The 72,089-nt window shown below is 42.8% G+C and overlaps 1 protein-coding gene across 4 annotated transcripts; it reads left to right on the forward strand.

The window, feature by feature from the left end:
• Window positions 1-8,230: 8,230 nt before the first annotated feature.
• SLC38A4 (solute carrier family 38 member 4) lies at window positions 8,231-42,737 on the forward strand. Of its 4 annotated transcripts, none has more exons than XM_083699311.1 (16): window positions 8,231-8,968; window positions 26,876-27,118; window positions 27,692-27,782; window positions 27,874-27,989; window positions 29,890-29,963; window positions 30,605-30,697; window positions 32,496-32,577; window positions 32,673-32,755; window positions 32,878-32,936; window positions 34,483-34,761; window positions 35,318-35,397; window positions 35,908-36,008; window positions 36,462-36,586; window positions 39,551-39,695; window positions 40,686-40,783; window positions 40,891-42,737. In XM_083699311.1, exons 2-16 carry the CDS (start codon window positions 27,000-27,002, stop codon window positions 40,990-40,992), a joined length of 1,647 nt encoding a protein of 548 aa, XP_083555437.1. In that variant the 5' UTR covers window positions 8,231-8,968; window positions 26,876-26,999; the 3' UTR covers window positions 40,993-42,737. The 4 variants fall into 4 exon arrangements, with proteins under 4 accessions (XP_083555437.1, XP_083555436.1, XP_083555435.1 ...); XM_083699310.1 differs by lacking the exon at window positions 8,231-8,968 and adding an exon at window positions 17,674-17,746; XM_083699309.1 differs by lacking the exon at window positions 8,231-8,968 and adding an exon at window positions 21,058-21,203.
• The last annotated feature ends 29,352 nt before the right edge of the window (window positions 42,738-72,089 follow it).

Here is a 72,089-nt window from a genome sequence, read left to right on the forward strand (position 1 = left end):
CTTCTTTTTCCTTCCAAATATGAAAGCTGGGTTTTTTCTCCTTATTTCCTATTTTAGTGGAAACATTATTTCCTATTATTTCTACTAACTGTCAACTGCTGGCTTCAAGCACCTCACATTACAGATGACATCACAATTTGTAAAGTAGGCATAATTCCAGCTGACATGGCCACTGGCTCTTGGGATGCATATAATGTAATTTTTGTAATGATACCAGGATGGAGGGTGCAGGGGGGGGGGCTGCAACCAGGCCATATGTTGCTCAGTCTTATGGCAGTACTCCAGTACACTGTGGCGAACTAGTCTGGATCCTGGATAGTATGGTGTGCCCTATATATGCAGCAAGCCTCCAAGCACCTGCCTCAGAAGGAATGCTTCATGTGAAATGTGAGAAACATTGCTGTCTATAGCACTGATCCTAATAGCTTCTGTTCTCAGTTTCCAGTAAGTCTAGCCCTGTGGTATGCTCAAGCAACCATTATTCTTAATTGGCAGTTAAGGATGTGAGACAACTAGAAATGGTAACTACACATATTCTTTGCTCTGGTAGATTGCAAAGCTTTCGAACTCCTATACTGCAGTGCAATCGTATTCGTGTTTGCTCAGAAATAGGTCCCACTGAGTTCAAAGTACAGTGGTACCTCAGAAGTCGAATGGAATTCATTCCAGAAGTCTGTTTGGCTTCCAAAACGTTCAGAAACCAAGACACAACTTCTGATTCGCTTCAGGAAGCTTCTGCAGCCAAGCAGAAGTTGCGGAAGTCGCATCGGACGTTTGGGTTTCCAAAGAACGTTCACAAAACAGAACACTCACTTCCAGGTTTGCGGCATTCAGGAGCCAAAACATTCAATTCTCAAGGCATTTGGGATCCAGGGTACGACTGTACAGTATAAGATTCCAGGCTGGGGGAGAAATTCATTTCTTTCAATCAGATTGACTTAATTCCTACTTAACGGCACACAAACCCAAACACACCTGAAATTTATGCTTTCTCTGAATTTTCTCTGAATTTTGCAATGCAGTTCTCTAGCCAACAGAAGCACATAAAAAGTTAAATGGAGGGGAAGTGTTCTCAAAAGTACTTATATTGGTGAGGAAAATAAACAAAGATACATAGTAATAGAGAAAAATGCTTGCAAAAATTGTATCCCCAAGTGCATTAGGTGAATGCTCACAAAGATGCATACAAATTTTCATGCAGATGTTTTCAAAAATGCAAATTGACATGGACATGAGAATGGAATTTAGGATTGCAAATATTGGAGACTGAGAGAAACCAAAATTGATATATTTGTCCAGTCCTGCATTAACTGTGGCCTTTTTTTGACCTGAATAAACTTTCCCAGATTTCTGTGGGAAACTCCCATCCCTTTCAAAAGTATCACAGGCTGCCTAGAACATGAACTCTTGGTAGTTCTGCAACTAGGTCCACTGTGCTAAGCTTTTTCTGTATTGAGATATCAATACAGTGCCTCTACAGGATTGTTAAAGAAAATTAGTTTTGAAAGTTGCATGTTGTATATCTGTAATTTTGGAGACATATTAAGATTAACCTCAATGTCTATTATGCTGCTCTCTTTAATCAGTCAATAAAATGAGATCGCTATCCATTATCCTTTAAAAAGGGAATAGGGGAGGTAGCTTAGACATCCAGTGCATACAGAAGAAAGGCAACATGCCAAAGACAAAATTGTACAAATATATTCAGTGACAGACAATGGCTGCAACTGTATACATGCTTCCTATTGAATTCAGTGAGGTTTACTTCTAAGTAAGCATGTATAGGATTGCATTATATATATATTCAATTTTTATTAGATCTTGACTTTTGAGCATTTACTGTATAGTCTTTTAATATATGTACTAGGGTATGCACTGGTCACAAGATTCTGATTGAACCCTGATTCAGTGCTTTGGAAAACAGTTGTGGCATGGTCCAAAGTGCTTCATAGGCTGCATAATCTGACATGCTGTCCATCCAATTCCCACCCACTCCTGTCCAATTAGCTATAGGAAATTTTAAAATGGCTTTTAGTTTGTTTTCATTTTGACAGAACTGAATGGAATTTGCAGGCATGGCATAGAATGGATAAAGCCTGCCAAACTTCAGGCAAATAGATCCAGGGCCTTTTGTGCTGAACAACTGTTAATGACTTACTTATTTTTTAAAAAAGGAAATGTCTATAAACTTTAAATTTGAGGGCAGGCAATGTTGCCCCTTCTAATGGAATGAATCCTGCCAAATTTCAGAAAAATCACTGCAATGTTTTTGGACCAATATAGCCATTATACAGTTCTTCCCATTCACTAATGGGAAATAATAATAAAAATGACTACAACTTTTTGTTTTGTTTTGACAGGTGTTGATGAAGCTTGCAGGTATACTAACCCCTCTGCCAAATTACACACAAATGGGTGCTGGGCACCTTCAAAGTGTGTGTGTACGTGTACGTGGAACCTCTATACCTTTTAAAACAATTTTGTGTGGGAAAGCAGGGAAGGCTCCTCCAGGAATGCAAATGCAGTGGTTTTCCTGCAAAGGCTGCCATTATAGTTTTAGGGCTGGTAAAAAAGGGGGGTGGGGAATTCCTCAATCTCTTCCCGTGTTTTAAAAGGAATTGGTTTGAAAATTACCGAGGTGCCCCTGGGAAAGAAACCTGCCAAACTGCAGACAAATAAATCCAGGAGCTTCTGTGCTATTCACCTTTAAAGTTGGTTTTGAGGTGAGAAGAACTGAAGAGGAATCACAACTAAAGAGAAATCATTTCTGGGGTAAAATCATTCTCCCTTGACATATCAATCACTAAAGAGCTCCGCCTTCTCCTTCTCCATACGTTGGTGCTTGTTCTCCCATCATCTCATCCTGGCGTTCTGTTAAGCTGTCACTTTTGCTTTCAGCAGACACTTGTCTACAATACAGTGGTACCTCAGGTTAAGTACTTAATTCGTTCTGGAGGTCTGTTCTTAACCTGAAACTGTTCTTAACCTGAGGTACCACTTTGGCTAATGGGGCCTCCTGCTGCTGCCACGCCACCGGAGCACAATTTCTGTTCTCATCCTGAAGCAAAGTTCTTAACCCGAGGTACTATTTCTGAGTTAGCGGAGTCTGTAACCTGAAGTGTATGTAACCTGAAGCGTATGTAACCCGAAGTACCACTGTACTTTGTGATGTCTGAATCATCACGGTAGAACAAAGTGCTTCCAGTGTTCCTGCTTCGACCCATTCTGCCTTGTCCAGATTCTGCTTCTGAAAAGCCAAAACTCCCTTCAGGTAATTTTTGCCTCAGGACTGGCTCAACTAACTGACACAGCACAATCAAGGACCTCCTTCCTGAATGTAGTGTTTGTTCAGAACTATGCTTGCATGTTGTGCTTCAAATAAATAAAAGATGCTCAATCCTGAAGGAACAACACAACTCTCTATCTTTGTGAGACTGCTATGGGGAAAGGGGAATGGTTCTCCGTGAAATATTTTTTCTGGCATGAGTTAAAAACACACACATGCACACAATACAGCCGACTTTCAGAATGCAGGGCGTATTTATAAGACTCACAGTCATGCTAAACAGCAGAAGGTTGGAATAGAAACCTTTGAAAGAAAATAAATATGGATTCCTACCAGGCTGGTTTTTAAAGCACTTCACAAAGAAGCAACAATCTTCAAGAAATTTATTTTGAGATGCTGTTATTAGACCTTCACCTTAGAAAACTATTGCATTTGAGTGTAGGTCAGAGATATAAGTAACTTGCACGTGCTGTTTATTATTATACTTGGGATGACACGGTGTTGTTCAAAATCATACTGGCTTAAAATATCAAACAGCCATTGGAAAAAAAATTTTAAAAAATATTCTAAGTGAAGTAAGGGGACGCGGCCGATCGCATGGTTGGCGGTTTGAATCCCCGCGGCAGGGTGAGCTCCCGTCATTCGGTCTCAGCTCCTGCCCACCTAGCAGTTCAAAAGCACAATTAAGTGCAAGTAGATAAATAGGTACCGCTTTCTAGCGGGAAGGTAAACGGCGTTCCATGTGCTGCTCTGGTGCCAGTTTGCCGGAGCAGCTTCATCACGCTGGCCACGTGACCCGGAAGTGTCTGCGGACAGCGCTGGCTCCCGGCCTCTAGAGTGAGATGAGCACACAACCCTAGAGTCTGTCAAGACTGGCCCATACGGGCAGGGGTACCTTTCCCTTTAAGTGAAGTAAGCATCTAAGAGTCGTATCTAAAAATGAGTTGGCAGAGTTTATTTCCCATTGATTTCATGGCTGAATTTGTTTCTCTGGTGCAGTGGGATGACTCAGACTTAGACACTCTCTTAAAATAATAAAGGATTATAGCCAACTGAGATTGGCTCAGAGTAGACCCATTGAAATTAATCAGCTGGAGTGAGCTGTAGCTATTAATTTCAATGAGTCTACTCTGAGTTGGACTAGCATGGGATACAACCTCCCAAAACTGATACTCCAGACAGCCTGCAGTAATTTCCCACAAAGCCTTGGGATTGGAAGCATTGTGAGAAATTTCAGTGGCCGCTCCTAGCCACCTAGTGCTGATTCCACTGCTTTTAATAACTCTTAAGCAAACTTTTAAATACATATTAGCATCATGTTTGGCATTGTCCCTTCTTTTTAATGGTAGCTGGCTGGCTTTTAATTTTTCAAGATGGTTCTTCCTGTTCTGATGTGTAAAATGAGTTGTTGTGTTTGGCATTTTTTTAACTACTACAATGTACTCTGTGTGGGGATATTGTTGAAGAGAGAATGGGAATCCCCAGCTATGGAACATTCTCCCAAGAGAAACTTGCCTGGTGTGAGCCCTGTCCTAGGAGGCAAAAATGTCCAGCCTTTTGACTTAATTTGATTGTAATGTGGTATGCGTCTACCCTGTTCTGATATTCACCTTTCAGAAGGGTAGTTTTTTCCATTATTGTTGATGGAAGAACATCCTTGTGTTTTATACTGTGCAATGGCTTTTAAGTGTTTGATAAGTTGCTCTGTAGTTTAACGTTTTGCAAGCTGCTACCAGACATTCATCACTAATAATAATAAAGTATTATAATAATAATTTTCATAAATAAGAAGTGTAAGTTGTGGCTAAGAAGTTACAGGTACAAATCTTCATTCTGCCAAGAGCTCACTGGAAGGTCTTCTTCCTCAGCCCCCTTATCTGCAACAGAGATCCCTGACTGACCTACCTCACATGACTTTGTAAGAATTACTGAAAAAAATGCATCAGAAGCTCTTTGCCCTATATAAAAAAGCCAAATATAAATACAAGGGCTGCTGTCCAGATCCACTTCCTGGGGAGTAAATCCCATTGAACTCAATGAGGCTTACTTCTGAGTAATGTACAAGCATGTGCTGTAAATGATATTTACAGTTTGATTTGCATAAAACTGTTGTTGTTGTTGTTGTTGTTGTTGTAAGCAACAAAATGCTTTTTCATTGCGTTTAGGGCATTTTAAGTCTTAAAACATTTTCTCTTTGCACACCCTGGAATATAAGAAAACTAATAGGAAAAATATTGCTGTCTAAACCCAGGAGCATTGGCTGTGGGATAGTGGGGACACAAATAAAAGACCAATAAAGTTTGATGTATTTTCTGTACCAGTATATGCAGTAGAGACAGCATGGTTAAGAAATATAAGTGATATTTTTGTGATATTCATTCTGACAAACGTTAGGATGGAATGCATACTTTTTTATTAAAAAAAAAAGAAAGAAACACACCAGCAGCCTTCAAATATTATCTGATATTGAATTCTCTTGAACAGCTTGTGACAATTGTATTGAAATTGAGTAGGAAAAAACCTGAACTTCCACACACACACAGAAACAGCAGCATAATAAAGCAAATTAACACTGAAAAACTTCCAAAGGAATTTAGGCTTCCACAATCCTTTCAGTTTTAATCATCTGAGGGCCTCTCGCACAACACAAAAAGAAATGATATACGCGGTTGTGCAATCCCAGCTTCCTGACACAGAGGCCGTACAGTGAATCATCCTGCTCAATTACCAAGTGGGATTCCAGGGTGAGATGGAAAAAAACAAGCCTTAGAATTGTATACCTACTACTACATCCTTGTGCAAGCAAAAAGCACTTGCAGAGAGGTGAGGGGTGAATGATTCACAAGGCAGGGGGCATAATTTTTCCTCCTGGCATTAGATCTTCAAAGCTAAAGCTTCGGAAGACTCCTGACTTTGGTCAGGGGGTGGCTGGTGCCAGAAGGAGGGAGCCGAAATGCTGTTTTGCACAAGAAGAAGTAATTCCCTGCAAGCTAAAAAATGGGTGAGGGTTCATTTCAGCTGTGATGACTAAACAATACCGTTTAGGATGAAGAACTTGAATAGGTAGCATCCTCACGTGTATCTGGTTGATTGTTGTGGTTTTGACCTCTGCTTCCATGTGGTCCTTTTCAAGGGCTGGGGCACAGTGGTTGAGCACACAACAGATCCTAGGTTCAAACTCCGGTGTCTCCAAGCAGGGCTGGAAAACAGCTCCTGCCCAAAGCCTGGAGAACTGCTTCCAATCAATGTAGCCATTACTGAGCCAGACGGAACAATTGTATCTCAGTATAAAGGTAAAGGTAAAGGGACCCCTGACCATTAGGTCCAGTCGTGGACGACTCTGGGGGTTGCGGCACTCATCTCGCTTTATTGGCTGAGGGAGCCAGCGTTTGTCCGCAGACAGCTTCCGGGTCATGAGGCCAGCAGACTAAGCCACTTCTGGCGAACCAGAGCAGCGCACGGAAACACTGCTTACCTTCCCGCCGGAGTGGTACCTATTTATCTACTTGCACTTTGACGTGCTTTCGAACTGCTACGTTGGCAGGAGCAGGGACCGAGCAACGGGAGCTCACCCCGTCGCGGGGATTTGAACCGCCGACCTTCTGATCAGCAAGTCCTAGGCTCTGTGGTTTAACGCACAGTGCCACCCGCATTCCTATCTCAGTATAAGGCAGCTTCAAATATCCAGCTATCTTTCCAACAAGCATATGACGGATCCCAAACCAGATTCCCACAGCACAGCTCTCAGACCCTTCCATCTATCAACTCTGCAATGTGTGAACAATTGTCATAACAGATTACGCAAATTGCTCCTAATGTTTTCATTTACACAAAGCAAGCTTTGCCATTCACAAGTGCTGCTTCCACTCAGTAGCCAGTAGTTTTCCTTCAAAAATCAGAGCTAGTGCACTCACTCACTATATAAGTACCGAACAGATTTTTTAAAAAATGAACATGCCTCGAAAGGGGTCTCAGAGTGAACATCGTGAAATTAAACAGATAAACCAGACAGTTCAAACTGATGTGCTTAAAATTCGATTTTAACCAGTTTGCAGAGAAGCCCCTTTTTAGAGCAGCTAGGGGATTGTCCTTAGCGACTTTGTCTCTGCTGGAGATTCCTCTGCAGTCAGGCAGTAGCAGACAACGAGAAACACAGGACGCTGCTCCAGGAAGAAAATATCTCAGGGCTAGGATATCTCAGGGGCCTAGGAGCTGCCACAGTGTGAAAGAGAACGACCACGACAAGCACAATTTGGCTAGCATGTGTCGGGAAAACTGAATGGCTATAAGCACCAGGGCGAAAACAATGAAGCCTTTACAGAGAAGCACTTTGCTACTTCCTTGAATCAGAACAAGACTCCCAATGTGGAAATGCACTGAGAACTGGTGTGCATATGCTGCCGAATTGCAGCCAATCGGAGCTTTCCAGCAAGTGCAAGCACAGCAAAACCAAGCATATGTCAACAATAAAAAAAAGAAGTCATGAGCTATACATGCACTTTGTGTTCACTCAGTCTTTACAGTCTTAACCAATTCCCTCCCCACTCCCTCCTCCCAGATAACTGCAGTGAGGTTATATTCCATAGATAATTAAATGGGGTCTAGGCCTTGGTTCTCAGATCAAGGGTTGGGACACCCTACCCTCGGGCTGTAGGTTTGGCATGGGTTCGTGAAACACCTGCAAGAGTTTGCTGTTATGTGACTGATCCACTATAGCTGGAAGACAAGTAGTGACTAAGGGAACCTTCACCTTGCCCCCCCCCCAATTTTTTTTTTAGCAATTGTGCAAGCAATACCAGGAGAAAGGAAATGTTCAGTTACTGTCCTGTGACTTGATGCAAGGCAGGTCCCAGCAATGCCAACTACGGGCATGAGTGGGTGAGGGAAACTGATCAGCACTCATGCCAAAATTGTCTAATACCTCTCCTGTCATATGCATGTTTATTTCTGGAAGGACCATAGCTCACTGGTAGAACATCTTTGCATGCAGATGGTTGCAGGTTCAATCTCAGGGAGTATCTGAAACCCTGGAGATCCACTGCTAGACGCGGAGCTAGATGAACCAATGGTCTGACTCAGTAAAATTCAGTTTTCTATGTGTCTATGCATGTGGTTCCTGGGCCATACAGCTGCTATGGTGCGGGATTAGGGGTCCTGGGCAAATTGTGGAGAGGGGGGGATGAGTTTAGAAGAGAAAGTAAATTCAAAAGGCCTATGGAATATTTTTTAGGTGCCTGGCTTTTTCTTGTTTGTTTTTTAATGGCTTGAGGGGTGAAGCACGCAATCCCGAGACAAATGACAAGCCGGGAACAAAACAACAGCCAGAGACCACTGCTCCGTCTGTATGCATTCAGGCGATGTGTTGCGCATTCGCCCTCCAGAGCTGCCAAACAAGTCTCCACCTGGGAGAGGATGCTTTTTTGTTGACATCTCAGGTTGCCCGCTCGCTGCCATTGGTGGGTGGTTTTTTCCCCTCCTGGAAGGGAGGGGTCCGCCTGCAAGCCGAGGCTGGGGATGCTGCCCCCTGTCACATGATGGAAATTTCCACTCTTTCCGAAAGAGAGGAAAGGGAAGAAAGGAGAGGGAGAGGGTCTCTGCCCACACTTTCTTTGCGCGTCTTCTGAGCAACAACATCCTCATGTCCCAAGTGCCTCTACCTAAAAGAATTCGCCAGCATTCAAGGTGAGTAACTCACTGGAGATTTAACTCTCTTTCTCGATGAAATACTAAGCGGCTTTAAAGCCCCCCTTGAGCTGCTTTATTTTTATTTCCAAGGAATTACAGACGAGACGGCACAGCCAGATAATAGACGTTACCGATCTACAGGTATCTTTCTGTGTCCCCCGTAGGGAGGCTGCTGGACGACTGCAGCTTGGAAACGAGTGTCTCTCTCTCGGAATCCCGGGTTGGCTTTTCCCATTTCAAACCATCCCGCGTCGTTGGCGGGGTGGCCGCAGCTGCGTGTGTGTGTGCGCGCGTGTGGACTGCCAACCACGTCTGATCGAGGCTCTCGCGATCAGAGAAGGTGGCGGGGGGGGGGTGAGAAGAAGGGGATTCCAACTGACAGGCAGAGCCCTTGTGGGTGCCTATGTTTCTCACGCGCGTCGCTCGCCTCCATGAGAGGAGCGGGCGTTCAGACGTAATCGGTTCCGTGTCAACCCTTGAGCTGACGATTGCGCGAGCTAAGGAGAGAGGCGCGGAAAGTCGGTGTGGCAAGGAAATAGGGTCAGGGTGCTGGAGAGACGGGGTGCCAGGGACCCATCTCAGTGGGTGGAGACGGAATGCATATTGATGATCCAAAGTATATGGGGAAGCGTAAAGCAAAGTTTAGTTTCGGCCAGACGCTGCAGTGCGATTTAACTAAATACTGGGGTACAGGAAGGCTGCAGCCTGAGCTTGCAGGATGATCCCCCCAAAAAGCTCCGATTGTCCTTTATTCAGTAAGAAAGGCGCTCAAAAGCAGCAGCAGTTTACTTTGGCAACCAAGCGCAGCCGCAGCTGGCCAGGCTATATATGCGTTTCCCTCGTCTCCCTCCCTGGTCGTGACTCCCGCGAAGCATGGCTCCCCCGCCCGCCCGCCTTCCCTCGGCGGCTTGACCGCGGAGCACGACGCCCCCGACGGCGGAGAGGAGGAGCCTCTCACGGGAAGGTCTCTTGCGCACGCGCTCCTCTCCCAGCAAGCGGGGAGCCCCCTGCGCCTCGCCGCCCGCTTCCTTTGTCTCCGCCCGGGAGACGCTCGCCGCTCGGAGGCCGAGCTCCGTCTGGGCGCGTGGAGCCGCTTTGCAGGCGCTCGAGGCCTCCTCTTGGTCGAGAGCGAGAGGGGAGCGCCGCTTTGCTCCCTCCAAACGGCCCGGGGCAAGCTGAGTTGCGCTAGGAGGCTTCTCCCTCGAGGGGGCGCTGCAGAGCAACAGGCGCCATTTGGACACGCATGGACAGAGGGTTGGATGTGCTGCGTATCAACTCCCCCCGAGGGGGACAAGCGTCAGGCTTGCTAGAGAGATCTGGCTGGCCATTGGGATAACATAATTCTGCAGGAGATGAGCCTCTTATGTTCTGACATGTGTGGCTTCGCAAGCTGGTAGCCCCAGTTTTCATTTGAGTGGAAGGAATATTGCTGGCAAACTAGCTAATCTTTCCTGGGTAAGAATTGCCCAGCTAGCGGCCTGGGTATCTTTTCCCTGGGCACCTGAAGGAGAAGAAGCAGTGGAACTGGTGATCATGTGAAAGGTCCTATTATCCCCCACCAGCGATTTGAAGTAGGGACTTGAGCTTGTCTAGAAAGCAGGTGTGTTTGGGAATTTCCACATATACCCCTGTCTGTGGCTCTGATTTTGCATCAGTTCTGTCATAAACTTGTCCTGCAAGTTATAACCACCGCTGTGAGGTGGCCTTGTTAGATAGGGCCAGTGGAAATGGCAACAAAAATAGCGCTGCTCCTGCGAAACTGAAACAAAATGTTGCACTGCTCCTGCAAAAGCGGAAACAAAATGTTGCGTTGCTCCCACACAAAACAAATAAATGTTGCTCCTTTTAAATGTTCTAGCCACCAAGCCATGTTTTTCCCCCCAGAACACCCCATTTCACCACCACTCAACAGACTCTCAGTATTTCCTGGCTACTTCGCATGATCAGTTCTCGCTGGGCTGTTTTGAGGGGGGGTGGGTCAAGAAGTCATCTCCCATTCCAATCCCACCCCGGTTTTGTTTTTAACTTTTGCAAATTAATTGATGTACTGCGAGTCCGGGGGGTGGGGCTACTTTGCACCTGCCATTCCCAAAGCAAATAGTTCCGCAGTAAGAGAAGCTAGTCTTGAGGAAGACTTCTAATGCAATCCTATGCATGACCTAATGGTGCTGCACCACGACTATTAAAACAATAGTAGCCCATATGTGCATTGAAGGCCTTCAAAAATCCATCCCAAAATACTCAAATGCTCTTCCAGTTTACTGCTACTTATTGCATCAGTCCATCCTGTCTGAAGGGAATTCTTCCTGATTTGCAGTACTAAATTAAATGTTAAGTAAATGCATAAACAGGGATGGAGAAATATGTGTATTAGTTCCTCTTAGTTTCTCATTTTTCCATTCTTAAATTCAGTTTTCCACATTTCCAAGCAATATGCCTTTTAAAAAAAAAGAATCCTCACAAAAATCCATCAATTTTTTTGTACAATTTTCTCCTAATATATTTTTGTACGCAGTTTCAACTAATACACATTTTTGCAATCAGTTTTCCCCAATATAATGCAATTTTATGTAATTGTCATGAATATATGCCTTTGTATTCACACTTGCCCCTGATATATGTATTTGTTGGAGAATGAATAATTTGGAGAAGGGCTAATTTCAAAGGATAGCTGTGTTCACATTTTGGTTTGAGTAGTGCAACTTAGGTAGTTTCTTGTTAAAAGTGCAAATAAAATGGAATGTCTCCCCTGTCCCTATGCATATATAAGGGCATTTTTCTGCTTTGGAGTAAACCTTTACAGAAAAAGGAAACCATTGAGAAAATAACTGGTTCCAGAAGAGGAAGAGAGATAAGAAGGCAAGTTTGAGCCGCAGGATCATGGAAAAGAAACCGAGCCTATTTTTCTGTGTCATTTTTATCTATTTAGTCTGATAGACATAGTTGAAGGAACATTTTCAGATGTGGTATTGCTATACAAAAGCACAGGTCTTAGCTGAGGAACTAAAATGACGGCAGGCTATATTTTGTTGCATGATGTTTGTATATGTGTGTGTTATATACAGTGTCGGTGCCGGGCTCCTTTGACCCTATGCAGGGCTAACTGCTTGACTCCCTGCAAAAAAAATATTATTATTATTTTAATGCTAACTTCAATTTTCAAAAACATGTCTTGTAAAAATGATAAACTTCTTGTAAATTTAAAAGAAAAGCAAAACATTACCAGAAACTTTACAACTAATCGGTATAAAATTGTCCCTCAAAGATCAGTTTCTGCACCACTCTGAGATTTGCGCCCTAGGCAATGGCCTAATGATAGCATGGGCCCTGGTGATCTATAAAATGTGGAAATGATAGTGATCTTTCAAACGGTCCTTTATGTTTCTTCCAAAAGGTCCTCTGTTTCTTAGAAGCAGCATGGCAGCTATGTGATGTGGAGGTTGCTATGGTGAATCCACAGCCTTTATTTAATGCTGTACCAAAGTAAACAGCCACGCCATCGCAGCCATCTCTGTTAGTACTGTTATTCAGTAAGGCTGTCCGCACCACCGTCGCTGGTTGCCTCCCTCCCACCCCTTGTTTTGATCTGGAAGTTGTCTGCTGGAGAGGTCCAAGCAAAAGAAGAAGAAAGCAGTAGTTGAAAACAAAATCAACACTTTTTAATACAGCCATTATTTTTATAGGTGTTTTAGATATACTTCAGCTTAAAAGATGCAACTTCACCCACTTTTGTTTACGAGGAGACTTGTTCAATATCTCGTGCCCCTTCAAATAAAGTTGGCTAGGAATATGATTTGATCTGGTTATATACATTTTTTAAAAGCTGGGTCCACGCTTTCTGTTGGTCCCCCAAGGTAGTGTTCAAGTTATTGGGGGTTGATGGGGAGGAAGAGAATGTAGAGAGAAGATGTAATCAAATTCACAAGCCTCACTTCCTCCTCCAGTGTTGACCAACTCACAAGCCCTCCCCTTCCCCAAAATAGTGCCTAGGCAGGCCACTATGAGGGGAGGCAGGTTGCCTCTCCCCTATAATGTGTGGTGGGTGAAAACTTCCCTCCCCTGTGAGAGGATATTCCCAGATATTCTGCCCATTAATTAGCAGGAGGAACTGAACGTTGGGGGTGGAGATGCTGCTTCAGGTATACCTGAATGGTCAAGGCCATTTAGGACTTTAAAGGTCCGCACCAACACTTTGAATTATGCTTGGAAACGTACTGGGAACCAATGTAGGTCTTTCAGGACTGGTGTTATATGGTCTCAGCAGCCACTCCCAGTCACCAGTCAAGCTGCCACAATGGCCTTTTCACTTCTGGGCAAAGGAAACACGCGCCCTCTCTTCCCCACAAGAGTAACCATAGGGAAGGACATAAAAATATATGAAGAGCACTGTATGGTCAGGCCAATGGCCTGTTATAGTCCAGTATTCTTTCCCACCACGGCTAACCGTGTGCCTATGGGAAGCCTGAAAGCAGGAGTTAAGTGCATCAGCACTCTCCCCATCTGTGATTTTCGGCAGCTGGTTGGAAGAAGAAGATAAACTGCAGTCGTTTTAATGGATACATACTTGTTAATCCATAGTACTGCTTATAAATTTGGATATATTGGGCCGCGATGGGCATGTTTTGTACCTGTGGACTGGCTGCCTAGTGCATATATGTAGAAATGTCTCCTGTGCATTTATGACAAACTTAAAGTCCCGAGCTATATAGAAAACGTGAATCTTAAGTGCTCTGAGCTCCATTTGTTTCAAAGGCTCTGGCACAGTGAGCCACTTTGAGAAGTCGGCTGTGAGCTATTATGCATTACTGATACAGTTAATGTGTACTTTCAATAACTATTTAGGCTCTAGAGAACAGTCATAGATTAAATTACATTTTTAGAAAGAGAGCTCTTTATTAGAAATTTATTTTATTAATTTTGGATATGAGAGAGATGGGACATTTTTAGCCAATCCAATGATATTTCTGAGGATTTGTTTTTCTTTTCTGTGAACAAGAGTAAGAGCTGCATATGTTACATAAGTCTTAACAAAGTATTATTTTCTATATTACCAATAAACATTATTACCAATAAACTTTCCCATGTGAGCTGACATGGGAATAGGCTATGGAGATATATCTAAATCTATCCCTGCTTTGTTCTGGAAAATCTGAATGGATGGAACATGTTGTTTGTTCCATCTGACTATATGGAAAGCTGTTGAAGATTGCTGAGCAAGCCATTCTTTCTCAGCAGTTGGTAATGATGAGCGGAATAGAAGTGGGGGGGGGTAGAGAGGAAGAGAGATATTCAGGTAACTCAGGTTTCCCTGATGAAGTCACTTACACAGTCATTGTATGGTGGAACTGCGTCATATGAAGGTTCCCAGTGAGTGCAGTTTTTTGGAAAGTCGCAGAAAACTACCATAGTGGATTTTTGTCACACCTCATATCGCTCCTAAGACAGGTAGCTAGGCATGTCTCTGGTACTCCTATACAGTCAGAAACATGCAGAATTCCAGATTCTATAACCTAGTCTAATTTACCTAGGTAGGAATCTACCAGGATTCTAGGTAATATTCACTCAACCACACTCACTGCTTCACAGGCACCTGACGTGAGGCTATGTCCACATACAGTATCAGCCACGGTTCTTTTAGGGGTTCTGTTATCACTAAGGAATCATGCTACATTTATACAGGCACAAGCAAAAGTAATTTTTGTATTATGATAGGATTTTTGGAAAAGCGACTTCTAAAAATAGTAATATGTATTCTTAAAAATTGCACTGCCTATTTTGTTTTCCATTTTCTTAGTGAAATTTAAGGTTTTCTCACACTTTTTTTTTAAGCTTAGCAAGTAAACCCCACCGCACATCACTGTTTGGTACTATCTTCAAAAAGCATTGTCTAGGATAAATGGTTAACATACACCCGTTAATGATTAGCTTTGTTGATTCATAAAATAAATGCATACTCTGTCCTGGGAAGTTCATTGTGAAACTGATGGAAGAAGAGAGAAGAATCTTGGGTCCAACACAGGGAACCCCAGAATATGACCAAATAATGTACTACACCGGGACTCAGTCATGCATTTGTTCAACTGACAGTGTGCATGTCTGTTCAGAAGTCCCATTGAATTTAATGGGACTTACTCTCAAGCAAGTGTACATAGGCCTTCAGTCCAAATTGTGCTTTATCATGTAACTGCAAGCACATTCTTAATAAGATGCTGATTTTAAATAATAGATGAGTATGAACATAATTTGCATTGCATTACAATATATAAATGAGTCAGACCATGCTATGATTTGTTCATATTTGTTAGCAAATCTGAATTTAATGGAATAAGCTTTTAATAAATGCATTTTAGACACAATGACACTTGCCTTCAATAGATCATTTAATAAAGCATTTAGAAAAGTCACCATGCAAATTAGCTTATACCCTCTGGTGGCTAAAGATTGTACATTGCTAGTCCTGAAAAGCAACTCATCCCCTCCTGCCAGTTTTAGCAATCTGTTCTGATGCAAAACAGGAATGAGGAAGCTCCCAGCACAACTGCCAACCTGCCCATCAACAGAAGGGTACACTGAGTCTGCTACCAAAATAAAACCATCTGCAAATATCAGAGAACAGATTTTGAAGGAGGCCCATTCATATGTAGCCATGAGAACTGGCTATATCCAAGACCATGAAATGTAACTGTTCCAGCCTAAAGAGTCTAACCTCCACATTAACATACCAAATACCACTCACAACATACATGCTTTTTTCCATATTGTGGCAATGATGTGGAAGAGCTACCTGGTCCAGAAACCCTTCCTTGCTATTGTCACTTTCTTGGTTTCCTATCTCATCTCCTGCCACTTGGAATGAGAAACACACACCATGTGTGATATTCCTATCACATTTCAAATTAGACACATGCAGCCCATCCACAGTCTCTCTATACAGAAATCTTTCCCCTTCCTCACAAGCCCATGGCTCCTCTGTCACAAGTGTTTTAGAAATAATTTAAAGTAGGAATCCTAGGGAATAATACAATCACCTGAAAAATAAAATAATGAGTGGAAAGCGTATCCAACACACTAGTTTTAATGTGAAATGTAACTCACCATGGATTACTTCTTGCTATTGATAAAAACATCTGTGAATACTTTTTTTGATAGGCAGGCTAAACACACACACACACACACACACACACACACACTGGTGTATCACATCATATTTAAAGAGTGCCTCTGAGAAAGGATTCAGGAACAAATATGTACCAAAGCACTGGGCAGCGGTACTTGTGGAGTTCAAGCTAAGCAAACATCTGTTGCAAAGTCTCATAATGGGCTTGTTTTCTTAGATTCCCCCCCCCCCAAGGGGGTCATGGACACAACCTTGCAAATTGTGTTTTTGAGATTTACGAAATTGCAAATCAGCATTAGCACAAAATTACACCATTGTGTCATAAACACAGTGCAAGGATTCCTGATACGTGAAAATGCATTTGCTACCAAAAGATCCTTGCTCATTTTTCTACTTATTTTTTTGCATAGGTCGTTTGAGCAGGGCACCCATTTCATGATGATCCATTGCTACATGACTACAAAAAAATAATAATACAATTCAAAGACGTTGGGCCTCTTTTTATTATAATTTTTCCTTGAAAAAAACAAGCAAACATTGTCCTGTCAAAATATGGAAAACTTGCTTAACAATAGTTGCAAGGGTGCATTTTCATGGACATTTCTCCCACATGATCATTGCAAACATTATTGTGGCTTGGATGGTAGCTACAGGAAGCACACCTGCATCTTAACAGTCCAGCTCCATCCTCTTTCCCCACCCTACAAATGTTTGCCAAAGCTGTGCAGGTGGGTGGAGGGGAAGTAAATATCGTGCGGCAGAAATAATGGATGGAATGGAGAGGGGCATGAGAAGGGTAGTAGGAGAGACAGGATTGGAACACTCCTCTTCCTCCTCCTCTTTTCCTTTTTTTTTAAATCCCCACTTTCTCTGTAAAAAATAATAATGGGCTATTGTACAAGTTCCTATATGCCTGGCACATTCTGCTAAGCGTAACCAGTAGAATTATCTTAGCCAAAAGGTTTTTTTAGTAGATTGAAGGCAAACATCATTTAGAAGAGTGCAACCTTGCCAAATTCAGGCTTCTCTCTAATCTGCCGTGTATTGCATAACACAAGGAGGGTGTTGCTTCACAGAGCTTACATCACTTTTGAACTGGTCGCTTTCTCCCCTCTCTGCTGACGACCAAAAGCAAAGCCTCTGGTTCTTTATCGTTTATCATACACCCCTGGGCTGACCTCAGCCGAAAAGGTTGTCCCCAGGGATTTCTCACTGCGGTTCTCTTCACCCAGCATATTGTCGGGTGGGTGCTGTTTGTCCTCTGCATAGTATTGATCAGGCCTTGGTGGGTACGGCCTGGAGGAACATGGGTTCAAGTCGCTGCTGCCCAGCCATGAACTCTTTAGATGAGTCACAGACTTGTTATCAGCAACTGATCTCTTGGCAACGGGCTGGAACTTTTTACTGGCTTGATCACATTAGTCAGCACGGGAATTAAGCATTAACTTTTCCCCGTCTAGGTCTTCATCTTCTTTCAAAATGCCGGGTCATATGCTCAAGAATCAAGCTGCGGTATTTCACATGTAGGGGCTGGGATTGGGAGATGGGGTGGCGTGGAGGGGCGGGTGCAGTGAAGTAACAGCTCAAACACTTTGTGCTCTAGAAGTAGTTTCTCCCCATCCCACAAATGAACCATCTGCTTGAGGAGTTGAGGAGTGGTAAGAGTTGTGTCGGTTGTAGGTTATGGGGTGGAGGTGGCACTTGGGACAAGATGCCCTCAGTGGCAAGATGTCCTCACTGCCATCACAACTGCCCAAGGGAATTCAACTCAGGAAAGGCTCCCCCTTTGCCTGCTTGTCACTTCTGAATAAAGACAGGCTTTTTATGTCTGCTTTTCTGCAGTCAAATGATTCCTGCAAAGCATCCATAACAATGGTATCCATAACATTGGGCACAATGTGATGTCAGAATTGCCCTTTTCACTGATGGCATGCCAGTTTTAGAATATCTTTCCCTTTAAAATAGGGACTTGGTGCCTAATCTTTTTCTCACTTCAGTGCCCAGTGAAAACTTATCTGTTTGCAGAGGAATTTGCCGAGGATATCAGTTTTAATTAGTTATTTTCTGCATTTGGAAGATTTTGGTTTTAATTAGACTTGTCTTACATGCTTTTGTAATTAAGTGTGTTTCTTACGGTGATTGTTTCATTGAAACAAGATGTAATCATATTGAGCTTGTTTATAATGAAGGGCAGGTTAGAGATATTCTAAATAAATGTATAAATATAATAACAAATCTACAGAAAAGGTTGGCGTATTGGATAGAATGAGATGATAGAATCAGAAACCAACATTATTCTAAACTTATGTGGAATAATGGCTGATGTCTGTTTTTTTTAAGTGAGGAAAAGTCACAAAATGAAGCATGTTTGTTGAGTGTAAAAAATATTCTTTTGCTAGTGGTGCACTTAGGTAATTTTAGACTCTGGGCTTAACAATGTTATAGGAGGTGCTTTTTAAAAAGATGGTAATGTGTGTTATTTCAGTCTGGAGAGTGAGTCTTGTTATTTTGAGGGGTGCACCTGCTCATTCTGCTGAGTTGGGTTCTACATATCCACCCCAATGTTCTGTCCTGCTGGTATTACTAGATATATCCTTGAACTTTTTTTTGTATGTGTACTTTGTGAAGTTTGCTTTTCAGTAAAATCATAGGTAAACTTGTGAAAATGACAGGGTGAAAATTTGGTTTCTTTCTGTTGTGCCACATTCCAAAGGAAATTGGTTTGTTGTGTTTTTCATCTTCAAATCATTGTAAGGCTAATGGACAACAATTTTGGCATCTCTCAGTTATTAATTTTTCCAGTCTTGTTCCACATTTCCACAACAGTTCACAAATTGCTTTTTTTCTGAAGTCCTCATGAAAATTCATCATCAGCGTTTTAGTGTGAATATCTTCTAATAGTCAAATTTTCATGAAATGCAGCTTAATGTATTGCATTTTTTATGTTGTCTTCACTATATATACATTTTTGGGCACGTTTTATCCCAGCAAATACATTTCTTGTCTGGAGAACTGCATTTCAAAATTAGGAGAATTGCCAATTTTGAAGAAGAGCTGTGTTTCTGTTTGCATATTATTTCTGAAAGTGTGAATTAAATAGGTTTGCCTTCAAATGAGAACCCAGCTGAAGTGACTCAGGATAATGTATCTGGCAGAAGCCTTAACTTGTCAAATGCTAAATGTTGACCAAACTGCACTTCCCTTCTCATTCTGTGAATACTTACATGGCTTCCCCAGAGCCCTTTCCCTTCTCTCAAGGCAGGCATTTCCCCGAGGACACTTTTTCACAGCTGGATAAGTGTTGTGTCTTCGCTGCTGGTACACAGAAGGAGCTTGTCTAAGGTAGATCTATACCCTTGAGGGAATAGAGTTTCAAGAGTAGAGTGTGATGTGTGACCGGCTTTAATGCAGACCCACCTAATCCATATTTTACTCTTTGGAATCAAATGCACATTCGGGGTGGAGAATATATTTCTACCTATAAATTTGTTTTTTAATGTTGCACTGTGTCCAGCTACATGATTTCCCAATGGACAGTCAGAAATTGGACTGACGCAAAATGGGTACCTTACCTGATATTTCTAAATTGATAGATTGTTCCTAAATCTGTAATCATCACTGGTTTTCCATGGAACCGGGATGGCACTGATGATAGATTAAAATTAGAATTAATAAGAACAGAAATTAGAATGAATGCTGGTATGCGGGTAGAGGACTACCATAACTATTGATATAGTTTTGGTTTTGGTTATATGGTGGTTGGATTCAAAGGTGCTTGGCTTGTTGCAAAGTGTTGTGCAAGAGTTGCGCCCCATTCCCATTGATTTCCCCCCTCGCCCTGCAGCCCTTTCCCCCCATCCCTCATAGTTCAATCTAGAGAGTCTTCTGGTTCTCAGAGTACAACTTCTCAGATGTAAGTCCCATTGACTTCAGTGGAACTGACTCCCAGGTGATTGTATATACTCTACACTCTATAGCATTAAAATCTCAAAAGCAGACTTTCAGAGGTGGTTGGGAGAAGCTCTGGAATAGGACAGCTTCATTGCACAAGAACAAGGTGGCTTGTGCTTCTCTGGCCCTGACGTATTATTCCGTATTGACTATCTGAAAGTAGATAACAGAGGTTTGTTTTTGAGGTACTTTTTTAAAAAATAAGAGAAACCCAAACCTTGAATACTCATATTTCCTATGCAACATGGAATTAAGACAATAACTGTGGTTGTGCTTGGATCAATAAAATGATCCAATTCAGCATTCTATTTTCTGAGTTTGAGTATCCACAGGGAGGTTTAAGTGTAAGGTATGAGAACAATATCAATACCAGATGCTAATGCAAAACCTCTGGGAATCAGGTATACTGCCACTGATCATGGAAGTTCACAACTCATTTACTACCATGATTGACTTATCACTCTTATAGTAATATTTTTTCCATTGGCGTGTTAATTAGTGGCTTCTTGCAGCAAGGAATGTCATCGCTGATTCTGCATTGTGTGAAAAAGTACCTCACTCTGTTGCTCTTGCTTCTCAACCTCTTTGAAAACCTCAGCAGAGCATCTTTGTATTTGAGGCAAGGAGCAAGATAAAAACAAGAGTAGCTGTTGACCTCTTGCAGTCTTGCTTTAGTCTACAGAAATTGTAATAGCCAGAAAAAATACCTTATAATTCTTATGTCGCTTCTTTGAAAGTACAGATGAGTGAAATAGGCAGCCTACAGTTGCAAAAATCTGTGTCAGACCTTCTACAGATGTGCATTTTGTACAACTTCCAAGTCCAAAAAGCAAATAGCTCCAGTAACAGTGATGTTTGACCTGAACGTGCACCAGGAATTTTTTTTATCTTTTTCCTCTTTTTTTAAAAAAAAAGAGCTGACGCAAGTAGGACAAATGGAGGTGTTGGGTTCTCTTCATTGATGATTGGTTTATCTGATACACTCCCATTTGCTTTTAAATCGTTGTCTAGCTCTAGAAGGTCTTAAATGAGAAAACTCTGAAAGACAGGTGCCATTTTTAAATTAATAAGTTATATCTTGGTGTGGAAACAAGAGAAAGAAAGAAAGAAAGAAAGAAAGAAAGAAAGAAAGAAAGAAAGAAAGAAAGAAAGAAAGAAAGAAAGGTATTTTTTGCAAGATTCATTATGCTTTTAAGTAAGGGGATCTTAAAATCAATATGAAATTAACAATTCATATTTAAATACAAAAGGGTTAAAAAATATTCAGTGTAGCAGATTTCATATCCTATTTTTTTACTGCCAAATGTTCAACAGTTGGAATTGACTTTGTGTGCATGTGTGTGTAGAAATTCCATACAATCTTTGATTCTAAATTGTGAGATAATTTAGCTATCATTGGCTAGATTTGATTTATGTAGCTAATTATTACATTCATAATTGACCAAAGAAAAGGGGAGGTTTTAATTTTGCTCATCTTATCATGGAGGTCACGGAGCTTTTCATCTTCAAAAACGTTAATGCTTTATTTCCCAGAAGGGAGTGCCTTTGTGGCTCTCAATGAAATCTTGTCTGCAGTGCGATTGGCAAATTAATGCAAGTAATAGCGAGTTAAATTCCCGTCAATCTAGAAATTGAAAATGATTAGGTCCAATTCATTTGCTTCTCTGTTTCCTTGTGTTTTCTACATGGAGCAAAAGACAATATACAGGAGTTTCCTGGGTGGTCTCCCATTCAGTTGCTGATCAAACCAGAACCAGCGTAGTTTCTACAAAATTGCTGTCTTCAGGCAATACCCCACACCAATGGAATTTAGTTGCATGGAAGTCTATACCTGTAGAAACATGCAAGATTTACAACCTGCAAACATGGATGTTATCAAATCTGTGGCTTGATAATTAGATATGCTCTTCAGAAAATGGGGCCCAACTCTTCATTGTACTTAAAGGAATGTAATATTTCTGTGGATGTGGTTTCCACTAGGGCTGGCCCACCCATAAGGCAAGGTGAGGCATCCGACTCAGGTGGCGGGTTCCATAGGGCCAGCAGATTTTGCCTGCAAGGAATGCATCACCCACTGCTGCTGCTGCCGCCATGGTAGCAGTGACAGTTCCAGCATTAGAGACTGGGTCTGCCTTCCCTTCTGCAGCGCCCCCTCATGCCACCTTGGCAAATAGGAGGCACTCCTGGTCACCTCCCAACTTTGTTTCCAATGTAGATCTTTATTCCCCACTTACTCCTGATGTGCCTCTTCACTGGTGGGGAGAGCACCAATTGCGGTTTTGCCTGGATACCGCTGACAGCTTGCAGAACCCATGGCCAGGGGCAGATTTTGGTAATCTTTGATAATATGGCACCCTGAGCGAGGCTAAAATTTTGTGGGGGGGGCATGCATTTTCTCAGTTATGGATCTTTTCAACTTTGCGCCCCATTGGCTCGGCTTCCTGTGTAGGGGAATGTCAAGGCTCCAGGAAAGCTATTCCTCCCCCCGGTTGCAGCAAGAGCAGAGGGAACAAAGTAGAGTCCTTTTAAATGAATTTTATTCAATCCTAATATAAGGGACAAAAAAATGCAACAAGCCTTAACAACGGCATTGCTCCAAACTGGCCTCCTCCTCCCTCCTCCCTAGCAACAGCATCTTCCCTTATGGTGGCCACTTGTGATCAAATGTCTTTGAGTCCTTTGTTCCTGTACTCTTAAGAAACACCACGTTCTGGGAGAAGGGGGGGCCAGAAATACTCTTCTGTGACAACGTGTCATATGGCTGCCCTGCCGTGCCCCCCCCCCTTCTTCTAACACTTCCCAACTTTTTTGTTGGGAGTCTCTGTGACTTTCCTCAAACCCCTCAAAGCTCTGCTGTATATCAAAGCTGTCTCCCTCTTCTTCTGCAACATCAGGAGAAAGGGGGGTTGGTTTCCACCATTCCTCCTCCTCCATCTTGCCCTCTTGAGTCCAATCCCTGATAGGGAACTGCTTGAATCCAGTGCTGCCATGGCTCCAGATAACTCCAAGATTATGAAGTTTCGGGATATGCCTACATAATCCTTCCACCTCCTTTGAAACCAGATGGGGCCCACACACCTAGGAAGCTCCCATAAGCAAATCATTGTTTTGTGTTGATGCCTCTGTGCTCCATTGGCAGAAATATCTGCAGTACTGGGTGAAATATACAGCTCGCATTGATGGTACACAAACATAAATAATGTTATACCCCATTTGAACAGCTTCAGAGTTTGCACGCACCAGCAAGGATTGTGGAGTTGTTAAGGTTTACTCAGGCTTTCCTTGAATCTGTTTACACAGCTAGAGCATCCCAGGCAATTGTACAGCCTGTCCTATTCATGCTTAATGAAATGTAAGTCTCTATTTAATAGTGATGACATCTAAGTGAGGATTTTTATGACTGTATCCTTATCGCACTATTCCAGGGGTCAGCAAACGTTTTCAGCAGGGGGCCGATCCACTGTCCCTCAGACTTTGTGGGGGGCCGGACTATATTTTGGAGGAAAAAAATATGAACGAATTCCTATGCCCCACAAATAACCCAGAGATGCATTTTAAATAAAAGGACACATTCTACTCATGTAAAAACACGCTGATTCCCGGACCGTCCGTGGGCCAGATTTATAAGGTGATTGGGCTGGATCCGGCCCCCGGGCCTTAGTTTGCCTACCCGTGCACTATTCTCTAATCAGAAGGAAAGCCCATATAGTTCAATAGGACTTGCTCCCACGTCAATGAGTATAGGATTACAACCTTAGTCGCATTCTTTGTTCACCATCTTGGGTCAATCTCGGGTCACCATGTGCCTGCTATGAGTTTTGAACTCTGTCTGATGGTCTTGGTTACACTGTCAGGGTCACCTCTCCTGTGATGGAGAGAGAATAGGCAAGTGACTGTGTTCTAAAGAGGCATTTTACTTTATTTGGACTCAGTTTAGTTTGATTCTGCAAGCCAATCCAAGATAGAAGCAATTTAAGCGTTTCTCAGGTTAGAATAACACACTATAGGAAACAAGTCCTCCGTTTCAATGTTGGACTAAAACAATATTGGCCTGAATCCAGCTTTAATTTTATTCAGCTAGTTGCAGAGACAACCACATATGGGATGCACAACTTGCATCCACATTGCAGAATGCACCCAGAAAATTCAGTATGCCCCAGATGAGCATTGGGATATGGATCCACATCCAAGCGTGCATTGATTTGCAAGTAAATCGGATGTGCACAACGAAGACTGTACAAGGATCTGCCTTGCTAGATTGTAGTGATCATTTTGTAAACCAGGTTTCAGCTAAACTGGAAAAACAAAAAAAAGACATTATAAATGCCTTATAACATTGTGACACCAGATGGTGCAGTAGAGCTGAAATCATGAAATGTTCCATTGTGAACTTTAAAACAGGTTTTTCCCCAGAGCATTTTAGAGTGTTTTTTAATAGCTATGTAGATGCAGGCCCAAAGCTATAGCAAAAAGGGGGGGAAAGTTGAATAAATACTAATTCTCTGTTATATATTATATATATATATGTGTGTGTGTGTGTGGGATGCAGGTGGCGCTGTGGGTTAAAGCCTCAGCGCCTAGGACTTGCCGATCGAAAGGTCGGCGGTTCGAATCCCTGCGGCGGGGTGCGCTCCCGCTGCTCGGTCCCAGCGCCTGCCAACCTAGCAGTTCGAAAGCACCTCCGGGTGCAAGTAGATAAATAGGGACCGCTTACCAGCGGGAAGGTAAACGGCGTTTCCGTGTGCGGCTCTGGCTCGCCAGAGCAGCGATGTCACGCTGGCCGCGTGACCCGGAAGTGTCTCCGGACAGCGCTGGCCCCTGGCCTCTTGAGTGAGATGGGCGCACAACCCCAGAGTCTGTCAAGACTGGCCCGTACGGGCAGGGGTACCTTTACCTTAAATCTTTCCCTTGAATAATGTCAGTAAAAAAGAATTTAGCTATTTTTCCTCTGGAAGATTAAATTTTTGTGGTTACTTGGATTTGGGAACTTTTTAGCTAGTTTTTCTTTATGTGATTTTAAACTTTCTTTCAGGTGACATTTTACTTTCAAATATGCTACTGTCCTTTTAAGTTCAGATACAGATTTTGAATATGCATTGGGTCATAATGCAATGTCAATCTGCTGGCCAGAAGACAAAATAGCTTGCCAGAGGACAAAATAACATGGCAAAGACAACATAATTTTGTGTTGCTCTAACTGGAGTTCCTTGTATCTCAGCAATCAATCCTCTGAAATGTTAGCCTAGTTTTCTCTGACCTAATGCCAGATTAGGTGATCACTTTCACACAGGGACTGGAGTGATCAGACAGAAAGCCATATGCAGTTTGCCTGTCTCTGGTAGGAAACTATATCAAACAGCATGGTGTTTTTTCCTTATTGTTTTCTTTAAAAATGATACTGCATATTTTAAATAACAGGCTTTGCTATCTGCTTTTCAATCTGAAGTCTTTAACTTCAAGCCACTGGATGGGTACTGGAAAATATGCTTATGTTCTCTGCACATCAACTCTTCAATGTTTTCATGCTATAAATAAATATATGACAGGACGTTTGTTGGGAACGGTATGTTTACACTCAACAAAATGGTGACAGTTTTTTCGTTGTCAAGTGACTAATATTGCTAATAATGAAATTCTTATTAAACTTGGGGCTAAATAAATTTCAACTGCTTGTGCTGCTGAGATTTCTCATAACTTTAAGTTCTGCAACATTCTGAATGCCATTTTGAATGCTAAAATATATGGGGGGCTTTCAAGTTTATGGGACTTAATTTTGCTGGAACCCTATATCCAATTAATGTGTTATACTGGCAGATATAGAGTTGAAGTGTTGATAGTGAACAACTATGTATTCTATTTCCTTGCCTGTGGTTATTCTCAGCAGTAACCATGATTGTAAGTAATTGAATATTTCTTAAGCCATTGAAAAATGTGCCGTTCAAATATTCTATAGGAATTAGAGTTTGGCATGTATCTGTGCATTTGGATCAGGAATGCAAACTGCTTTCAATGTCAATTAATTACAAATGCTAATCAAAATGGCCATGCCTGTAATAGATAAAGATATAGATATTAAAAAAGAAACAGATGCAGATAAGAATATATTATTTTGTCAAATAGATGATGGAAAGTTTTGTGCAGACATCTTGAGTTGATGAATTTGTGGGTGGTTTTGGTATAGCAGTTTTATCGCAATTGTGGTGTTGGTAAAACGGGGAGGAAGGGAATCAGGTGTGCCACCTTGAGCTCATTTGAGGAAAGGTGGGAATGTCAATGATGATGATAATGTCCTTCAGTCAAGTGCTACAATCCTATTTAATACAGGGCTTCACATGAATTCTGAAATACACATGGAGCTGCTGGGCATGTGGGTTCCCCATTCACATCAATGAAAGGAGCTGACCCGTGCAGGCAGAAATAATGTTTGATCTTGTCCGACTACATCAGTCGCTACATCAGGGCAGCTATACTGCATCTCTTTCAGATGGATGATGACTTGTGTGACTTATCATTCATATTATTTCCTCTTTTTTGCTCTTATTTTTTGTGAGCTTCCTTGACCCAGTTTTTAAAGGAAAGGCTGGCTTAAATAAATAAATGTGACATATTAATGATAATAATAATGCTGAAGAAAGCACCTTGATTATTAAGATATAATTCTTCCCTACATCGTTTTGAAAATAAACTCTGGATAGAATTTTAATTTACTCAGAATTTTCCCAGAGGGCAAATGTAGTCTTAAAAAAACAAAATGAACATAAACCCGAGTGATGCTCCCACACATTTTACCTAATTTGAGGAATTTTTTAATGAAGTCTTCGTTTTTCTGTTTATAGAACGGAGTGTTCTGAGAGTCAACATATTGCGAAGGCGGAAGCTTTAAAGCAGAAGGTACAGTTCTGTTGACACTGAAGACGCCTCGGGGTTGTGTGTGTGTACTCGAAATCGCTGACAGCTCAAATGGATCGCATGGAACTGCGAAAAGTCAACACAGACCTTGACGAGGAGAGCAACAGCGGCGACAGCACTGAAGACACCTATACCGATATGGGAGATCCAGAAAAGGCCACTATTAGCAGGTACAATTAATTGCCAGAATGAGAAGGTAAAAAAGGCAAGCCCACCCACTCGGTCGTTACTTGAGGAACAAACAGTTCTAAGTGGGTCACACATCACAAAATTTAATGATAATGTACACTGTTCTGCTTAGTACAGTTGCATTTAATGAGTTAAGCAAGGCATCCGTCTACATTTTGTAGGAATTCTACATGTCAAGATAGGCTTTCCTAAACAAAACTGCTTCTAGCAGGTGCCAGAAATAGTGCGGTGAAGGCACCTGTCTGATGTCAATTGGCAAGGAGTTCCAAAGTTGTAGGCGCAGCCATAATGAAATAATGATTTCATACAAGGGAAAAATGAGTATCTTGGGGCACTCATACCAGTGCCAGTTCTGCACTGCAGTTATTGTAATATCGTTGAGATTTCTAAATATTATTGGAAGATGCTTTGCGGAGAAGCTTTCTCAAAAAGTGGGGTATACATTTATTAAATAAAGCAATGCCGGTGTAAAACCAAAGCCTGAATTTTAAAGTGCAAAGACATTTATTTCTTCTTTCCTTGCTTATTTCTTCGTTTCTTTGTTTTGTTTTTAGTCACTTTGTTGGTGATGATGCCGAAAGTCAGAAGTTCCTTACCAACGGCTTTCTGGGCAAAAAGAAACTGGAAAATTATTCAGATGAATATGTAAGTCCCTTAGTCACAGTTGAGTTGCATCGGTGTCCTTGCAGATGCATAACATAACTAATGGCACATTTTCCTTGTTCTTTTCCAACAGAATCCAGGAGATATTTCATTTGGAATGTCATCATTTAACCTGAGCAATGCTATCATGGGCAGTGGAATCTTGGGGTTGTCCTATGCCATGGCCAACACTGGAATCATACTTTTTGTGTAGGTATCCACAATGTAGTGGGGGTGGGGGGAATGGGAGAGTCTTAGTTGGAGGTATGATATCCTGAAATAAGAAATTGTGTGTGTGTGTCTCTCTCTCTCTCTCTCTCTCTGTGTGTGTGTGTGTGTGTGTGTGTGTGTGTGTGTAATGGGTTGGGTCTAGACTTAGTCATGTTCAGAGTAGACCTACTTTTGTTGCAATAATGCAAGGACATTGGGGAAGCATTGCAGAACAACAAATACATCCACCACTAATGCACTATTAGTGGGTCAAGGACGCGGGTGGCGCTGTGGTCTAAATGACTGAGCCTCTTGGGCTTGCCAATCAGAAGATCGGCGGTTTGATGGGGTGAGCTCCCGTTGCTCGGTCCCAGCTTCTGCCAACCTAGCAGTTTGAAAGCACGCCAATGCAAGTAGATAAATAGGTACCCTTGCAGCGGGGAGGTAAACAGTGTTTCCATGCACTCTGGTTTCCATCACAGTTGCACCAGAAGCGGTTTAGTAATGCTGGCCACATGACCTGGAAAGCTGTCTGTGGACAAATGCTGGCTCCCTAGGCCTGAAAGCGAGATGAGCGCCATAACCCCATAGTCGCTTTTGACTAGACTTAACCGTCATGGGGTCCTTTACCTTACTTTTGACCTACTTTTGTTGCAATAATGCAAGAACATTGGGGAAGCATTGCAGAACCACAAATCACATCCACCACTAATGCACTATTAGAGGGTCAATGACACGTTGCAGAATACAGCTGTCAAGAAACAAGGCAGAGGAGGTGTCTGGAAAGGCACATGCACAATTCAGTACTGTTATCAATGCTGTGGTCACATCCAAGACTGTGTCTCCCTCACTCAGGATCCCATATCACACTTTGAGACATGCCTTAGATACTTAATCCAAAAATCTATCTAATGCATTTATTATTGGTCAACTATCCTGCCTATAGCTTGGCTATGTTAATTTATATTTGTGTAGGGGGGGAGTCTATCTCTCTGTGTGTATACCATGACATAGCAGCAACGTTGCAATTCCAACTGTGACAAATATGCCATAGGAATAAATAACTCACTTAATTTGTATTTGTGGGATCGAAGTGATACTACCCCTACTGTGGAGACTGGAAGAGAATGCTCTCTGTCCATATGGCACTAAATCTGAAACTCTGTGAATAGAAATATGTCTATAGACACGCTGCCCCCTAACATCTGACCGTGCCAAATGCTAACTGTGATGGCATGTAGCTGACATACACTATCCATATAGCATATGTTTTGACAGGCAACAGCAGATGCGCCTGAACAACTTTCAAACTATATAGCTAGACCAATCAGTCTGGGAGACATCTTCTTACAAAGCTTTCCAGATCAGCAAATGATTTTATTCCTTAAAACTTGTGTTGTGGAACTTTCCAATTTGGAGAAAGGCTGAATGAAAAGTTTAGATCGTTGTCTTGCATTATTTAAAAAGAAAAGGAGGAACACTTTTGGTGTTCTTCAAAAAAGCAGAGACCTGAGGGAAGCACATTGTTGCATTGGTAAAAAAAGACACAATATAAAGCTTTTAAATATACTTGCTCTATTTGGGAATCTGTGGGTCAAACTGCATGCTATGTTAAATATATTTTAGCATTTAATATGCCATAGTTTTAGCCATGTTTTATTCTGTTTGGATTTAGACTAGATAAGATATATAAAAAAACTCTTAGAATACACTGAGGAATGTTGTCTTTGTAGGCCTTTGAACCTTATAGTCAATGTCCTTCAGAATGAAAGTTCTTTCCCCTTTACTGAACTTAAAGTAGCACACCTGACTTGATGTCTCTACAAAGGAATGGATAACTTATCTGTGTAGTTCATTTTATCCTTGCTCATGGATTTATAACTTCTGTTCTTCCTTACAGAATCCTGCTGCTCAGTGTAGCCATAATGTCTCTCTATTCGGTTCACCTGTTGCTGAAGACATCTAAGGAAGGAGGTGTGCCATTTATTATCTAGGTGGTGGGCGAGTCATTTGAGGAGACCACATCCCAACCAGGCAGACAAAAAAATCAAGTTTAACTTGTGCACTGTTTGGCACACTAAAGACAGAAATAGCAAAGAACAATGACCCAGATCTTTTCAGGAACAATAACAGTGTTGTCACAAGCCCATATTATGGCGGCCAGCTTTTATGCCCCACTGCCTGACTGGACATGGAAGCAACCAATACCCAATCAGTCAGTGAGGCACGGCCCACCAGTGGGGCCTCTGATTGGCCCATTTGATTTTCACTTTTTGGAGGGCAGTCCCGCCCTTTGGCCCAGCCGGCCAGGAAAATTCCCAAATGGCCAGCCAAAACTCATGTGCTCTGGCTGCCAGGGATAGTGGCTGAATCTGAGGGGCCACAATTGTTGGCCACCCAGGAAAGGATTATGGGCACAAACCAGAATTAAGCAGTCTTAATTTCCATTGATTTCCATTGATTTCAGGGGGGGAGAGAAACAATCACATACTTAGACAATGGCCCCACTATTATGCATGGTTACCCTCTGAATTTGCTTCCTACAGAGGGTTGTGCAAAACCCAATCAATGAAAAGATATTTGAAGTAAAATATTTTCTTTCCTGTTGCTCCTAGGTTCACTAATATACGAAAAATTAGGCGAAAAGGCATTTGGATGGCCTGGAAAAATGAGTGCTTTTGTTTCTCTTACAATGCAGAACATTGGAGGTGAGTGGGAAATGTCTTTTTAATGAGAGGGTTTAAAATGACAGTAATTTTCTTATAATCAAGAAATGGGGGGGGGATGTCTGCTGTTGGTGCCACAGCAGCCCTGAATGCTGCACCATAGAAATAAACTCTTAATTATGGGACCCAATACAGTAATTACCATACAATGACATTTCTGATACTGAAAGCTATTTTTATACTCATGTTAATGCCCCATAGAGAGAGGCTAATGCATGGCATTCATGATCTACTTAAAAGCCTAAATACAATATACAATGTTACCCTTTCCTCTGTTATATTTGGCCGCCAAGGTTGTATGCTTCCTAATTTTGATCCTTTATAGCTTACATTGGGCTGGGGAACGCTTTTTTCTCCAAAGGGCCGCATTTCTTCATGGTGACTTTCCAAATGCCAGTGACGATGGCGCCCAAAGCCAAAGTGGGTGTGACTCTTGCCTTTGGCCTGGTTCTGACCTCATTAATCCTGTATAATACTTGAAGCATAAGCAGAGCAGTGAAATGAAATCACAGGAACCCAAAATAAAATGGGAAGTACTTTATGTGCTGTGCGTTGCTAGCTTATCATTGTATAGTGGTACCTCAGGTTATATACCCTTCAGGTTACATACGCTTCAGGTTACAGACCCCGCTAACCCAGAAATAGTGCTTCAGGTTAAGAACTTTGCTTCAGGATGAGAACAGAAATCGTGCTCCAGTGGTGCAGTGGCAGCGGGAGGCTCCATTAGCTAAAGTGGTGCTTCAGGTTAAGAACAGTTTCAGGTTAAGAACAGACCTCCAGAAGAAATTAAGTTCTTAGCCCGAGGTATCACTGTAACAGCACAAAATGTACTTCATTTTTCTCAGGGAATCAAAGCCTGGTGGCCTAGTGGGCAGGCTGGGGGCACATTTTTTGAGGCAGCACCAGGCACCCCCACAATGGAATCCCTCATCGGAGCCTGAATCAGTCCAACACCACCAGCCACAGCAGAGAAAGGAGACTCGCCACAACACTGCTGTTTATTCTTCTCATTTGTGCTGCGGCATGCTGCCACCGGCAGCTCTACTCCCAAGTCAGGCTTGACCCGGGGGTGCAGCGGGCTCCTTTTGTGCCCTGTCCCCTTGTGGGGGTCCCCTACATGTCTGCCCTGGGTGGAGCTAGCCTCCACTCTGCCGCTGTCAGAGCCAACCGACAATATCCTTTGGAAGAGCCGAGTTCAGAGTACAGTAGTTGTGGATGCTTCAGTGTTAAGAAACAAGGCACTGTGGTTTTATCCTAACAAAGCAATAATTAGAATGAACTACAATGCCCTGTTTTTGAGTGTGATGGGAAGGTTTGGTTTATTCAAAAGCAAATGAAGAAGTTTTCAGACTCCTCCTTTTGCCCAAGCATGGATGAGAGGAATGCGACAACCCATGCAGGCTGTGATTGATTGTTAGGTCTGAACCAAGCCATATGAAAGCATCCTTAATGACAGAAGAACAACCTCAAAATGAGCTGTAACTGTTCTGATCAAAGGGTAAGAAAGCATTTGGGCTTCTGGTTGTCACATATAGGAATGTAAGGGCCATTGAAACAGGTGGGTAATCCCAGCACCACTATTACAGTGATGATGAGAGACTTCAGAAGCAAGGGAGGATGTTCCAGAGTTTAAAACTCATAATTTTCTGAATGAATGATTTCCCCATGTAAGCTGACATGAACAGCATTTCTGTTTAACTGAAAATTTAATGATCTGAATGTTTTGGATACCCTTTTTCAGACCTTGTCATCATACTCTGTTCATCCTTTCTCGTTTCAGCAATGTCAAGCTACCTCTTCATTATTAAGTACGAACTTCCAGAAGTACTCCGAGCATTTCTGGGGCTTGAAGAGAATTCTGGGTATGGGCTTGGTTACATTTCTTTAACTCAGCGAAGTTTCCTTATAACCTCAGCAGATTTGATTGATACATGGCTATTCTGTCTTCTCATTCTAGGGAATGGTATCTAAATGGGAACTACCTTGTGATATTTGTGAGCATTGGTGTGATTCTTCCACTTTCACTTCTGAAGAATTTAGGTAAACCAATCAACTACCTTATTAAAATACATCTATAATGACTTATCTCTATCAAACTCTTAGAGTTGGTCGTCTAATTTCACCTGTGGTTTAACTGTGCATTCACTTTGTTGTTTTTGTAGGGTATCTTGGTTATACAAGTGGATTTTCACTTACCTGCATGGTATTCTTCGTAAGTGTGGTAAGTAATTATAGGAAATGGTGTAGCAACATTTGCAGAACAATGCGTGTATGTGTAATATATGTGTGAGTGGTAACAGTGTGCTTATATAGTGTGGACTGTGGCCAGGGGTGCTGTTAGAGACATATCACATTCAGGGCACAGGAGCAAATTGGTGCAAATTTGTTACACTTGCTGATTGAAATGTATAGATGCAAATTTAGGATTCTGAGCAAATTGAAGATAACTGGGGTCTCACCTGTAAACAAAGTTTTTTCACACACAAAAAAGGTTTAAAAGAAGGGGAAGAGGGAGGAGATCTGGGACCTCAGAACAAAAAAACAAGACTAAGTCTACACCATAACTGTTGCAACAGAAGTTTGAGCCTGTGGTTTAGGAAGTGTGCTGAGTAGCCCAGAGTGATAAAAACGAGACAAGATCGCGGCGTGGCCTGGCCATGTTGCGAATGAGTTTAGAGAAGAAGCAGAGCAGGGTAACTCAACCATGAAAGGTAGAGCTGCAACAGTAGTCTCACCTCAGCAGTGTAGTTAGTTGTAGCTTACTTGGGGTGAGGGTAAGGGTCGAGTGACAGCAAGTTGAGCGCTGCATAGCACACTGGTGTCAGCACTGGATTGCAGCCAGTGTGCTATACTGCAATGACCTCACCCCTTGTGAATGGCAGTGATGATGATGCTGGAATGCTATCGCTGCAGCTCAGCCTCACTGGGCAAGCAGCTCCTGGGATTAACCATGCTTCGAAGCTGCAAAGCAGACCTGTTAAGACATCTCAGGCAGTAGACCAAATAAGCATAGGAACCATTCAAATTCAAATCAATTTCCTCTTCCATTTACCTGTCTGCTTTCATCATCATACACACACACACACACACACACACATATCTTTATGATGCACACCCCTTTAGGAAAAATCCCTTTCTTGTGAAAATTTGACAGTTGCATGCTTCAGAATGTTTTCATCTCAATCTCAGTTGAGTTTCTGTGGAGTAAGCAGGATAAGTATTGCAGCCATCTGCTGTCCAAAAGAACACCGGGGCACTGTAATATATGCAAAATGCCCATGAACAAGATGAATAAGCTTTGCTACAGAATCGAGGCTGTCGACCTGCAAGGCCCACCCCCACTTCAAATGAAATCCTTAAAGCTCCCCATAATTTTTTGTTGCTGCTGCTGGAGAACAAAAAAATATCCCCTGGGGATTTTGGTGCACATGGCACAGAGTGTGAGGACTAGAGTGGCCCTTCAGAATGCTCTATGCTTTTTAGTGTGCAGAGCAGACCTTTGGAATGCTTCTCTGGGACGCGAGCTCTGTGGTTTCTTTTCCCAATCCCTCCTGACAGTTCTGTTGTGCCATGAATTGATCCCCACTTTAGTGACTGCAGGGAATCAATCACAGACAGCACAAGCAGGAAAACAGAAACATCGCCCAATTAGATATAATTTTGTTAGAAAACAATAGCAATGTCTTGTAAAGGCATTCAACGTTTCAACTTATTATTTGCCATATTCAGTCTCTTGATATATATGTATATTTGTAATCTTACTTTAGGTCATCTACAAGAAATCCCAAATACCGTGCCCTCTCCCAGTCTTGGGCAGTGGTGCTGGCAATTGGTCCTACAACAGCACCACAGCTCCATTGCATGTCGTGATGCTACCCAATGATTCTGCCAATTCCGAAGTAAACTTTATGTTGGACAGCACCTACAAGCAGTATTCCAGTTTTGAAGAAGCCAAAGACAAGATGCACCAGAGTGGAGTAGAATATGAAGCCCATGGAGAGGACGATGAGAAGTGTACCCCCAAATATTTTGTGTTTAACTCACGGGTAAGGCTCTCTTACGATTTTGCTTCACATAGAACTGCCTGCCTGCCGTTGCCCCTTGACTAACAGAATTTTATTGCACAGAGTCATTCTGGGAGTTGCAGATTGCCCCAGTCATTATGCCAGTCTGAAGCATTTACTGGGCTCCTCTTGAAGACCAAAGACCCCCTGGGTGTCTATCTAGATTGAGATTATTTGTCTCCTTTTACTAAATACTGATTGGGACCTGCTGGTTAAGGCAGATGGGATGTCCAGCAACATCTAGAGGGTGCAACATTGGCCACCCTCAAGTCAGCAGTACACAGGGGATGGTGGTGGCCAGTGGCTAGGCCATCTCTTTGTTGCGTTTATGATTCCCCAAATTTATACACAAGATATCCTTTTGATAAGCCATTGCATAGCATTCCTTCATTCGGTCCCCCTACTCAGGGCTTCCATCTTGTCTAGACCTTTACCTGGAACAGCTGCAGTATAAAGCCAGTCACTTTGTTCAGTAAAATGGTCCAGTGAGATGTGGAGAAAACTAACCAGCAACTGCAATCCTTGTTTTTTGTTTTAGACTGCCTATACAATACCGATCCTGGCCTTTGCGTTTGTGTGCCATCCTGAAGTACTACCCATATACAGTGAACTGAAAAAGTAAGATGGCTTCTCATCAATATACTCTACTTAAAATAGGCTCATTATTGAAACCTTCCCCCCTCCTTTTCTAATTTTAGTTAAAAATATATTAATTGATTTCCTACTAATGAATTATTTTTCTCCTATTAATTATCCTCATATATTTATTGCTTTTGCTATTATCTTTATATTTTTATAACCTTTAGTTCAGGGATGAAGAATCCCTGGCCCAAGGGCCAAATTAATTCTGCCAGGGGCTCAGTTTCCCCCAGTCATGTCACTAAGACATTTGTTGGGGGTGGTTGGTGTGTGGACTACAACTCCCATCATCCTGACCTTTAGCCATGCTGGCTGGAGCTGATGAGAGATGGAGTCCCACAGTTCCCCACGCCTTCAATAAGAGGAATTGCTATAAAGGGAATTGCTGTATACACAAATACTTGAGCTGGTTAGTCTTTTCAAGAAAGTAATGGCTTCTTCATTCATTACATGCATTTTTAATTTAATTTATTTCATTTTCCCATTCAGTCGATCACGAAAACGTATGCAAAGTGTTGCCAATGTCTCCATCACTGGGATGCTCGCCATGTACCTCCTTGCTGCTCTGTTTGGCTACCTGACTTTCTACGGTGAGTCAAAACTCTCTCAGTAGTTGAGATGGGTGCAATTGCGGGCCAGAGTTCCTGCACATGCGCTGAGATCCGACATTGGAAATCCCAGGGACTGTTTCCCAAGCAGCAAAGGAAGCCTCTGACTCCACCCACTTTTGCCTAATCAGCGAATCACGAGTGGGCATGGGCCACCAGGGAGCGGGGTCAGCCTGCCCCTCCAGTATGACACATAGCCCCTTGGCTTGCCCTGCAGCTTTAGAGCAAGTTAGACAACAAAAACAACTGCTAGTGTTTAACATGGTTAAGTGTTATTTCTGATCTGGGCCTCCCAAAGCTAAATAATTGTCTGGTCTGTCAATTATAACTTCTCAAATTGCAATCACGTGTGCCCGTGTGTCCATATATGTCTATGGCACTGAGTGGACATGAGACTGCCTGAGAAAGCTGACTTTCTTCATTTCCTTTTTGCAGGCGAAGTGGAGGATGAGCTTCTTCATACCTACACCAAAGTGTACACTTTTGACACCCTGCTTTTGATGGTTCGCCTTGCTGTACTTGTGGCTGTGACCCTGACTGTGCCCATAGTCCTGTTTCCTGTAAGTCAAGAGGCTGTTATTAAATGATCTTTGAGCAGCCCATACCAGAGGACCTTTTACAGACTGGATATTGAACTGTTGCCATGTAGCTGCTTTTCCATGTTATGGGGGATCGTTTGATCAGACCAGTCATGACCCTGGTTGAGTTTTTCAGGGAGAAATGAAACTCAAAGTTGTTGACACTATTTTCTGGGAAATTCAGGGTGTATGGCAACCCTATTTCTAGTCTAGACTTGTGATTTATCCCTGTTGACCCATAAACATAACATGTTATGAAAGTAATACCCACCTGTCAAAGCCAATAAAATCATGTGTTAATAATTATTCACAAACAGGGAGAGAGAGATACACAAAAAACCACCCCAATTACATCAACAAGAAACGCACCCGGTGTCTCTCAGCCCCACTCACCTCACAGAGTGTTTGTTGTGGGGGAGGAAGGGAAAGGAGAATGTTAGCCGCTTTGAGACTCCTTAAAGGGAGTGAAAGGCGGGATATCAAATCCAAACTCTTCTTCTTCTTCTTCTTCTTCTTCTTCTTCTTCTTCTTCTTCTTCTTCTTCTTTGTTTTTCCTTGTTACGTGGATTTAGCCACTTTACACTTACCCACGTGGGCCTCTTTTTGACAGAGCTTATAAGAGAATTTGAGGCATCCTCAACTGCCTGGTAGTAGCAGTTCCTATCTCTTTTTAAGCATTTAAGGGGAAATGGCAGAGGTGCAAGGAAAAGCCTCAGTGCCGCTTTTGCTGCAGCTGTTGGTGACTTTGGGCTATGTATTTGTTGCTGTTGCTGTTCCCAAAGTAATAAGCTTTCTCCAGGGAGGTGACTAAGTATGAAAGCAGAGGTGCATTCAAGTCAGTTTGAATTGTTGACAGATCCCCAACAACGTGTGTTAGAGCCTCTCAGCTTGCACACTACAACAGCTATCAGCTCCCCTGAGTTTCTCAAGTTACAGTTACACAATGTCCTTAAAGGAATATTGCACTGCAAGGCTGAAGGCTTCGTTTTGTCTCATGCTCATAGGGTTCAGATAAGCTATGTAATCTCCCCCTACCCTCCCCCCCCCCCAAATTCAGAGAGTAATAATATATTTCCCCATGGATCCAAATGGCATAATGCCTCTGTAAGCCTTACATTGTGAAGGTCATTCTGAAGTGCCAGAATCACTCCAAAAAAAGCTCCAGATAGTGTGGAAAAGTGGGAGGTGTAACAAGATGTGGTGTGGGATTTAGTCTTCCAGACACCCATTCATCCCTCTTCCAGAACACCATCCCATTCTCTTCTTTGGTTTTCCCTTCTCCACTAGATATTCTGATTTTCTGTAACTACAGAGCACATTTGATTCTCACTGGGCTATTCTGCTTTGGGTGTATGTGGGATTCTCCCCCCCCCCTTTTTTTTAGAATCCCCCCAAAAAGTTTTTTAACTCCTTCAAACCTTGAAGTTCCCCCCTGAGCAGAATACTACCTTCCTCCTGCACTTGGGTGGTTCATTTATGGCTATATAAGTTTGCTTACTCCCAAACATTGGTACTAGAGGGAATGTTTATGAACAGGGTCAGATTAAGACCTCTAGAGTTCCCAGACACAGAAAAGATTATGGTGCCTTCCCCCATGTCATTCAAAATAAAAAACAAGCCTAAACCATAATATACGGTTTTGTTCTTCCAAAATGTCACAAAACTTACATGTATGCTGAAATTGAAATAGCAGCTTATCGCTATGCTTTCTGGTTGCAAAATTCTGGAGAAGTTCCTCAGCGAAGCATGTCTGCTTCCCTACACAACAGGGAAAGTGAATTGAGTTTGTCCTGACACATTGTTGTTCTCTGAGGGCCTTTTTTAGGTGGCATAAGTAATATAAAGAGACAGAAAAATGGGGGAAGTATGTGTAGCAGAGGACAAGGAAGTCAAACAAACTTCTGATTTTTCCAATGACTACTTTTGAAATATCAAGTGTCAAATTCTTTTTTTAAAAAAACAAAACATTTTTGGGTGCTCTCCTGGTAATTGAGTAATCCAGCATGGCTCTGAATTGACCCTGATCTGCTAGCCGTTTTTGCTGTCCTGTTGCACTTAGAGATTTTTGCTTCTTCAGCTATGCGAAGGACTTGGAGTGTAACCCTATCCGCAGTTGCCAAGTGGGGCTGCCTTGACCTTTTACCTAGTTATTATCTCTGCAAGTACAAAAGCTGCAGGAAAGCTGTTCAGGTTTGGGTAGTTTGCAAGGTCAGGGCCAAACAAAACTGACATATCTCTGTAATTTATAGATTGAATGATCGAGTGTACGAGTACTTACAATGCACTGTTTTCCCCCACTGAAAGCAAAGGTGTCTGCTTTTTTTATAACCTACAATAATTTTGAGAATGAGGAAAAAATCCCCCATGTACTTAACCATTACTGAGCTGGGAGGTTCAAAGGACTTTTGCATGTTGCATTTCTTTTTTACTAAAAAATAAATAAATAAGAAAGTAAACGTGTGCTATTTTCTTCTAGTAGCAGAAACATCTTTTCTTCAAAGTATTTATCTCCCATTTACATACTTTTTATCAATATTTCGAATTCTGCTGCAAAGTACACACATTAGTCATAAAACTATATTAGCATTGTTGGTTTGTTTTATTTATGAAAAAGATTTATATATTGCTGTAGCATTATAAATATCACAGTGGTTTACCACAATATGAACAGATAAAAACAAACAAAAAAATTGTGAAAAGTTAAAAACAAGTTAAAAGCAAGAAGAACTTAAAAATAAACATTGATAGACCATTGTGGGAGATGTACTCTTAACTGCCTGCATAAGCCTGGTGGAATAGAAACATTTTCATCACTAAAAGGGAATGCTTATAAAGATGAAGAGAAAGACAGGATTCCTTTTTGCTTCAGAATTACCCAGCATCAATTCTAAATTTAAGATGATAAAATATGCTGGTTAACATTTCCTTTTCTTTTTTCTTTAACAGATTCGTACTTCGGTTACCGCACTCTTGTTTCCCGGAAGGCCTTTCAGTTGGATAAGACACTTTTTGATTGCTGCAGCAATCCTCGCCTTCAACAACGTCTTAGTTATTTTTGTCCCTAGCATTAGAGACATCTTTGGATTCATAGGTATGCTTTGGAACAAAATCCTTACTTATCTTACTATGCCTCCAGGGGAAACAAATCATGTCTGTTGAAACACCTGTACTGTAGAATTCAGTGCAGTAGGAGCAAAGATGGCCATACCATTGGGCAGAGTGGGGCAGCTACCTCAGGCTACACAAACCCTGGATTTGGGGGGTGGGGGAAATGCTGACAACCTCCAGGCTGTTCCTTCTCAGTGCTTAGGCCATCCCCCTTAGTTGAAAGACAGAGCTATGTGTGCCACATGGCCTTCTTTACACCCCCATAACTAACACACACACCAAAATCAGGCTGTTGGCAACCAACAAAACGCTCCTTTTTGGAGGGTGAACACCACGCTCTGAAATCAGTTACCAGGTCTGATATGACAGATTTCAGGAAACCAGCCCTTTTAAATAAGACCTTTCAGTTCAGCCATGCCTTTTAGAACTAAAGCTTGCCTTCCGATACACACTTACCTGGAGGTGAGTCATATTGAACTTAAAGGTAAAGGCAAGATTAGCGCTGCAACCTCATAGTCGCCTTTGACTGGACTTAACCGTCCAGGGGTCTTTTACCTTACCTACCCTATTGAACTTATGATGCCTACGTCTTAATAGAGAGGCATAGGATTGAACTATTATATATGGTTTAACGCTGCAGTTTTGTAAACAATTAGCTGTGAGTAGTTCCCAGTAATCTCAGGCCCCATCTGCACTATACATCTAAAGCAGTGGTTGCTGGCCTCTGCCTTTCTGGCCAGCATCTAAAGATATGTAATGAAGGCGCCAGGTGAGCTTCCCTGAAGAGAGCATTCCAGAGAGCTACCACAGAAAAGACTCGTTCTTGTGTTGCCATCCACTGGGCCTCTCATAGAGGTGGCCCATGAAGAAGGACCTCAGATGATGATCACAGGGTCCGGTTCAGTTCATATGGAGAGAGGTGGTCCTCTAAGGCTGCTGTCTAAACATTAACCATTTGTGTCTTCTGCTTCAGGTGCCTCTGCTGCCACAATGCTGATCTTTATTCTTCCTGCTGCTTTTTATCTCCGGATTGTCAAGAAAGAACCTTTCAGGTCCCCTCAGAAGATCGGGGTAAGTAGACTGGAAGCAATCAGCACCGCAGTTCAGTATTGCCAAATCATAAACCCTTTCCCCCACTAAAATGGGATTTTCTTTTTCTTTTTCCTTCTCAATTACAGGCTCTGGTTTTCCTGATTGTTGGTGTGATCTTTATGATTGGAAGCATGACACTAATTGTCCTGGACTGGATTTACAACTCTCCAGGTTCCAAGCAGCATTAATCTGGAAGAAAAATAGAAAATATTTGTTTTTTCTTTCGTGTTGGAAATGGTTGAATGCTATCATCCAAAACAAGAGGGAAAAAGACTTTTGACACATAGAAGGGGACATTGCTTCTAGTCAATAACTGCAAAATTCCAAAGACTTTTACTAGTAATGCCACTAGGAGGATCCTATGGAATATTCAAGTGCCCTTTAATAAGGGATTGTTATTTATGCATTAAAGCCTGTGCCAAACTCTTCTGGACCAGGATAGAATAAAAAAATGTGTATATAGTCCTTGAAACAGACTGTTACTGCTATTGTTGTTTTGATAACCACAGTTTCTAGAATACGGAGACAATGTAGTAGCTCAGAAGTTACCCTAGTGCCTTGTAAAATTGTCTGTGGGTATGGTTTATTACGGAATATGTTGCACCCTATTTAAAGATAGAGGCTGGAATATTTGGGAGTCGTTCAAAAGCTAAGACCATCAACATCTCAAAACTGAGTGTGTGTATATAGGTATGTATAGTGTGTATGCATGTACATAGACACAGAAGGGAAGAGAAAATAAAAGCAACAATTGTGTTGAATGGTTGTGCATAAAGTTAACAAGTACGGTCCAGTTGTGAGCACCAACCCTTTGTAAGTATTTTACTTATCAAGCAATAAATTATATGGACAGGTGATCACAAAAGTGCTCTGTATTGAAGGTGCACAAGTATGGTCAGTTCTTGGCCATCATAACTTTCAGCAATCTCATTTTCCTTTTACAAAAACTGGCTGCCATTGCTTTTGGTGGGGCATAACTGTCCCATCTCTCTCAGCAAGTTGCAGCTACTGTCAATTACAATCAACAACTAGCCACACCAGTAAGATTGTGTCTTGCCCTAGGGGACCTTCAAAGCTTCTCCAATTGGCAGTGATGCTGCCATTGTGAGCATTATATGAAGTCTCTATGCTCTTGTCAGGTATTCCTGGTGGCCACTGGAGGATGAGTGGAACCCTTAGCAAGATGACAACAATCTCATAGCAAGTACATCTTATCTTTGTCACTGTAGCACACTTACTTGTTAGAGGGAGGCTGGTTCTGGTAGGATCCCTGTTGTGAGCAAAATATTATGCCTATGCCAGACGGAAACCTGATCCTGCAATTATAATTCTGTTTTGAAGACCTTCTAAGACAAGCTGGATCTCTGTTTGCATTTTGTCTGGGAGACATGAACAGGAGAGGACTACCACACTCAGGTCCTGTTTGTGGCTTCCCGGAGGCATCTAGTTGGCCTCTGTATAAACAGAATCCTAGACTAGATGGGTTTTTGGTCTGATCTACCAGAGCTCCTCTGAAGTTCTTAAGTCTTCCACTATAACTCAGATGGGTGTAAGGAGATCGCAAGGAACGTGAAAAGCACACTTACCAGTATTGTTAAATGCATTTTTGTTTGATAAATGGTCAGTGCAGGAAACAGTGATCATTTCTATATATGTACTATATAAATATTTATGTATATAATCTTATTCGCTATTGAATGTTGCTGTACGATACAATGTTTTGATTTTTATATATCTTATTTGTGTAGTTGTTTTCACAGTCACAACCTTTATACCATTTTGAAAGCAGGGGAGGGAGGTATTTTCCAGAGGGGCTCACTTTACATCTCAGTGTTTGGAATTTATCTATGGAAGTCCAAAAGATTACCCAAGTAGAATAAGGCAGTCAAATGTTACCAAAATGGATTATTACAATAAACTTCAAGAATTCAGGAATATGACCTGCTTTTGTCAATCTGTTGTTCAACACTTTATTTTTAGAACAGACCGACCACGCTTGCAATTTAGGATTCAACACTACTTGCTGGGAATGGGATTTGTTTCCCAGGTATACAGTGTTGCAGATTGTGGCTTTGCACTAAAGAGAAACATAAAAGCCCCAGCTTGAACTGCTTTGCCAGTGCAAAAGCACTTTATTAGGTGTTCAGTGGACGCTCGGGTTGCGAACATGATCCATGCCGGAGGCACGTTTGCAACCCGCAGTGCCACGTCTGTGCACGTGCGGGTTGCGATTCAGAGCTTCTGTGCATGCGCAAAGCGCAATTTAGTGTTGCTGTGCATGCGCGAGTGCTGAAACCTGGAAGTAACCCGTTCCAGTACTTCTGGGTTCGGCGTGGTGCGCAACCCGAAAACACCCAACCTGAAGCATCTGTAACCCAAGGTAGGACTGTATTTGGGTGGTAGACAATGAGGTTTTACTCAGAGTAGACCCACTGAATCAATGAAATTAGGTTCATTTAATTTCAATGGGTCTCCATTCAATGGGTAAAACTTAGTTGAATACTGTCATCGATATGGCGGAGAAACCAACAGATAGCTGTGGACTTTCCTCTCCATGAGCAGGATGGGAGGATGGCAGGTCAAAACCTTCCTAGTGCAGCAGTGGGAAGCTCTATCAGAATTGCTTTTCTATCAGTGGTGCTCTATGGGTAGTAGAGCTGGAAATGGGCAGTGGCGTAGCGTGGGGGTGCAGGGGGGGCCGGCCGCACCAGGCGCAACATCTGGGGGTTAGGGTTAGGGGGTGCAAATCCATGGGTTAGGGGGCACAAATCCATGGGTTAGGGGGCGCAAATTACTGACAACCCACGCTATGCCACTGGAAATGGGACATAGTGGGGTAGATGAAAGAGTCCTTGCATCTGCAGGATCCAAAGGCCGCTCATTCTCCCAACCCCTTCCCATCCTCAGAAGAGGGCGGGGGGAACCTACACCATTCAGTGGAGGGAGAGACACACAATAAGTGCCCTTAAATACTACTTCCTGCAAATCACAAGTTGGGGAGGAGTGCTGTCACTCTGCTTGCTGGTTATGGGCTCTACTTTTTAGTTTTCCTAAGTTAAAGACAGATGTTGGGACTACAACTGCTATCAACCTTCTCCATTGGCTATGGTGCCTGTGGCTGATAGGAGCTGAGAGTCCAACATCTGCAGGAGAACCATGTTGGCTACTCCTGGTTCAAGTCTTTGGAATAATAATAATACATTTTAATTTGTATCCTGCCCTCCCCGGCCAAAGCCGGGCTCAGAGCAGCTAACAACAAGTAAAAATAACACAGTGTACATAAAATCACACAATTAATTAAAAGACATTCTAAAATCAATTCAGAATCAAATTAATGGCAACCATTGGGCTAGAGTTCTATGAGGATTACAGAAGGAGGGGGTCAGACTGTGCCTTGGCCAAAGGCCTGGTGGAAAAGCTCCGTCTTGCAGGCCCTGTGGAAAGATGTCAAGTCCCGCAGGACCCTGGTCTCTTGTGACAGAGCGTTCCACCAGATCAGGGCCATGACCAAAAAAAGCCCTGAGAGTCACGGGAACTGTTCACAGTATAGTTTCCACTGGATCATATGACTAGGTTTTGAATCGAAGTGTGCAGCTTTTTCCATGCCCTGTTCCTTCGTTCCCATAGATTTCCACTCCTTTTTCACAACTGTAGTTCATTACTTGCAGTCAGACATCAGCCTCACCATCTTGCAACTTCTTACTGTGAGCCATGGAATAATTCTCGATTGGCAATTCACAGAAATGGATTCTAGTCCAGTATGTGCCTACACAAACAATATACACATCAAGGGTCCTACACAGCTCGCTACAAACCCGTTCAGTTAGTCAATAATTCCATGGTGATGAAATATTGTGGAAACTTGTGAAACACACTGTAGAAATAAGTTTTGAAATGTACGCAGATATTGGCCTTTTAAAACCATCCTGTCCACTCATTCTCTTGGCTGATCGCGTCAGACAAGCACTGAGGGGAAAAGGCAAGTAGAAAGGAGTTTTATTCTGGCAGGCACACTGTTCCCCTCACCCAAGAGACATATTTAACCCTGAATTTGAAGACCTAGAAATACTTTTGAGGGGGACAATGTGTGGATGGGATTGATGTTAGGACCAAGTGTGGGTTAAGGTGGTATAAGAGCAATTTAAAAACATGGTGTGGATGTGTGCCATTAATAAACGAAACCTTCTTTATATTAACTATATGGACAATGGCCTCTCCACAAACGGATAAAATAGGCAAGAAAACACAACAGAAATTAGGAAGCAGCACGCACACACACACAAATTTCCCCAGGGAGTATATCCCAAAAAGTACACTTGGAATGTAATGTATTATTTCTCCTTATTGTGAAGGGCATCCAGGTCAATATCGCAAGGGACAAAATTACACCTGTGTATATTTCAATAAAGGAGATATAAGGTGGCATTGTGGGTTAAACCACAGAGCCTAGGACTTGCAGATCAGAAGGTCGGCGGGTCGAATCCCCGCGACGAGGTGAGCTCCCGTTGCTCGGTCCCTGCTCCTGCCAACCTAGCAGTCTGAAAGCACATCAAAGTGCAAGTAGATAAATAGGTACCGCTCCGGTGGGAAGGTAAACGGCATTTCCGTGCACTGCTCTTGTTCGCCAGAAGCGGCTTAGTCATGCTGGCCACATGACCCGGAAGCTGTACGCCGGCTCCCTCAGCCAATAAAGCGAGATGAGCGCCGCCACGACTGGACCTAATGGTCAGGGGTCCCTTTACCTCCCTTTACCTTATATTTCAATATGCGAATAATATGGTGTAGATATTCTTGAAATTCAGAACTGAGGTCAGCTAAATTTAAATGTCTGCAGCCATTTCACATGTTCATCTGCACATAGCTAACAGGGTATTATGAAATGTCTTCCATGTATGAAAATGCTACTATATTCAGCAGTCCCCCTTCTGTTTCCTGTAGTAACCTGCTGAAAGTTATAGATTATCAGTTCAGCTGTAGCAATGCTGCCCTCCTCTGGAAGTCATTGATAATTTCTGAGGAAATGTCTAAAAACATTTGTCTTCCATTCTGCTTAAGAACTGATATATGCTGCTCCAAACTTTGCAATTATTTTATTAAGCATATTAGCCCACCCTTATAAAAATTAATTAAAGTCTTTTAGCTAATTAGTCAGTGTATGAACAAACACTCCTTTTTATTTTACTATTTATCTCTACAAGCTCCTCACAAATTCAGACTAGAGGTGCTTTGGTCAGGAAGAAGCTTATAACTATCTTTGACTACATCCACAGTTCCACACCATACATTAAAAGCATTAATATGCCACTTTGATGGTCATGGCTTCCCCCACAGGTTTCAACTATTCATAAATATTCACTTTTCACACATCCCATTCACACAGCATTTCACATTGACCACATTCAATGCCTTCAATTAACTCACACAAATATATATCAGCTGACATCCATGAAGAACACCAAAGGGCATATTCATTCATCATTGACTCTCCATTCATACACATTCATTCTCTGTCTTGAATTCACAAATATCCACCAGCTTCTTTCAACCAGCTACCGAAGGAGTACTGCAACCAACTCACACCCACAAACATCAGCTTGCTTCAACCTTCCAGCATCCACCAGCTTCTGAATGTGAAGTCCACTGGTTACCAGTCACCAAAATCTGCTAGTTTCCATCACTAGACATCAACCAGTTTCTGACCATGGATAGCAGCAGCCTTCAAGCTGCAATCCCACTCACCAAGTGGCCTGGCCAGGGCAAAGGCCTCTTATATACCTGCTGGGATTGACAAGGTATCTGAACCTCACCTGAATCTCATAACTCTCTTGACAGGTGATTTGGTCTGCAGCCACAGTGTGCAAATAAAGGGTGAGGTTGCCCACCAGCTACCAGGCACTCTACTATTCAAATTAGGCCCCAGTGTTTTTGTTACAAACCCCTTCTCAGTTAAGTAATCAATTTTAATCCAGAATTTAAATTCTCAAACCTTTATTTGTTAATTTGAGCAAGTAAACAACTGCTCTCACTTCATTACAAACAGTATTTCTACCTGCAACACACTTGAGCAAACCTGCTCCTCTTCCTTTCACAGATATTTTGTTACCATTTGCAACTGTAGCTGCCTCTGATTCATTATCATTTAACTCTTTGGGGAAATAATTAGCATCACACATCATGTGCATGGAAGTTGCCAAACCAATTAACCAACTAGAAGGATTACTGTTAATAGCACCAGTTTTCCTATAACTTGAGGTTGCTGGATAGTTTTGATGAACTGCAAAAGCATTTTTAGTTTGCTTTCTGTTGCCACCCTGGAACTTTTCTTTATTAGCGCCACTTTGTTTTGTACGATTCCTTGCAAATGAAGGAAAACAACTTTTCTGCTTGTATATGTTGATAATATGATTTTGGTTACTGAGAACAAACAGGATTGTACAAAAACAAGAATGGGTGCAGGCCTGGTCAGGACATAGGCGTCCTGGCTTTGACAAAGGTGACCTGTGTGCTGGCTTGCTTGGTTAACAGTTGTTGGGAACTTCAAGGTCCCTGCTCTCCCTTCTTATGTTCTTTGTACTGGACCTGGAGACTCCAGTAGAGAGCATGAAGTCTTGGGTTTGCAATTTTGGGAGATGGCAGACTGCCCACTGAGGAACGGACGGGCTGGCGAGGCCCCCTAGATTTAGAGGCCCTAGGCTTCAGCCTACTTATGCTATACATAAATCCAGCACTGGTCACATGACTGGAGACCTTTCTTTCCAGCAGTATTTCAAGCCCAGGGGAAGTTTTGTACTGTCACTTCTATCCATTTCCTACAGAGCCCAAAGCAGCAGGAAAGGGAACTGGCAGCAGTGAAGGCAAGCCTGATTGTCAACAATGGGCAAAGCAAATAACCTTCTCCCCTCAAAAAAAAGTATTAGTTCCCCTAGTCCAAAAGTCCCTCATAGGTGTCACAATGTAAAGATGGTTCAGAAACCGCAGTTAAACATAGTGGCACTATTATTGACTTAAGTTTCTAGGCACAAGTCAAAGTTCCTGCTTTCAGATAAACCTTGCCCAGCCATTGAAATAATCTGCTGGAGTTTTCCTCAGTGTTCCTCCACTATATGAAATAAGGCTGGTGGTGACTGGAGACGAGGCCTTCTTGGTGGTGGCATCCATCTCTAGCATTCCCTTCTGATAGAGATTTGATTGGTATTGTCTTTAGGTGGCACCCAACTAAGTCATACCAATGAAGCAATGAAATCAATGGACATGACTAAATACTGTAATGGGTCTACTTGGAGTATTAGCTAGTTCAGGGATGGGGAATTCAGTCTACCAGGGACATTTCTATCTGGCTCTTAAGACTTGCCCTATTCTTCTGCCTTCTTGGGTGCTTTGGCCTGGCTGGAATGTGCCCTTGAACTGTAATACTGCCTTTTGCTTAGCTGAATGGAGAAATGTGTGTTATGTGGGGATACAGAAACATATTTCTTTTGCATGGCCTGAATATAGCTACTGTACAACATCCATTGCTCCACCTATTTTTGCCTCAGGAAATATGGTCCATGTTGTGAAGGAAGATGTACTCTTACCTGTGTTCCGTCAAATTCATCCTGAGACTTATGCCACCTGCACTATAGGTGCCATCCTTGCTTCATGGTCTGCAGGCCTCCTGAATACCAGGGACCCTATGGGTTCCACATCAGAGAGGGCACCTAGGAACAATCCTGTCAAGAGCTCCCATCAAGAACATCAACAGGAGCACCAACCATATCAGTATGAAAATACATCAGGGCACTCAGGAATCCATTAGATTCTGTGAGATGCTGAGGGTGGACCATCTTAATGTACCCCCATCACTGTTGTGGTTCCTGCCATTGTCAGACCACAACAACAAGCTTACTATAACCCCTCTACCAACAGATTTCACACCCTGATGGGAAGATCAGATCAAGAGGATGTCCTACCACAGGTTGGACATTTTGTATATGTGATACAGCTCCATGTCAGGGGGCAATGAATTCCAGAGCTGGTAACGTAGAGTTGGTCTCAGCACAGATGTTAAAAGTACCCCAACACTATTGGGAAGTAGAGTGGGTGGTACCAATAGCTTCTTTATTCTGTCCTTCAGACTCAACATCAGGAACAGACCCTCAAATTCAGTCACATGGCAGGTCAGCTTCCTGGCAAGGACAATGGAAGTTTTATGGATGCTAGTAACTCCCTACCCTTCCAGTATGAAATGGGAAGCAGCTAATAAATGTTTAAAACTATCATGAAGAACAATAAAATCAAATTCCACTGAAAGCAGGCAAATTCTCAATTATCAATATGTCTTACTTTTCAGATCCATAGCGTATTTGCATGTGTCAATGTGAAACTATTTAATCAGACTTTCCATTAATTGGAAAATCTGATTTCTGGAATGGTTTCATGTCCTCTGGGCTCGCTGGATACTGTAATGGCACAAGAAAGCTTGATAAAAGCCGTACAATCAGAATGATGCCTATATCCTTATTCACTGTGAGGGAGAAGATTTAGTATCTCAGTAACAATGGAAAAACAGCATTGAAAAGCTGGGCAGTCTAAATTATTCAAGACAGTGTTTTGTTTGATTTAACAAGTGCTTCTCTGGCATTGACTTTTAAATCATCTAATTACTACAAGATTTGAGTCTAATAGAGTATCTTATGTTAAAGATAGAGAAATCCCCCTCCCATGTTATTCTAATTAGAAAAGAAACCTACTTTAGTTTTCCTAATAAGGTGAAAGCAATATGTGAATTCAGTCCCACCCCACAAGACCTCCCTAGCTTCCCTGTCCTTTCATCCCATTGTGTCCATATAGTCTAGCTTCTTGAAAAGAGGATATAGCTCTTCCTACTCCAAGACCACATGTGAGGCATTTTCCAGACAAACTGACCTTTTAGTTCACTGACAAAACTTGTACCGTTTGTGAGAATTCCCTTGCTGAACTTTTCTCAAGATGTTCAGGAACATGATTGCCCAGAAGGTCAGCCACTGCTGAAATGAAAATGGGCTTTTCAGACAAGAAGTTGAGAAGCAGAGTAAACAACAAGCTGGATTAGAAACAAGAGAAGAACTGTAACACAACTCATATTGGAAAAGATTTGTGTAAGAAAGCCTTCCTACTTTCTAAAAGGCTCTCAGAAATTGCCAACACATTTTTCACATGTTCTACATAACTGTGAGAATAGTTAGGTGTTCAGGCCTAAACAATTATCTTTCCTCCCTGCACTTGATTCTGGGTTTTGCATCTTTGAGCGGATGAACTCATAATAGCAGGTTATATTCTTGCCAGTGTCTATGAGATAATAATCTCAACTCTAGGGTTTCTTCAGGTAACTGGGTCATTGCGGTACATTTTCCCCAAACTCTTTGAAAGCAGATCTGCCTGTAAAATGCACATTTCACACATACTGTCTTTTGATCAACGAATCCCTTCCCACCGCAGGAGTCTAATTAGATACTGACACATATTAGTTGGGGCACAACACTGCCAGGAAATTAACAAGAGTGTCTTTTATCAAAAGTCCAACTCCTCAAAATCTCAGTTTAGGCAATCAACCATTTTGTCACAATGCTGTTGAAAATATAGGTAGATTTCCAGTTTCTATCACACCCACTAAATACTGCGTGCACCAATTATAACATGTTTAACAAGAGTTGCTAAAGGAAATCCAGGTTTTGCAAACTCACAAACTTCTTTGGCGCTGGCGCTCAATTAACTTACAAATGTCTCTTTTGATGAGGAGCAGAATTCATTTTGGGCAGCAAGAGGCTGGAGACTTTGGCCAGAGTGAAGCAACTTGGCTGCCCAAAGAGGCCTCCATATTATTTTTTTAGGGAACTGTGTGTGAACATCCACTGACAAGGCTGGACCCAACCCAAACACTGTCAAACTGCTTGGCTATAAAGATTTCATAGTCCATCTGAGCGCATTTAAAACTTCCAAGTCCCGAACTGCTGCACGTTGCTGATAAATTCATGAAGAGGAAAAGCAGACTATTCCTGTGTAAAAATAAGAGATCCATTCTGAGGGAGCTGCACTTTAAAATAGAAATATAAAATTGAAAGGGAGGGGCTGCAACACAGGCTGCATTGAAGTTCACACACGCACACCAAAAATCCTGGGAACTGTTGTTTGTTAAGGGTGTTGTGAATTGTAGCTCTGTGAGGGGTGAACTACAGCTCCCAGGAATCTTTGTAGGAAATAGCATGCTTGAAATGGATGGTGTGTACGAAGCCACAATGTTGTTGTGTCTCTCCAGGAAGAACGCTCCTGTGTGTTCATGGCTCCGTTAAGTCTGGAACAAGAGTCTTGTAGTGCTGTCTGGTCCTCTGGGTGGGGGATAGGAGTGAGACTTAGATAAAGAACACCTTCTCTCTCCTCAACCCCAGCCACCTCATCTTGTGCTATATATTGCTAGAGGGACGACAGACCTAACCCTGAGTGTTTTATAGCTGTATGGTGGGAGGGGATGCAGTTCTAGACAGCAGAAAAGGTATTCTTTCTCCTTTCCTTCTGAAGCTGCCCTTTATAATGTGATCCCTCCCACCAGCAGAATACATATTAAAGGTAAAGGTAAAGGTACCCCTGCCCGTACGGGCCAGTCGTGTCCGACTCTAGGGTTGTGCGCCCATCTCACTTAAGAGGCCGGGGGCCAGTGCTGTCCGAAGACACTTCCGGGTCACGTGGCCAGCGTGACAAAGCTGCATCTGGCAAGCCAACGCAGCACACGGAAACGCCGTTTACCTTCCTGCCAGTAAGCGGTCCCTATTTATCTACTTGCACCCGGGGGTGCTTTCGAACTGCTAGGTTGGCAGGCGCTGGGACCGAGCAACGGGAGCGCACCCCGCCGCAGGGATTCGAACCGCCGACCTTTCGATTGGCAAGCCCTAGGCGCTGAGGCTTTTACCCACAGCGCCACCCGCGTCCCTAGAATACATATTACATACTCTTTAAGTGTCCCGGTTTTCCAGGGATGGTCCCCAAATTATGAAAGCCATCCAAGCTTCTGATTTCCTCCTGGAATGTCCCTATTTCCCCCACCAGTGCTGTCGCTGCTGAGCTCAGGGAGCCAGCACTTGACAGCAGTGGAAGTGACAATCGCAAGGGAGCATCCTGTGACCTCTCTGTGGCCTCTCCTCCCTTAGGCAGCTTTCAGCAGCTGCTGGAGAGCAGTCAAAGAGGGCGAATGGCTGTGGCCACTGAGGCCCAGCCATGTGTGATGTGCCAGCTCTGAGGGGCAGGCAGAGGGGCAGGGCCACCCTGGGCAAGAAGAAAGGGGGAGAGGAGAGGAGTGCAAGGAGTCTTGATTTAAAAAAAAAAAAAGCTTTGTGCATCCACGTCTAACCTTGCTCCTTTCCAAAGTTTATTTATTGGTGTGTGCTTTTCTTTTTGTACATCTACCAAGGAATAAAATAAAATCGGGATTAAAGGTTTTCTCAGGACAGTGGAGGGCATTTGCGCTGTGTTCCATTGGAATGGTGGTGGTAGCCCTTGCCGTTCCTCTGACAGGAAATGCAGGGTGGGGGAGACACAAAAAATGGGGGTTCGAGGAGGGGGAGTTGGGGAAAGTGAGAAATGTCCCTGTTTTCATCTGCAGAATGTTGGGTGCTATGAAGAGGAATCTTTATTTGCATCAGCCACTAGCCATAGCAATAAAATAAAATAAAATGTACTGAGGTAAAAACTTAACTATACAAAATACATTTTGGAGGTTTACATCAATAATCAAATAATAGATTTTATTCTAATCACCCCCGCTAAAAACCTTGCATTTTTTGCTGTCACATGATGTCAGAAGGTATGATATTACAAGCTGTCAGGGGGTTGAATAGGCATCTTTCCTCTCCCTTGCTGCCCTCCATTTTCCTTCCCTTCCCTTCCGCTAATATCCTAACATTCAGTATCTCAACTTCAGCCATACTGCATAAAGCCTACTACAGGGGGCTTCTACTGGCATTCACTTGCTGATGTAGTCAGAAACCCCCACTTCATCAGGATCCCCAATACCGCACAGTGACTCACATTCAAGCAAGTGCAAGTAGAAGCCCCCTGCACACTTTCCCTGTGCAACACATGGAAGGCCACAGACCAAACAGTGCAAATACATTGGGGTGCTCCTTAGGTGTACCACACTTTCAGCATTCACATGCTCTGCCAAATTCCTGAACGCACAAATAGAAAACTCATGGTTTCTTTAGACCAGGAGTAGACAATGCATTATTCTCCGCATGCTGCTGGGCTTCAGCTTCCATCAGCTCCAACCAGCATGTTTAGAGATGATGGGATTTGTAGTCCACAACATTTGGAAGGCAACATGTTGCTTAACCCTACCTTAGACTCTTGTTTCCCCTTCTATCCAGCCAGCCCTCTATGCATCCCCATAGCTGAACTATCACCTACATCCTGCTAGCCAGGAAGCTTACAGGGCCCTGTCAAGTTGTTTTGGATTGATATATTTAACAAACTTACATACTAAGGAGTCCCTCAAGTGTGTCGAGATTACTGCCATGTTTTTAGTGGCCTCCTTTCCAACCGGAAAGGCACTTGAACTCCACAGTTTGCTATTAGAGGGAATCCTTCCCTTAGAAGAGTCGGCGAAAGAATGTTTCCGTTTCATTAGGCCGAGGCTGAAGGTTTTCATAAAAGATAAATGTTCATTTTACTCGACATCAAAGAGAGTTATCAGTCTAGCCCTGCCTAGTTTATAAATCTAGAGATGCATTCGCATACCAAGATATCCCACCTACTTGCGCCTGTCGCTGGGCCTCTTTTGATGGTAACCCTGGCATAAATCCAAACAGCATGGGCAGACTCTGTCATCTTGCAAATCCACTGATCTGGCGCTTGTTTCATGGCATGTGAAAGTACTGCAAAGTCTCACTCTTATCCAGTTTCATAACCTTGAGACTTCACCTCTCAGCATGTGACTGCATTGTTTCCTAAAGGGGTGTTGTTACTGAAGACTTTTTTGAAATGGTGCTATCACAAGACACAAGTTCTGCCCGTCATTACCACAAAAGACACATGCCGTCAAAGGGGGGGGGGCGGGAGAAAAGGAGAGAGATAGAGAAATGCCATTCAGATTTCGTGGGCATGTGGTGATGCGGGGGTGGGGGGAGTTGATAAGCTTTAATATCATTTTCCCCAGAGCTTCCTGGACTTCTTTACTGTGGCCTATAGAAATCTGCCGGCTTGCTCTATGCCAGCCCAGTTTAAAACAATAGAGCTTTGTTTAAACATCTTTTGAATTAATATTTAGACTCCAGATATATGAAGGCATCCTTTCCTTTTGGTCCAACCAGTGGCTATTTCATTTGATGATTCATCTCATGAATGTTTAAAATCACATCAAGCGAGAGGCAGATGGAGGCATGAAAACATAAAGTTGGAACGCTTTAGAAGATACCCCATTCCTGGTGCCAAGCTTTTCCAAAGTAATGAAATGTTCTTTCCTTATACCCACTGCTACCTTAATTTTACTATCTCCCAGATCAGCCTTTGCTGACTTGGTACCCTCCCTATGTTTTGAACTTAAATTCCTGTCAGTCCCAGCCAGCCCCAGTGATGACTTATAAAGCCTTACACAACTTGGGACCTAAATCCTTGAATGAGTATTTCTCGTATCTGCCTGCCCATGTGTTAAGAATCATCAGGGAAAGCTTTCCCAGATGTTCCCATGTAAGTTCAATTATGAGGTGACATGGCAGACGGCTTGTGAAACTCCCCTATTGGACTTCGTGTCCTCTATATGAATTTTCCAAAAAGGATTTTCTCTTCAGCACTATCTTTCTGTGGATCCCATCCTGAACCAATGGGGAACTAATCCATACCATGGAATATTTCATATAATGGAAAGTGGGTAAGAGAGGAAGAGGATACAGTGGTTTTAGAGACTCTAACTGCTTCCTACCAGGATCCAAAACAAACTTGTCTAAAGAGCTGTATGAAGCTTTAAAAATCATGTATCAAGGGGAGCCAACATACTGCTCTCCAGATGTTGATAGACTCCAGCTCCCAGCAGCCCCAGCCAGCATGAGCAATAGTAAGGGATGCTAGGAGTTGTAGTTCAACATTTGGAGAGAACCAGCTTGGTCACCACTGTGCCATATGCTCTTTGCTGAAAAGTGTATCTACTTTTCAGCAGAGCATGCAATTCTTCAAATAAACCCCCAAAGAAGGTTTTCTGCACAAACCTCCCTTGCTCAGCATATTATGTCAAAGAAGCACTGCTGAAATAGCAAGAAAGTAGTATCAGCAATACCTTTTCCTTTGTTAGTGGCTGTTTTCCTGTTTGTGTTAAGGAAGTCACTACAAATCTAAAGCAGAGACATGAACTGGTGAGTGGAGTAACCAGTGGCAACCTTTGGGTCATGGGAAAACAATCTTACCACCAATGGTATTCATTCATTTAAATTTTACATCCACAATGCTTATTACCAAAGATGGAAAGTGTTGTAAGGCTAGATGATGGAAAGAATATCGAATAAGAATATTGATATGCCACTGGCTTACAAAATATCAAAGATTGTGCTTATAGGGTGTGATGTTTGATGTTTCATTATGCTTTAATATATGCTGTAAGCCACTTTACCCCACCAGACGTAAAGGGTAAAGGTAAAGGGACCCCCGACCATTAGGTCCAGTCGTGACCGACTCTGGGGTTGCGGCACTCATCTCGCTTTATTGGCTGAGAGAGCCAGTGTACAGCTTCCGGTTCATGTGGCCAGCATGACTAAGCCGCTTCTGGAGAACCAGAGCAGCACATGGAAACGCCGTTTACCTTCCCGCTGGAGTGGTACCTATTTATCTACTTGCACTTTGACATGCTTTTGAACTGCTAGGTTGGCAGGAGCTGGGACCAAACAACAGGAACTCACCCTGTCGCGGGGATTCGAACCGCCAACCTTCTGATCAGCAAGTCCTAGGCTCTGTGGTTTAACCCACAGTGCCACCCACCTCCCAACCCCACCAGGTGGGTGGGGTACAAATAATGTTGTTGTTGTTGTTGCTGCTGCTGTCCATAGTCATGCCAATGGGCACAACTGGATTTCCCCTTCTTGTCCTCCCCCTTGCAGCCCCCATCTCCCAAATCTGTTCTGATGTGTCGTCAAGCAGAGGTGCTATCTTCTTAAGAGGATTGAGGGGGCTCATGCATGACACCATGTGACACCATGATGTCATGCATGCAACACCATGCAATGTCATGACATCATGGATGCAATGTCACACGACACCACAAGGAGGCAGGGAGTGGAGCCAAATGCCCCCTGAATATTGAGGGAACTCAGCCCCCTGAAAAAATACTTTTGGGGGGGCAAAACTGCCTTGGCCCCTAGGAGCTGACGCACCTGCCTCCAAGCCTCCAGAGCAGATGGGGGGGGAGACTTGAAAGAGAGGTGAGAGGACAAAGAAGTCCTATTTAGACAAGCAGAAGTCCATTTTGCAAGCTGGACACCACAGTTGAATATCCTGAGAGAATGTACTGTACATCACATATCCTCAAATTCACTTTATCTAATTCCCCACAAGGTATACTGCATCACTTGTAGATTTATTACCTAATTAGATGCTGCCCTAGGATTCTTTGGAGGGATGTGCAAGATATAATTTTTATTAAAGAAAACAAAAATGAATATAACCCTCCAAACCAATATTTTGCCTAAGATATTCAGTCTCTTGATACTAAGGAAGTTGGAGGCAGTGGAATTCATCTACCTCAACGTCTCATCCACTCATCTTCAACAATGATATTTCATGTTTGTTTAACTTTGGGATTCTTTAGCACTCTATATTTAGGCTTTATCCATTTGCCATTGACTCTTAGGAAACGCTTGGCTCCAGCAAGTCTCATTCCAGTTAAGCTAACTATTAAGACCTTGTTTTCCTAGGCCAAATGAGTGCCAGCAATTGTGCAGTATGCAGTATATGTAAAGATCCTGGCCTATCTGGAGTGCTCATTCTGATAAATATGAAGAGATTTGGACCCAAATTACATTGCCCATAGTCTTTAAGCTGTTATTTTTAAAGCAATCTAGCTGCTTCGGCCAAAAAAGCAGAGAGAGAAAAGAAAATAGAAATATTACTTGTATTTAAAAGGGCTGGACACAATCTAGTGAGAAGTTCTGTTATGCAGGCTCAGTTGAAATGAATGGGAGCTTCGCAAGTTCCCTTGTACAATTTCAACTGGGTGTTTAAAGTTTCCATGGGATTGTGTCAAATGTTTTGTTTTAAAATGGAAAGAGACTGCAAAATGACAAAATGTAACCAAACACCATGTCCAAGCCATAAACTTTGGCCTATATTGGACTAACCTTCTCCCTCTTTGCCTCTCTGAATAACTATACAGTTATACAGTCGTACCTCGGATCTCGACTGCCTTGGCTCCCAAACAAATCAGCTCCCGAACAATCGAATCCCAGAATGACTGTTCAGGTATTCAAACGTTCTTTTGTTAGTTGAACATCCGACAGGGCTTCTGTGGCTTCTGATCGGCTGCAGGAACTTCCTGCAGCCAATCAGAAGCTGCGCTTTGGTTTTCAAACATTTTGGAAGTCGAATGGACTTCCGGAATGGATTCTGTTCGACGTCCAAGGTACTACTGTATACATATACAATATATACCTATGAAAGATCATATACAGATCATTACAATAGACATGCCACAGCACCAGCCCTAAGAATAGATATCTTGGGTCAAATGTGATTGCTCATTCATTAAGGCAAGGCTGGATCTTATAGCTGTGGCCCCTCAATTTTACTGTCTTTGTGTGGTGCATTCTTAATTTTCTTATTAGTAGATATTTGAAGTTGTGTCAAAATCCTCTGTGGAATTTTCCTCTGTGCATTTTGATGTAAAATATTCATTCTCCTCTTAAACATTTGATAAGGAAAAATAGTATTTGACATGTTTTTTGCAGTGTCATACACACTGCCCAGCCTTGCGCCCCAGGAAGGTCACTTTGGTGCTGCTAACACAGCAGTTTGATTTTACCCCCAGAGGCTCACTCCATTGTCTCTTGAGACAGATGGATGACAACAGCAACAGGATTTAATATTGGACCATGTCTGAGCACTAATATGCAAGAATATTTCGTATTTTGACTATATTTGATAGCTGACATGCTGTAGCATTTGGCACCTGGAAGGGCAGGAGAAGTGATAACCAGTGGTTTTTTGTATTTGAAAGATAAGATGAAATGGTACTTGGCATGTGGGAGTCAGTGGCGGAGCTTCATGATCTGGGACCAGGGGCGGAGAGCAGGTGGGGGAGTGGCTGGTGCACGTCCCGGGGGCATAGCGTGCATCCTGCGGGCGTGGTGCCCAGCGCAGGGGGGCAGCCACAATGGCAGTGGTGGCAGTATTTCTGTTTCAGAATTGTCACACGCACCCCAATCTTATTTTACCACTAATGTGGTTCAGAGATAAGGGTAGGTTTCAGGGACAAGAATCCAGGACGACTGCAGTACATTCTGAAAGGGGAGGTGCCTCCTCTACTGTGTTAGAAACACAAAACTGACAACTTGTTTTGTGAGTTACAGCTGTGAAGCGTGTCATTATGACCACCTTACATTCTGCGTTTCATTTTCCCTCCAGCAATCCAGCGTATGCTAGGCTTTTCTAAGTGCCACAAGACTTTGTGTTGTTGTTATCAAGTTCCTGTTTGACTTGGGGAAGAGTCATCACACAGTGGTTAGTGTTGGGATGCTCCCTTCCTGGAACGGGGTGCAGGATCCCACCCCCAATCCTCCATGCCCTGCAGATGCCACACACACACCCCTGCTGTGCCCTGCCTGGGCTCCAGGAAAGCAGGTTCCATAAGCGATGCTGCCTTTGACTTGGGGCAACCGTGGAGGGAAGGGCAATGTACCCAAAACGTCCCCCTGTCCCAAGAGTCACGCTCTGGCTCTTCTGGGTCGAACAGCAGCCATCAGCAGCCTTACTCTCGTGTAAGTGCCGTGGATAAGGCTGATATCGTAACAGTTAGAACAACATGCCTTGCATACAGAAGGTCCCAGGTTCAGTCGCTGGCATTTTCAGGTAGGGCTGGGAGAAAGCCCTGGCAGAAACCCTAAAGAGCAGCTGCCAGTCAGCCACTGCTAGATAGACCAAGAATCAAATTCAGTATAAAGCAGCTCCCTATGAGTCTGTTCATATTATAGCCTTAGAATACAGTGAAGTTCTGCAAAACTGCATTCTGCAAAATGCTCATTTTATTTTTATTTAAAGATACCATCCAGACACACTTAGTAAACTTCCATTCAGCTGTGCTAGGTATAAGTGCCCTGGGTGATTTATGGTGAGCCGCATCAGACAATGGCTTCCTCTATTACATGATCAAATTTATATTTTAGCCTTTGGCCAAATGCAATAAACAGGCTTCAGCCTGTTGGAAATTAGCAATTATGGTGCAATATAGCTAAATGACATTTATAGGCTGCGCTGAGCTTTTTATTCCCTGCCGTTTTAGAAGTAAACAATGCAGGGTTTAATTCTCATGCCTGGTACTATGAAAGCAATATTCAGATAAAAGGGAAATTAAGATACAGTAGTCATGTCCTTTCCCTTCCCTTTCCCCCGGCCCTATGACCACAACTCTCTTTTCAGCAACTAAAAAGTAGATCAACACTGGTAGGAAAATGATATAGTCATAGATAATTATTTTAGACTGTGATTCTCAGGTGCAAACGAGGACACTCATCCTCTACCCTTTATAGTTATGCAGAAGTGGGATTTTGGCAGGTACAGCTTGTCACATAGGAGTACAAAATGTCCACCTGCCAAAATATCCTCTTCTGCACAACTCTTAAACAGTCAGAAGCTCTGTTCCCTTTTGCATCTTGTCAGCCTACTAACAGATGACATACAACATATCAATTGCTGTCCGTTAATATGTAAGTAGTTTTCATATTCTTCCACTAAGGAAGTACAACAAGGATTCTAGTGGTTCCTCTTTATTGGTTTTTGACTGGGCGGGGAGGCCATGGCATAAAAATTCATGGAAGAACACAACCATCCTGAGGGCCGTGCTCTAGGCACAAGGCTGTGGAAGATAAGAATGTGAGAACTGTCAGTCCTGGGTCAAAACCAATGGCCCATGGAGCTTAGCATTCTGCCCTTGGCAGTTAGACGCCCCTCGGGAAGTTCACAAGAAAGAACAAGATGGAGCTATCTACTATGGCCCTAAAGTATTGTTCCTGGTCTGTTACTGCCAGTTCAGACCCACATGTGAAATTAAAATTATTATTTTTTGCTTTGAGACACATCACCTGACACTTGCATTGAATTGCTTTCACCATTTTGCCACCCAGTTTGGAGAGGTACTTTTGGAGCTCTTCACAATCTCTTTTTGTTCTGCTGACCTTGAACCATCTAGAATTATCAGCAATCTTGTCCAACTCACTGCTCACTCCTAACTCTAGATTGTTAATGAATAAATCTGGAGCAATACATTCGCTATCTCAGCCTTTCCCTGCCTGATGCCCTGCAAATGTTTGGGACTACAGATCCCATCAGATAGGACCAATGAGAGTTGTTATCCAACACCTTTGAGAGAGCATCAGTTTGGGGAAGTAGCATGTTTGCTGAATGGCTATGGTCTTTGTCATTTATGAGATAATAAATACACTTTTTCATATTCATTTTCTTCTTACCACATGATTTTATAAGTGATCATATCCCCCATCATCTTTCATACTGCTTTTCATGCTGCCATTGAGAACTTAGGCTCTTACATCAAAGCAACAAATGCTTAGAGATTAAACGCATATACTTTCACATTGTATTCCCAATATTGGCTACAAATGGAGGTGTAATTGGATGTGACTCAAGGACAGACACAATTTTTGGTGCCCTTAGCTGCTGCTGTACTTTACACTTTGTTCCTACTGCTGAGTTGCATGTGAACTTGCCTGGGTAGGATTTGAACCGCAAGAAGAAAGAGCTTCATGTTTGCTAATAGTCACTGAGGCCGAGATAAAATAAGCTTTGTTGGAGGACCTGTTATCGGTCTGGACAATACGAGCAAGCAATCTCAACTCTGCAGCATGTACAGCTGTGAGATATAAGCAGATGGAAGCACACGTTTTCCATGTGTGCACATTTCAACTTTATAGGCACATATAAAACACTCTGTGTGTGTGTGTACCCATAAAAGTGTCATTGTGAAGCAGGTCTCAATATTGCTAATACTGCAGCGTTATGTGGGCCCTGAGGACTTGCTTGTATACCACGGGGGGGGGGGGACATTAACCTCTTATTCTTCTAGGTAAATAAATTGTGAAAATCATAATAATAATAATTTATTATTTGTACCCCGCCCATCTGGCTGGGTTTCCCCAGCCACTCTGGGCGGCTTCCAACAAAGATGAAAAATACACTAAAATGTCACATATTAAAAACTTCCCTGAACAGGGCTGCCTTCAGATGTCTTCTGAATGTCAGGTAGTTCCACAGGGCGGGCGCCACTACTGAGAAGGCCCTCTGTCTGGTTCCCTGTAACTTGGCCTTTCACAGTGAGGGAACTGCCAGAAGGCCCTTGGAGCTGGACCTCAGTGTCCGGGCAGAACGATGGGGGAGGAGACGCTCCTTCAGATATATGCTTCAAATGCTGCCACTTACAACGTAGCCCTTCTATCAATGCTGTAAGCCCATAGACATATTGAATTCAAGCTGTGACTTTTCTAGCTCAAGGGGATTGTATTCATAATGCTTCATAATGCTCAGGGAAATGCAGTACCCACTGTGTAGTTTGCAGTATCTACAAATAGTGCGGAAACATATGAGAATCTAAAAGTGTGGAAAAGAAAGAACGGTGAACTTTAAAGTTCCTGGCTGCTGAAGATGTGTGAAGGACTAAAAGCCAATCCCAGTACAAGCAGATTCCAGTTACCGAACACAATGCATTCCCTGGAAATCATTCGTTAGATGAGCATTGGTAAAAACAAGTTGACAATTTCCACTGAATTATTGTGTATTCCCAACTATGGAAGTTTGACCCCCAAATGCTTTTTTTAAAAAAGGAAACCCCAGAAAAAAGGCTCTCTGAATATCCCAATCTCTCCCATCCATCCATCCTTCCTTCCCTCTGTTCCTCAGTCAACCAGAAAAATGTAAAAAAGGAGGTAAAAATACACTCTGTTTGGATGTCTGAATCTGTGGTGTACATAGCAAGGTTTGGTACTAATTCCACATGTTCGGAGAAGTGAATTTTCACATAATGAATGTTTGAAAAGCAAGACCTGCGTGTATCATACTGTATTTGTTGCTTACACAAACGCTTTTCAAAGTGATCCTCTAAGAACAGGACTATGGAAAGGTTACAATGGGGTGGATTATTAGAACCAGGGATGGGGAATTGGATCTGGCCTATTGGCCTTACCCATATGAGCCACCTCCTAGGGGCTCAAATAAAATATTTGAGGGGGCCGCCCCAAAGTTGATGGGGATTACCATTCAAATTGTGTGAATGCACGACATCTTGTGATTGATTATGTGGGGTGGGACTTACCCCCCCATATTTTATTCAACTTTGCACCCCTGGTCTCAACCGCCTGCTTTAGGCCAAATCTGACAGGCAAGTAGGGTCACCCACCCACCTATCTTTCACCTGAAATCTGAATGGATCAGGTGAACCATTTTTGCCCACACAAGGCTTTTCAGGCAGCACCAACCATTAGCCAGTCAGTGTTGCCTCCAAACCTGTTTTCATTCCAGGCTCATCTTTACCTGCCCCACAGGTGGGTGTGGCTTGTTCAAAACAGCCTCGCGGGCCAAATAGTGATGCCTTGGAAGTCCACCACCAATAGAAATATTAGACAATATTTCTAACAGCAACGTTTCCTCCACTGGAACTTTTCAGATCCTACTCTGATAAGGCTTATTTTTGAGTTATTTTGGTTACCTAAACCAGAAAATCCCATAAGCACCTCTTCCCCTTTTTGGCAGTGAAAAATACAATAGAAATAGATATAATGACTCACACACCAGTCTCATGTCATGGTGTTGTTTATTCCCTGGCTCAGTAGACTAGAGAACATATGTTCTGGGGCAGCTATGCAAATATAATAAAGTAAACAAACAAATAAATCATCTCTGCCAGGCAAAAGTACTGCAGGTAATCCATACTAACTCCAGTAGTATTGTGGATTTAGCTTGCAGCATACTTGTTTAAATAGTTGGCCATAACTAGTTTTTGTGCTAATAGTGATCATATGAGTGCTTGTTTACCAGCAAACTGTGTTATACTACTGTAGCCATATATTTTGTGGTACAGTAGTTGCTACTGATGATGTTCAACTATTATAGAGGATATATTCTCTGATAATCAGACACGACATTGACAAGAAACATATTTGTATGGTCTGATTCAACATTATCCAACGCTTCAGTTTTCCTTTACTGCATGGAAATGTCCTTAAAGTGGTATCTGAACCACCTGTCTCTTTTAAAATGAAAATTACTCACCTCTATTTTTATCACCTGACTACAACACCGCTCTGCAGCTGACTGTGCTCTGCTAAGCCTCTCAGCTCCTGCCAAGGATACAGATGGTGATGTTGTGATTCAAATGCCCTTTTAAATTCAGCAAGGCTTGAGTTAAGACCAGGAAGTGCTATCCAAAAACAGGGGAATAAATAGGATGAACCTCACAACTGTATGTCAGAGAGGGGTCTTGACTTTGCCTTCCTTACATCATTCATGGATGGCTTTGGCATGCAGAACATAAACACCGGGTGTATACACAGGTCTTGAGAAATTAGTTTTCATGAAATAAAGGCACAGTCTCACATTACTTTTTTAAAAAATTATTCACTCCCATATTTTGCCTACATGTGCAAAAGTATTGTATAAATGAGTAAAATACATGTTGGACTCCTGGACAGGCCTGCGAGCAAATCTCAACCTGAGAAAGTCATATGATAGCCACAGGGATGCTACCTTGACAAGCAAACAATTTCATGGCCTCTTTGATCTTGTGGGATAATTATAATGTGGGCTCATACTGCTGAAGCTATGAGTCTGGTTTTTCCGATGTCAATCTTCACACAATTGTCAGGGCCTGTATCAAAGGTAGGTCTTGTTGGCACCTGCTGAAGGCCATGCCCCACAAAAAGGTGTGCTAACAAGCCTTGGAGCCTCCTGTTCCTTCTCTTCACTGTGGCAGTGTGCTCCACTTGCTCTCTTGTGAAAGCAAGTGAGAGGAGTGAGGAGGAGCAGGAACTTCCAAAAGTCCTGTCCTTGCTCTTTGAAAGGTGATGGTGACTTGGATTCAGAGGGAAAGAGAAGTAGCAACAGTAAAGGATGAGGAGGAGGAGGGTCTACTTAGAGAGGAGTCCCACTGAGACCATCTTGTCGAGGGCACCATAAAACCTGATTGTGCCTTATACCAAGACAGAATTTGTCCATTCAGCTCAGTATTGTCTACACCAGTGGTCCAAAATATTTGTGTAGCTTTCTGGTAGCTTTCTATTTTCAGTTAGCCCATGTTTCTCCAAGAACAGTAAATATCCCAGTGTCTATTTGTCTTCCGTTTCTTTATCATGATGTTAATGTGGTTTTGCACTTGTAAACCACTTAGAAGCCCTCATGGCAAGTAGGCAGTACATAAAATGATGATGATGATGATGATGATGAAGCTGGTCTTCTCTTTGTTTAGGAATAACCTGTAGTGTTTGGAAGGAAATGCTTTTGCCTTCCCTCATTCAATGTGTTTAATGAAGGCACTGTCAGTTTTGTTTTGTTTTTAAGAGCTGTCCAGTAAATCCATCAGCTTTATTGTTTTTCAGTCAATTGGTGATTTGGAATAGTTCCTCCACTGTTAAAATTTGTTGAATGCATTCTCCCTCCTCAGTTGCTGAGGAAGGCTTGCTAATATTCTTGTGGAGCATTATTGGTTTCCATTCTAACTTCAGCTATGATATATATTGCTCCCATTTCAACTTTTGCTGCTAAAAGTTTATCCTATTTGTTACATTTCTAGAATATTCTCTTGCTTGAGTAACTGCTTATTGCTATATTTTGGAAAAGTCACCACTTGTCTGTCACCGCCAAGTTTAAGGTGCAAACAGAAAGCTGCATCACAAGCTATGCCTACAGCAAAACATTATTGAAAGTGAAAGAGTGGGGCTAGGAGCTGTCCATCTGCAAATAGTTTCCTCCCGGGAAACACACTTTTCTTAACTTCAGTTCCATTAAACGTGTTACCAGAGGTGTACCTATATTCACTTGCAGCCTTGGCAAGGAGACCACCAAAGACAGAAGAGACCATGGACCAGAAACTCAAAGGGTTTTTTTGGTTGCCTTTTGCGCTCCACCAGTCAGGGGGCAGGTCTTCTCAGTGGCGTAGCGTGGGTTGTCAGCACCCAGGGCAAGTAATTTGCACCCCCTAACCCGTGGATTTGCGCCCCCTAACCCTAACCCCCAGATGTTGCGCCCGGTGCGGCCGGGCCCCCCTGCACCCCCCACGCTACACCACTGGGTCTTCTCAGCTTCGCCTCCCCTCCTCCCCCTCTGTTGCTCCATCTGTCTGTCTGTCTGTCTGTCTGTCTGTCTGTCTGTCTGTCTGTCTGCCTTCCCACCTTCCTCTCTCCACTTGCTGATTTCCCTTCTGCCTCCTCTCTTTCTTCCTCCCTCCCTCCCTTTTTCCTCCTCCCGGAACCGTCTCTCTCTCAGGTTTCCCCCCTCCAAGGCCTATTGGGCATTCTGCTCACACTTCTAACAGTGTCTGTGGCAGACTGAGGAACAGGTCTTGCAGAGCTGCTACAACAGCCAACACCTGAGACTGGATTTGTCCACTGAGGAGCCCAAAGGAGACTATGTGCCTCACCCAGCTGCCCACAGCAGTAGCAGAATAGCAGCCTGGGGAGCATGCAAGCTCCGAGCCAGAGTGGAGAGGCACAGTTTTGGTGCTCTACACACCCCCCCCGGGCCTGTGTCCTTGGCAGGGGCCAACCTAACCATCCCCTAAGTAGGCCCCTGGGTGTTACACCATAGAAGGAGGAAGGCAACCTAGGATCAACATTGCTATCAGGGAAATGTCAGTGCTCAACTGCTCACAATCTGCCAGGATCATCTCATATTTAGGCCCGACTTGTAAGAAAGGGGTTTTCCACCATTCATGTTTATCTTTCAGCCAGAACTCGCTCACAACTCAGTCTTGTGCAACAACTGACATTAATTTTCAATGCATCTTGCACAGGAGAATGCATGAGAGCCATTGTGCCCATTCGTTGTGTTCAATTGGTACTTTCCTTCCCAATATTTGATTTTATCAGACAGAAGTACTGTGATAAAAATAAAAAGCATAGATGTTTTAAAATATCAGTGAATTCCAGGGGACACAGCTAGTGCCAATTGTTAAAAACTTTAATATTATAGATATACATAAACAAACAAACAAACACAGAGAGAGAGAGAGAGAGAGAGAGAGAGAGAGAGAGAGAGAGAGACATCTGTAATACAGATGCCAGTATAACTATCCACCATTCAATCAACTACAGCCTCAGAATGCCTCAGATGTTTTGTCATATACGTTTGTTTGTCTAGCCTTTTGGCCAGGCTGCTTAAGATGAGCTGCGGCCTGTGTGGAGCCACCATTTCCTGTAATGCGTTGGGTACCTCATATCATCTGTGGGCGTCCACCTACGTCTTGAGCAAAAATTCCACCGTGGTGACGTTTCTTTCAAATCAGCTCTGAGGAAAAAATAAAGGAAATTCATACTATCCCCTCATATAACTCAGTGAGACCACTAATCAAGGCACACAGAGGTTAGCTTCCTGACCCAGGCGACACAGGAAACCTACAACAGAACCAGGAATTGATTCATTTCCATGATACTTTGACACAAGACTTGTTTTTTTGTCCCCTTCTTCCCTCTGTTGTCTCGTTCCAGAATTCTGGAATGCTCAACAGGCCAGTGATTTAATGGCTAGACAGCTCAGACAATTACTAATTTGTACAGATGAATCGCCGTGGTTTCTGTAACATCTTCCGACAAATCTGATCCTTCCCATGTCAAAGATGACTAGCCCTCCACTAAAAGAAAGAAGGGTTTGCTGTTAACACACTGCTAAATTCTCACCAAAACGAAGGGGCATATGGGCTTCGTGGAATCTTAGAAGGAAGGAGGGACTCTACCATAGCTGTCAATGGGAAGAACTGGAAGAGGAGAAGAGACAAGCACAACATACCAATGAGAAGTAGAAAGCTGGCCATAGTGAAACTACATAGAAAACTACCTTATACTATCTAGGTTAGTTTTGACTGGCAGCTATCTTTCTGTAAAGAGATGTTGAGGACTGAAGGGACATTGCCACTAAGCTATCAAACATCTGTGGTAAACGTATTGTTTTGCAGTGTTTCATGCTTTATTATGTTTATGTATCATTGTACAGCTGCAAGGATACTACTTGCCCAGCGATGGAAAGATGAGAAAATGCCAACAAAAGCGGACTGGCGGATGAAACCACTAGAATATGCAGAGATGGCGAGGTTGACAGGGAAAATCAGAAATCAGGAGGATCAAAACTTCAATAGGGAATGGGATAAATACAGATTGTACTTAAAAGAACACTGTAATCACTTGAGCTCTTTGGCAGGCTTTTAGTACTGTAACTCCTGCAGTGTTACAAAGACTTTGGATATTTTGGAGGACTATAGTGCATACAAACCATAATATGCAGTTTTTCAGATATACAAAGGACCCAAGGAGGGAAGGAGGAGAGTCCTAAGATTCGGAAGAATCTGGTTTGATTTTAAAATTTAAATGTGAGATTTATTTTGTAAAACCAGTAGAATTATTTTTACAAAAAGTATGTTTAGGTATCATTGTACACTGCTTTGATAGTTTATGTGAGTTGTTGGTGCACAAATATTTGTATTAAATTAATTATTGTAATGCCTACCCAGGAACAGTCAAAGAGAGCATTTGGGCTTCAAAGCCCAATTCCTAGAGTTTGCTCTTCTGCATCCTTCCTGGATCTGATCTGTTCCTCTGTGCCAAGGAACCTATCCTTGAATCATTGTCCCTACAAGTGCCTTGCAGCTGTTCTGAAAACACTACTCCTATAATGCATCTGTCTCAGAGTGATGTATGGTTGACCCACATGACAGATTGCTCTCCTCCACACGTGTATTTAAGAAGCAGGTATAGAGGGCATAGGGACCCGGGTGGCGCTGTGGGTTAAACCACAGAGCCTAGGACTTGCCGATCAGAAGGTCAGCGGTTCGAATCCCTGCGACGGGGTGAGCTCCCGTTGCTCGGTCCCTGCTCTTGTCAACCTAGCAGTTCAAAATCACGTCAAAGTGCAAGTAGATAAATAGGTACGGCTCCAGTGGGAAGGTAAACAGCGTTTCCGTGCGCTGCTCTGGTTCGCCAGAAGCGGCTTAGTTATGCTGGCCACATGACCCGGAAGCTGTACGCCGGCTCCCTCGGCCAATAAAGCGAGATGTGCACCGCAACCCCAGAGTCAGTCACAACTGGACCTAATGGTCAGGGGTCCCTTTACCTTTACCTATAGAGGGCGTGCACATGCAAGTTACTTAGAAACACATGAAACTGTTCACTATCTAATATATTATGGGTCTTCTCTTGCTTTCTCAGCCCCAATCCCCTGGGACTCAAACACCTCCAGTTTCATTTCCATGATCCTAAAGAGGATCTTTTTCTTTGATCTCTGCCAGATCAAATATACGCAATATGGTCAGGTAAAAGTCCTTCTTCAAAATGTGCTAGCTGATGTCAGCACCGGTGTCATCATACTTTGGTGCTTGTAGCAACTCTGGAAAACTCTCATCTCCATCTAGACTTTATTCATCCGGTAACCATTAACTCTGGATTAGCAACCTTCTGTTTACCTTGGCCAGGCAAATATCACAGACAGGAAAGTAAATCAATTAAAACCAGAACTTTAACAAACAGATTAGCCAATAGTGCAGTGGAGGCAAATGGAGCTGTTATATCATTGAATTATTGGAGGAGATGGCCCTGAACATCACCCTAATCTCTCAATCAATCATCCATATTATAGCATGCCATAAACAGAAGGCAGGAGGTCCTGAGATGCACAACATTGAATGTGCCTATGGAACAAAGAGTACATTAAGGATTTTATACATCTAGATGACACAAGCAATAAAGCTGTTGATGTTCTGTGTATACACCATACATTTAAAGCTCTTGACTTCCCCCAGAGAATCTTGGGAACTGTAGTTTGTTAAGGGTGCTGGGAATGATAGCTCTGTGAGGAGAGAAACCACAGTTCTTTGGAGTCTTTGGGTGAAGTCTTGTGCTTTAAAAGTGTGGTGCACAAGCAGCCAATTTTCACCAAACTATTAGGTTTTTTTGCCTACTGACCCTAATTTTACATTTCTAATTCTATTTTCAATGCTCTTATCCTTCCGTTTCATTGCTGTCTGTTTTGTGGTACTTCTCTCTGATGTCTGCCGTCTTGAGTATCGTTTTCAAGACAGAAAGTGCAGGTTAGAAATAATTTAAGGATCTGCGCTTCCACGCAGAGACACAAGGCGTCGGCTGCATCCTTTTACCTCTGTGTTGTTTGCCTGGATACAAAAGTGAGCAACCGGGTACTTTTCCACTACAGTTGTTTTACCAATTGCAACTAGAAACCCTGAGTTACTTGATATCTACATTCCTTTGAGATGACTGCAAAAAGCGCCACCCTGGTGGAAAAGAAACATTCACACATCACACTGAAAGCATTGTTCCCTAGACCGTTCTGAACAATGCAGCAATCACTGCAATGTGGCTGGAACCTTGTGAACAAAGAGCTTGTTTAAATGCACATCAGACTAAGGTTCCCCCTAGCAGATCCAGGTCTGTAAAATATGGCTACTTCCTTCTTTCCTTCTCTCTCTCTTTCTCTCTCTCTCTCTCTCTCTCTCTCTCTCTCTGAAAACATTGAGACCATTAAATTTAGGCCTGTGCAATTTATTTTAAAAACCCAACAGTGCAACCCTAGACATGTTTACTCAGAAACAGGCACAGACAAATCTCTCATTTGTGGTTTCTCTCAGTTTCTTGTTTTTCAGGCTTCAGTTCACCACATCTGCACATCAGTCTGTAATTATGCCACCTTGAGCTTCATGGAGAAAATGGTGGGATATAAATGCAATAAGCAAATAACAAATAAAAAGCCATCACACACACACAAATGTCAGCATTTTAGGCCAGCTTTTTCCTAATATACACATTTTTATGTGCAATCTAGCTGAATAATGATTTCTCCTAATTATAACACATTTTTCATGGTAGTTTACCAATAGATGAATTTTATGCACAGCCCCACCCTATTCCTCATATTTGCATTTCAGTACACATTTTTTGGTTGAAAAACTGCATCACAAAATTCAGAGAATGGCATTTGTGGAAACCGACACCTTTGTAAACTAGGGCTGCTAGAGACAAAACAGCTATGCTGTGCTCAGGCGAGCTTATGGAAAAGGGCAATTTATTCTTTGAGGGTAAAAGTGTTCTTAGACCTGTTGAACGGGGTTGGGAAACATTTTTCAGATGGAGGGCCGCATTCCCTTTGGGGCAACTTTCCGGGAGCCACTTATTTGTGGTGGGTGGGGCCAAAAGCAAAAGTGGGCAGAGCAACAAATCTAAATATCCCCCTGCATCCATGGGGGCAATTTAAGAAGAAGAAGAAGAGTTTGGATTTGATATCCCGCTTTATCACTACCCGAAGGAGTCTCAAAGTGGCTAACATTCTCCTTTCCCTTCCTCCACCACAACAAACACTCTGTGAGGTGAGTGGGGCTGAGAGACTTCAGAGAAGTGTGACTGGCCCAAGGTCACCCAGCAGCTGCATGTGGAGGAGCAGAGACACGAACCCGGTTCCCCAGATCACAAGTCTATCACTCTTAACCACTACACCATACTAGCTTTCCTACACTTTTTCAGATACAGTGGTACCTCGGGTTAAGTACTTAATTCATTCCGGAGGTCCGTTCTTAACCTGAAGCACCACTTTAGCTAATGGGGCCTCCCGCTGCCGCTGCACCACCGGAGCATGATTTCTGTTCTCATCCTGAAGCAAAGTTCTTAACCTGAAGCACTATTTCTGGGTTAGTGGAGTCTGTAACCTGAAGCGTCTGTAACCTGAAGCATATGTAACCCAAGGTACCACTGTATAACACATTCCACCAGCTCTTCCGTGTCTCACTAGATGCATAGCAGTCCAGTGAGATCTGTGCCTTCTGGAAATCTGTTGTACAGAAATCTGTTGTACAAATGTAGGGACTTTTTCTAGCCAGACATCTTCAGAAGCCCCTCCCATAGCACTGTCTTGCCCTTCATGTTGAAAGGGCGCTGTAGGCTGATTGGCAGTGCCTGCAAGCATCTTTTGGGCCAAGGCCTGTCCCATACCTGATGTCATGTGTATGGCAGGTTGGCAAAGCTTGACCAAAATGCCCTTGTGAGCCAAATAGAGGAGTCTTGTGGGCCTAAGTAGGTTCATGGGCTAGAGGCTCCCCACCTGACCTATGTCATTTGCTGAGAGTCTGCCCTGTTTGGGCACATTCTAATATTGTCGTCGCTTGTTAATGAAATCCCCCTTGGCATCATTATAACTTGTGCCATCAAGCGTGTCACATCTGTATAGTAAAAGCTATGGTTTCCCCAGTAGTGATGTATGGAAGAGAAAGCTGGACCATAAAGAAGGCTGATCACCGAAGAATTGATGCTTTTGAATTCTGGTGCTGGAGGAGATTTTTAAGAGTCCCATGGACTGCAAGAAGATCAAACCTATCCATTCTTAAGGAAATCAGCCCTGAGTGCTCACTGGAAGGACAGATCGTGAAGCTGAGGCTCCAATACTTTGGCCACCTCATGAGAAAAGAAGACTCCCTGGAAAAGACCCTGATGTTCGCAAAGATGGAGGGCACAAGGAGAAGGGGATGACAGAGGACAAGATGGTTGGATGGTGTTCTCGAAGCTACCAGCATGAGTTTGATCAAACTGTGGGAGGCAGTGGAAGACAGAAGTGCCTGGCGTGCTCTGGTCCATGGGGTCACGAAAAGTCGGACATGACTAAACGACTAAACAACAACACAAACAACATACAGGGGGAAAATGGGACTTTGTATCTGTATGGGGCATACTGAGAGAGCAACAAGAATTTATGGATTTATGTTTGTGGTGGTTTTTTTGCAGAGGAGGTATGTAGATTTGGCATCCACCCAGTGCTTTTTTCTGGGGGGACACGGGGGACGCATACCCCTAAGCATTTTGTGAATCTAGGTTTGGCCTCA

The sequence above is a fragment of the Podarcis gaigeae genome, assembly GCF_964106915.1.
Source record: "Podarcis gaigeae genome assembly, chromosome: 10".
Taxonomy (NCBI): Eukaryota; Metazoa; Chordata; class Lepidosauria; order Squamata; family Lacertidae; genus Podarcis; species Podarcis gaigeae.

Coding starts and splice junctions, on each gene's coding strand:
- SLC38A4 (XM_083699311.1), top strand. CDS start 27,000: ATGGATCGCATGGAACTGCGAAAAGTCAACACAGACCTTGACGAGGAG. Junction 32,937..34,482: donor TGGTATTCTTCGTAAGTGTG/GTAAGTAATTAT, acceptor ATCTTACTTTAG/GTCATCTACAAGAAATCCCA. Junction 40,784..40,890: donor GGTCCCCTCAGAAGATCGGG/GTAAGTAGACTG, acceptor TCTCAATTACAG/GCTCTGGTTTTCCTGATTGT.